This window comes from Cibotium barometz, chromosome 22 (genome assembly GCF_041138505.1).
Source record: "Cibotium barometz isolate CiBa-2024 chromosome 22, ASM4113850v1, whole genome shotgun sequence".
In the NCBI taxonomy this organism is placed as follows: domain Eukaryota; kingdom Viridiplantae; phylum Streptophyta; class Polypodiopsida; order Cyatheales; family Cibotiaceae; genus Cibotium; species Cibotium barometz.
This window is the reverse complement of record NC_141067.1, coordinates 12,856,170-12,928,258: the sequence shown is the minus strand read 5'-3', so window position 1 is coordinate 12,928,258 and position 72,089 is coordinate 12,856,170. Positions and strand designations below refer to the sequence as shown.

Below are 72,089 nucleotides of genomic sequence, written 5' to 3'. Positions count from 1 at the left end.
CTACAAGGAGACCTTGGAGTACATGGAAACCTACATAATGTCCTTTTTTATGATCATCCTCGACAGTGGAAAAGATACACATTTATTAACACTAATATATATATATATAACTCTTCTTTAAAAGATAACCAAGCTAACCTGGCCACATTTCCTTCAGGAGCTTGTAAAGGGAGGGTTGGAGCCGCATCGGGAGCATCTTCTCTAATCTCGTTGTTGCACACTTCTCTCGAGGATGTAATATTCTGACATTTTTGGGAAGGGGCCATCTTGGACATCGTCTTGTAGGGCTCACTGTTGCGGTCGAAACACTCCAATCAGATCTTAATTCTGAGATCGTTTTGCTGACCATATGAGCAAAAGACCACAGTGCATGAACCCTCTCTAAGGCAAAAACCTCTTACTAAAGTCCACGCAAAATGGGGGGAGGAGGGGGGGGATTGTGAGATGTCCTTAACACAAAAACGTTTTGCTAACGGGGAGAAGGCTGCTGTAAGTCTCTTCACGGGGGAGGGGAGAAGAGTTAAGGAGACTGCCTCCTAGCAAGAGGGAAAAAGAGTTAAGGAAAATTGCCTTATCTGAAAAGTGGCAAATGAGGGGGTGTGGAGAGGGGTGGCAAGGGGTGGCTATACTAAATGAGAGTTGAAGATAGCTAAAAAAGCCATAATGTTTTGATATTGTAGTTAATTAAGTTGACTAACATATCATGACAAAATCTTGACATCTTTCAAATTAAGTCAATTACATTGTGAATTGAATCTATTTTTTCTATTTTCTATAAGCGAATTCACAATCCCAATAATCATAACTTCACTCCCTAGCTTTTTAGTGTATTTGCAGTAGTTTCTAAAACTACTATTTATCTTCTGAAGACCCAAATATGTACTATTGAGAGAAGTACAGTACTTCAAAATAATTGTCTCCATGTTCTCCTCTGAGATATCATGCACGTAGGTCTATAATACCAAATATTAAGTCTCAAAGTATATAAGTTATGCAAAGGAAAACTCGTAACTTGATTAATTATGCATTACGTTAATACTATATCACTCACTCTAAATATCTCACTTGGAGCGATAGTGATCCCTATGTTTGATCTCTCGATATCTTCTAAATCCTTATTGAAAAAAAAGACCAAAATTACCTTGAAACTAAAATAAAGATAAAGTAGCTTGGTTATTGATAGAAAACATGATTTAGTTATAAGAATACCTCAAAATGTTTTCTTTTGGCATCTTCATCTCTTTGCACACTTTTTTGTTGCATATGGATCCTCATCTTTTCACTGATCTATAAAATCAAGAAAATAAGCATTAACAATGTCTTAAGAAAGAAGTAAGTGATAGTATGTAAGGATACTAAGCTATTTATTCAAGAGTAAACATAGACTTTTTTGAAATTTTTCTTTTTGACAATTCTTATCGTTTGGTTTTCTTTGAATTTTTCTTGAAATTTCATTGGTGTTATCATCCAATTCAAGCATTGATTTCTATAAATATACCAAAAGCTTATGAGAAAACTTGAGGTGTCATTAAGATTTCAAATAGAGAAATATTCAAACCTTTTCTTGATTTTACATGACATGCATTCTTTCTTCTACTTCACAAATATCCTTGACTGCTCTCACTCTTTTAGATGTGCCATGTTTTAGAAACTCAACAAATGATGTGTAATTGTTTTCATCCATTGTGTCGTCATTATAAGAGTCCTACCATTAACAATTTATGTAAGGCAACATAGGAAATAACAATAGTATCTCCAAATAAAAACCATCACGATGAGGGCTAAATGTTACCCACCTCATTGGAGATATAATGTTGCAATCCTGCAAAGCTCTTTGTCTCTAACATGAATCTATCCATCTATTAAAAATAATATATATTCAAAACTAAACAATAATTCATTTCTAAACAAGAAAGTAAGAAGATTTAAAGTCTTGAATCACCTTAAATGGTGCACAAGTTTTGTCATATTATTCTCCTTCAAAAAGAGAGGGTTCTTCAAAGGACTACATCAAAGCATGAAATAAAAAAAGGGAGAATCTTTTTCTTGCTATACTTTCCCTTTGCTTGTTTGGAGGAGACCCACGACCCATAAATATCTCCTTCTCTCCAAATATACTCAGCTCCATTGAACTTTAAAGATACATTTGTCCTTTTTATGGCGTACATCACTAGCAATCTCCAATCCATCAAACCACCTTCGTACAAGGTAATAATTACCAAGCAATATGGCGTGTTGGTCTTTAAAGCATGTTAACCACTCTGGTTAACATTGCTTTTCAAGCGTGGCTACACTTATTGTATTCATCCTTTGTAACCGCACAAAGTGCTTAATATAAAAGAGACATGGGATGATCGAGCTTACGGCTTGTGTAATGCCCGTCATAAGTATGTTAACCACTCTAGTCTAACATTACTTTGCAAGTGTGGCTATGCTAACTGTATTCATATTTTGTAACCATGCAAAGCGATTAATGTAAAAGATACATGGAATGACCAAGCTTATGGCGTTTGTATATCTGGGTCATAAAAGGAATAGTTATACATAGAGCTAGGAAGAATAGTTTTGGGTTGCCAATTGTAAATGGGCGGCCAGCCATTGTAACTATGAGCTCTTGTATATAAGAAATTTACTGAAATATGAAAAGGAAAAAATCTCATTAGTCTCATTGGAGTCTTCCCTCTCTCTCTTTCTCTCTCTCTCTCTCACTCTCATGAGCTTGTGGTTGTATGCTTGCTTGTTGTGCTTACATGCTTGATTGTTGGTATGTGCTTGTAGGGATGGTGATGCTCTAGCTTCTCACCTTCTCTCCCCTCTCTTTGCTCTCTACCAAGTCCCTCTTGTATGCATGTGGCATGAGGTGAAGGTTGATATTTCCATAGCTCCCTCCTTCTTGCTCTTTACCTAGCCATTGAATCCCTACTTGGGTGATACAAGTAGAGGTGGACTGAGTCCCTAGCAGCTTTACAACAAGGAGTTAACCCTCATTAGGGTTGGTGAACTGCAACTCTCTGGCCTCGACCCTTGCATGTTGTGTCTCTTCTCTTTTTTCTCTCTCTTGTGTGCAAGGTAGTATGTTAGGTTTAACATCTTTGGCACCGTTTCTGGTAAATGCATTTAACTTAGGGTCTTCCACTTTGTTCATTTGCTAGAGTCATTATTTGGTCTGGATGGAGTGAAGTCTACGAGTTGGTTGCTTAATTTTGAGCTTGTTTTGTTTGTTGATGTTGATTCCATGGAGCAATGGAGGTCGATCAAGCATTGGAGCATTGAGATCTTCACCAAGCATGGGAGAAGTAAGTAAGTGCTCAAACATTGCCCTTGATATTCATGCAACTCTTTGATTTTTGTTCTTTTTTCATCAAAATTACACCTTAGCTTAATCAACAAACTAATCTTATTTAAGTTTCATTAAGCATTATAGGAATAAACAGATAGCTTGAAACCACCTCTTGGTCTCTATTGAATCAAAAACACAAAAAATTGGTGGAAAGATACCTGAATTAGTAGGAATCTCAGGGAAAAACCAAGTGAAAATCACATTCTGCAAGCATTTCTGAGAAGCGAATAGCGGTTCTCTTTACAGGCCATAGCCGTGGCACTTCTGCCACGCCCGTTCTATTCTCATTCACCAAATTTGGAAATATCTTCATCCTTAAATGTGGAATTTTACATTAAAAATGGAATAATTGCATTAAGTGGGCATAAAGAGCATTCGATTTCATTCAACAAAGTTGGTACAACTTAATTGTCAAGGAATATAGTAGGTCGCATCAGACCTATAGCCTTAAACTCCATTCCATCTGCTCAAAAATCTTGAGAAATCTCTGATTCTGATAGTGCCAGAGCCGTTCCACATTTGCCATGGCCGTTCTTTCCCAAAGGGTAGGCTTGTTCCAAAGCATTCATTCTGTTTGCCGGATCGTGTAAGTTTTGCCACGCCATGCCATTCTCTTTTGCACCGGTGTTAGAAAGTGTATGACTTTTTCACTTGTGCCATGCCCGTACCAATTGTCCTATCCAAAGCAAATGCCCGCATAGTTGTTCTACCTGAAGCGTACACCCGTGGTAGTCTTACCACTCTTGTACCATTCATTTGCCATGTCCGTACCTTCTCCATCTCAAACTGCATGCAAATTCCTTTGTGAAGCAACTTTCGTGTCCTTCAGAAAGCAAACATACATGCCATCTACCCTCTAATAAGCATACGCCTGTTCCTTTCAACTTTAGAAAGCATACGCTCGTACCATTAGCAAAGCGTACGGCCATACCATTCCCACAAAAAAAGGACTTTTCATAGGGGGATTCTTCACAACAATTCCACATTTCCATGCACCTATGCTCGAGTAAATTGCTACGAAACAACCCTCTTTTTGAGGATGTGAACTCCCCTAAAGCTCCCTTATTTATAAGGTTGCACCCATCATTCAATACCGCGTGGAGTCAAAATGATGCTCATCTTTGACTGCACCAACGAAAGCAAAGACCACCCTAGTACGAGATAAGAAACTTCTAACCTCCAGACAGGAGAACCTAAACCTCAATGCATGGACAGACCACCTGTCCAGGAGCAAGCTCCTACCTCTCCCACACATTCACAAAGAATACTTGCTTCGAGGCTTCGCAATTTTATGCTGGGAAATACACACTCAAAGGTTGAATCTCTCGATGAGGTGCAAGTACTACCTTAAATCAACTCATTGGATGAAGACGATGAAGAAAACATTTGGAGAGGGCCGATCAAGAGCATGAGGAACATCAATCTGAAGAAAATGATGAGTCACCTATCAATCATGACAATGGTCCATTAGATCATGATAGTGATATTGATATTGATACAGAATCCCATCTTTCCATTGAGCTTCCATTAGATATAGACATTGATGAGTAACATATATAGATTTATTACAAGATGGGATAGATTCATGATCTTAACATTGTTTCGCTTCTCAAAAGTTTTTAGCTATCTTTTTTTTTTCTCAAAAAGTAGCTCCAAGGGTTCTAATGGATGTTTTTTTTAAACTATAAATAATTTTATGTGGGTATATGACATATATGTTCCGCTATTTTCACTGCACAACAATGAAATCATAGTATAGTAGTGAAATTTTACCGCTATAGGCATTGCTCAGCACAGCGAAGAAGCACTACTATGAGCGTTGTTGAACAACGTAAATTCGTTGCGATAGGCGCTCCTTAGCAGTGAAATTTTGATGTTGGGCAGTGCTATTCGCCCACGGGGTAGCGAGCGGAATCCCTGACATCCCGACAAAATAAACACTACTAGAAAACATTGCTATGTTGGGCAGTGCTATTCGCCCACGGGGTAGCGAGCGGAATCCCTGACATCCCGACAAAATAAACACTACTAGAAAACATTGCTATGCTCCCAAGGTGTTGTAGTGAGTATGCAAGTCATGTTTTCAGACCTTGACTTGAGGCAGCAAAGAGTTAACTCTTACAATAAAGGTAGACCTTGGCACAAGGTATTCAACAAGGTATAACAGACAAGTTTCAATGAACAAGTATGTTGTGCCTATCTTGTATGTGGACCTCGACTTGTGGTTTGGATAAACAGATAGGATCAACTTGCACCTTCACTGGAGGTATTCAATGATTTGGATTTAATATATGATGTACATGTGCATATTATTTTGTACCTTGACTCGAGGTATATCTGTTGGCGCCACGTAAGATAGTTAGCAATGGGGGGATCCTAACAAGGTCAGACTCAATGGAATAAAACGTAACACCACACAGGAACGAAGGCAAGATCTTACCTTGCCATGGTGGAATCGTATGACCTCGAGTTGAGGTTAAGTGTTCTAGATTCGTATCAACACATGTGTGTATCTCATTACTGTCTTATCTCCACTCAAGTTGTATCAACAGTGTCCCATTTGCACGACCTGATCCCAAAGTAAGGACCCTTGTTGTATGTCCCAACTCGGGCCCTATTACCCTAATGTCACCCCTACCTCATGTAAACAATGGGCATCCAAAACTTTCCATATTGTGTCCTACCATGGAAAGTACCTTGTAAAACGCATTCATCTTTAATATAAGTCATTGTGGGAAGGAGGAAAGTCTTTGAATGTCTATGAGTGATGAGGCCTCCATACCTAAAGTCCAAGGTAGATTTGTGAATTTCAACCATACTGATGAGCACCATTTTCAAAGTGGGAGGAGTCCAATAAGAGGCATGGCAATCTCTACATGTAGGAAAGGATGGGCATTTGAGAATACGTTGAATGTCATGTCCTCTTTTTGACATCTTTCTAACCTACTCTCACTATCCTTGATATAATATGCTTTGAGGTCAATGAGTGATAGGGGCCTATAATTTGGAAGTCCTTAGCAGGTTGCAAATTTCAACCTTGTGGGTATTCTTTTCAAAGTGGGACTATCCATAGGTTGCAAATTTCAACCTTGTGGGCGTTCTTTTCAAAGTGGGACTATCCATTAGTCCCTGGGTGAGTGATAGAAGTGGCCTATAATTTTGTAGTCCAAGGCAAGGATGCAAATTTCAACCCTTCAGAGTTGGGCGCTTATCTAAAAGTCCGTGTTGCACATGTAAAACATTACCCTTTGCAAAATGCTCAATTTACTCGCTGATCTTTGATATAAGGCGGTAGAGAGGTGTTTGTATGTGTGTGAGTGATTCTAGGCAAGAAATGGAGCTGCTTTTGCTGGTTTTGGTGGCTAGCTGCAGCCACAGACGCTGAGAGAGGAGCGTGGAACAGGGTAGCTGGAGCAGCCGAGGGGGGGGTGATTCGACTGGGAGCCGACGAGGACAAAGGCCCCGTGAGTGTTTAAGGGGTGTTAAAGGGGAGGCTCTGGGATCCGCCAAAGGAGCAGGTGCTGGAGACGTCGATTGGTCTGAAGGTTGGTGTGACGGGCTGCAGGCAAAGTGCAGCTAGGCGCAGCTGGGAGAGCACGAGGAGAGGAGACCCGTGAGTTTTGTGTGTGGTGTTGCAACAGATAAGCGCAAGGTGTGAGCTGCATGTGGGCCGTGTGGGAGCCGCTTAGGAGTTACTTTGTGTGGTTGAGAGTGTGAGCTACCGTGTGGAGGCAAGCTGCTGGGCAGAGGTGTGAAGACAGCCAGCGTAGATGACTGGTTCTGGTGTAAAGGGAATAAGCATAGGCTAGTGTTGGTGCTAGTTGAAGGCACCTGGATTATCAAGTGAAGAGTCTGAATTGCTGAGGCGACTGAGGAGTCAGCTCTACACGCAGGCGAAGTGCAGAGGGGTGCAGGCTTGGTGAGCCTTTGGTGTTGTGTAGCTTGGGCTGGTTGTTGGGTTTGTGATAAGGTCAGAAGGGTGACTGGTTCTATGCTCGGGGAACTGGTAGTGTACGAAGTGTAGCAGAGGGACCTTCAGCAGAGGTGCAGAGCAGAGAACGAGAAGGTCGGCTTGCAGAAAAGCAAGGAACGAAGGGATTTGGATCGACCAGGAGCTGGAGCAGGCTAATTGCGAGCGGGTGCTTGGTGAAGCTGGTGTCTGGGATATCTTGGGATATCCACCTCTGTAAAGGTCAAGGTCTGTTTTGAAATATGAGTCTTGTTCATGCTCTCTGGTCTGGTGTTCTGGTGTGTTTGCATGCGTGTGTGGAAGTGTGGCATGCTATAAGGGCGTAGACAGCTTTACCGCTTTCGTGCCATCACTTTTTGGTGCCTCCACAGAGGAGCAGATTTCCTCTGGTTTGTGAAAGAGAACAGGGCTGTGTGAAGAAGGTTTTGGAAATGGCTCAGGATTTTTCGGAGTATTGGGGATTGCCACAGGAGAATGCAACCAGGTTTCTGGAGAAGATGGAATTTACAGCCTTGATGAAAGACAGGGCAACCCCGGAGATCCTTTCTCGGATTTTCACTTATTGCTTGCAGGGTGATGCAAAAGTATGGTTAGAGATGTTTGTGACTGCACACAGGAGTGTTCATTGACAGGATCCTGAGTACCGTGTAGTCAGAGCTGCATTTTTGGCACAGTTTGTCCATGTGAAGAGTCCGAATGAAGTGTGGAAAGAGTTGTGTAACATTCAGTAGAAGGACGGTCAAGATGTGGATCAGTATTTGATAGAGTTTGGTAGACTGTGGAGTCTATGGTGTGAGGCTCTGATTCCTGAAGTACCCCCGCGGATGATAAAGAGGGAGCGATTTGTGGCTGGTCTGGAGCCAACAATCCGTTTGAAGGTGGAGCTGAAGAACCAGGATAGCTTTGAGGAGGCTGTCAGAGTTTCTCGTGAGAAGGAGTGGAAGGTGAAGTGTCTGAGGTAGATGGGAATGCAGGAAGAGCCGAAGAGGTTTGTGAAGGTGCCACAGATTGAGAGTATGCATCCTGGAAGAAAAGCTGCTGTTGTTCCTAAACAGGAGGATTCTTTGAAGAGGGAGGTTCATGATGCAGTGGAGCTCATGAAGTCTTTAAGCATGAACTGGGTAGAGTCTGCAGGAAGAGGAAGGGGCATAGGTGATATGGGGAGGAAGACTGACGCATCATCTGGTTCTGGAGGAAATTCAGCCGATATTGGAAGAGAGAGAGGGTATCCATGTGATGTGCAATGCCGGAATTGTGGTGAGTGGGGTCATATGAGTCCACAATGTGAGAGACCAGTCAAAGCTAATGGTGGTATATATCAATTGCCTATGGGAATGAGTGATAAGGTGATGGGCCCTTATTTGCAGGTGAAGGATGCAATTCAGCCCCATGTTTGTGAAGCCCATGAGGTCACATTTGCAGAGCAGGATATGGGACAGGTTAGCCTGTTGGGAATGGAGAAGGGTGAGGTTTCTGGAATCAGCCCTAAAGAGCCTTCAGAAGGTGAGGAGGAGAAGGATGGAAGTATTGATGGTGCTGTGGATTGTGAGAGTGATGCTAGTGCTGAGAAGCCTGATGAGTTTGAGTATGGATATGACTTGGATGATCTCTTTGATTCAGAAAAGAGTAATGACTTGCAGGTGCCAGTACTTCAGCCAGTCAAGGTGGAGTGTGATGATCAAGGTGTTACTAATGAAGGTACTATGGATGGGGTCCGTATGGATGATCTGAGTGATGAGTTGGATATTGCAGCCTGTTGAGAGTGTGGATGATGAGCTGGACAGTGTACTTGATAGTGCACTAGATGATCTGTTGGAGATGGCTTCCTTGAAGAAGGAAACAGATACTTGCATGCCAGTTGTGCAGCAGGAGGGGAATGATGGTGTGACTGCTCCTTTGGATGATGGTGCGATAGATTTCGCAGGTGCGGATGCTGATCATAAGGTGTGTGTTCCTTGTCATGCCCAAGAGAATGAAGTGGTTGTGAGTGGTGAGGATGCATGTGAGGCTATTGTTGTTGGTCAGGGGGACCAAGATGCTTTGCCTGGGAGTTTGGGGAGCTTAGACTTGGTAGGGATGCCTGTGCAAGATGTGGAGAATCTTGCAGGATCGCCAATGGTCTTGAAGCTGGAGAAACTGCAGGAAAGCGACAATGATGAGTCTGCAGTGCACGAGGTTACTGTGTTTGGTGTTGATGGGCTGAAAGGAAGTGAGTGTATGGTGAACACACCACGTGTGGATGCTCAGCATATGGATGAGCGGTTTGGTTGTCTGGCAGATTGCCCAGAGGAAGGGTTGGAAGCCAGTGATGTGGGTGGCAAATTGGGTGACCCCATGAGATGAGAGTTGATGATGAGATGTGTGTTATCTCGGTATATGATTATGAGTGGCAGTCAGATATATCAGAGGGGAGTAGAGGTGAGGAGTGGTGGTCTCCATTACAAGGTTATGTGAGCTGGTCTGGAGGAGGAAGTGCAAAAGTAGTTGGTGAGGAGGCCATGTACAAAGAGCAAAGGGGGTTGCTGAAAGCGGAGAATCATGGCAGGGTGTACCAATGGTTGTTTGATGGAGGAGAATGCTTGAAGGATTGGAAGGTAGATGCACCGAGGTTTTTGTTTGATCCAGGGGGATAAGTGGTTTCTGATTGTGCAGCTGTGCTGGACATAAATGTCCCAGCAGAAAAAAGGGGGTTGCTAAATATGTGTGTAGTTTTTTGACAACCTCAGACTCAACTTGTACATGTGTACATGAGTGTTGTTCGTGTTGTGGTGAAGTCGTGGGAGCACCCATTGACTCAGTATGGGCATCGTGGATGCAGCAGTCAGGCTATGGGTTTTGATGGAAGTGAATGTGCAGAGACAACGTTGAAATTCTGGAAGCAAGCTCGTCCGGAACGTAGCTAGAGATGGTCTCAACTGTTCGGCCACTTGAGTTGTATGCGTGTCCAAATGAGTGGGCACTCAAGGTTGCATTTGAGGTATGTGGGCATGGGCAGAAAAAGGTATGGAGATATGGGCATTAGTGTGAAAGGAGATATTATAGTGGCCATTTTCCAAATGAAATAAAAATAAAGTGAAAAAAACGTAGCCAGCTGGGGTGGCCAGCTACGTGGAAATTGGGAGGGCCGCCAGCGAAGTTCTTCGAGAGGATCCAGAAGCTGGCGAGGAGGATTACGTGGAGAGGGGCTACAGGCGCTGGAGAGCGCAGCTGGAAGGCGAAGAGGGGGTCGTGTTATTGGAAGGGAGACTCTCTGGGGCGCTGGTTTTGGTGGCTAGCTGCAGCCACATACGCTGAGAGAGGAGCGTGGAACAGGGTAGCTGGAGCAGCCGGGGGGGGTGATTCGGCTCACAATTTATCAAAATAAACCATGCATAAGAACACTCATATATGTGGGCCATCCAAACATGTTCATTCAACCCCTATGGTCTCATCCCATAAGTTGGGCCAGGACATAGGTTAAGAGAAAGTGGTTGTTTGTGATCCGTATAACTATGTAAAGCCACAACAAATAGATGAAAGGAAAACATTTACATAAGGGAAACCCCTACCTTCGTGTGTCACAAACTATTTTTTACACTAGGTCAACGACACTTAAAAATGGTTGGACCTTTATTTAAACTAGTCTTGCAATTATGTATACTAAGTCCGTACTTTCCCTATTTCACATTAAGGCTGCTTTATATGTTCCAGCACCATCTTACAAAAGTTAAGTGTCTGTTTTAACAGGTAAGATGGTAAAGTGACTTACGGTAAATGGGATGGTGAAACCATGTTAACCAATAGAGTGGTTAACGTAGCCCCCTTCCTAATGGTACCACATCCTCGCATCACCCAAGTTAATGGTGGTGAAGCTACTAGAAAGTGAATGGTCCAGGATACGCTAGGGAGTTAGTGAGGACCGAGGTTAAGTGGTATAGTTTGCAACTAATTGACAACCAAATATAGGGCAAGGTGATGGGAAGCTTTGAATAACAATGTTAGACATCTTATTTAGGTAGTTTGGAAAGTGTTATGCGATGTAGAAGTGATTCATGCTAGGCCTCCATTGATTGTGGGAGTGTTGTGGATCCTTTAACATGAGGTAGTTGGTAAAAGTGATCCACACACCGTGTGATTGACATAGTGAGAACCAAGACCCCATGGAATAATTGGCATGGTGGGTAGATGGAGGTTTGGGATGGCTTGGCATGTGACTGGGTACTATGCTTGGATCTCATACGGTGATGCCTAGAGATTGGTCTTTTGCTTGACAAATATGTTAGCCAAGGCAACATTTTGCTGGTGTTAAATGGGAGTAAAACCAGAGGATATAGGCATGGAAGCTAGCTAGAGGTACCTGCAAGTTCAAAAAATCTCAAGGCAATGGGTCATACCATAGGGGCCACACTTGTGCCACCATGGTCCCCCATTTACACATGTACCTAAATGATTGAAGTTGACGATATTAGCTATAGGTGAATGTGTTTATGTGTGCCATGAGATGCAAGAAGTCAAAAAATCATGATGCCCGTTAGTAAAATATGCAAGTGAGACGTATATGGGCAATGGGAAAAATGTTTGCCTATTACCCATATACGTCTCCATGCTAATGACTTATATGGGTAATATTGGAGAGGTGTGCCCATGGGTGCACACTCCTCCAACCAAAGACTTCTCTAACTCAACTACTTTCTTTGACTCTGTTTGCTACTTTCTTTGACATTAAGTTAATAGCCCTTTTCATGGTGGGGAGTCAAGATCATTAAAGTGTTGGAATCATGGCAATGTATTTGCACATTGTTGTGCCCACAACTGCAATGCAAGTAGGCAGCCTCTATCGCTTGATTGATTTGAGATTATCAAGCACATGAGATAGAGGTGTGAATCAGTGGGTGGGGTGGTCTCAAATGAAAAGACAGGGATAGGAGAAAGAGCTTCGGCTCTTGCAAGCACACCTCACAACAATGGATAAGACACCCACAAAGATGGTAGGCTGAAATCTTCTTCTTATTCTTGCTCTCAAAAGAAGTTAAGCTGGTAGGCTGAAATCTTCTTCTTATTCTTGCTCTCAAAAGAAGGCTACAAAAGTTAAGCAAAAACCCAACATAGTTACTAGAGTACTATGTATAAGAGTTCTATAATATGACCATGCTAAGTAGGTGAGCTGGCAAGATAAGTATGCCATAACTCACTTGGACTAAGTAGGTAAAGTCCAACTATAGAATCACTGGTTGTGTCTGTTACCAAATGTGCCAATGGTGTAAAAATGGAATGGTCACTTAGGCATGCCATGAGTTTCATTTCTTGTTGAGATTGACATGTGAACACTCCTCTTCAAGCTGAACTCCATCTCCAAGACTCTAAGCATTGTGCGGAATCAACAAAGCTTCTCTACTCCCAAGGCCTTGGTGAAAATGTCAGCCACCTGCTCCTCTATGATGTTGACGTACATAAGATCAACATCTACTATCAAGGCCTTCTCTCTAATGAAGTAATAATGGATCTCTATGTGTTTGGTACACATATGAAACATTGGGTTGTTGGCCAACTATATGTTACTAAGGTTGTCACAACAATGTGTCTATCCACGTGCAGCCCCAAATCTCCAAGGAGCTTACGTAACCAAGCTACCTCACATGCTACCATCGTACCACCCCTTTACTCTTTCTCTGTAAAAGGAAACAATCATCTGCTTATTTATTCTCCATATAATAGCACCACTCCCAAAGGAGAACATAAAACCGCTAATAGATCTTATGTCCAAGATGTTACCAACCCAATCTGCATTATTGTATCCATACATGTGCAATTGTATAACAACCTTATAGAAGAGACCATAATCCATTGTGGACCTCATGTCATTTAGTGTGTGCCTCACACTATCCAAATGCAACTTCCAAGGAATCTACATAAAATGGCTCTCCAATCCAGTTGTAGTTTGTGTCTGGCTTGGTGATCATCATGTACATCAAGTTGTCCACTATCTTCATGTACATAGTGGCATTCTCCAAAATTTCACCAATGTTTCTACTCTGCTTTCCATTTTGATCCAACGGTATAGAAATGGGCTTACAATCATCCATACCAAATGGACTTGGATAACATATCCAATGCATAATAGCTCTGTGAGACATCAATATGCCCTCAGGCATCGTGATGACCTCAATGCCAAGAAAGTATCTTAGCTCATTCAAATCCTTCATGTCAAATTTCTTCTTAAGGAGACCCTTCACATTCTCAACTTCCTCTTCATTATCACCCCCAACAAACAAGTCATCAACATAGAAGGTGATGACCACACTCCCCTTATCACTCTTTTTCACATAGAGTGAATGATAAACATCTGCCATATAAAAGCCAACAGTGATAAGATACTGTACAATATTATCATGCTATGCTTTTGGTACTTGCTTCAAAGGCTTTACGTAGCCTGCACACATAATCTTAGTTACTCAAATCCTCCCAACTAGGTGGCTATTCCAAATATACTTCTTCTCAACTGACCATGCAAGAACGTATTCTTTACATCCATATGACACAAAACCTAACCTTTTGATGCAATCACTGCAATATAACGGGTCTCCTAGTTTTCATCTTGGAAATGGGATTGTCTCCTCATAATCAATGTCATAGGTCTGAACATAACCTTTGGACCAATCTCGCCTTATACCTTCTAATTCTTCCACGTGAGCTGTGCAGAGTTTCAATAGAAACAATGTCAAATTGGAGCTTTCAAAAGTGCCCAAAAACACCTTGCAATGGCCAAACGTAGGTCAAAACGTGTTCAAAATGGAAATCTAACTACAAAACATCATTAAAAATTACATTACAAAGAATTGCATACCATATAGGTACCTTTACACTTGCAAAGATAGCTCCTAAATCGGATGTATGTAGCTCCAAGAGCTACCTAGGAAGTGTCGTATATTTAAACAAGAAGGGAAAGAGATGATGATGCTCTTACGCGTGTACTCCTGCTTCCTTTGCCTTTATAGCTTCCTTTTCTTGCCGCTCATCTCCTTAGCCTGAACCAGGCTTTGATAATATGAAAATATTGGGGGAGGAGAGGATACTTGATCTCTTGCAAGCACACACACACTCTCACAACAATGGATAAGATACAAACAAAGATGGAAGGCTAAAATCTTCTTCTTCTTCTGGCTCTTAAAAGAAGGCTACAAAAGACAATATAGAACCCAATATAAGTACTGGCTTACTATGTACAAGTGGTTCATAATGTGAACTCACTAAGTAGGTAAGATGGCAAGAAAAGTATGCCATAACTCGGTTGGACTAGGTTGGTGTAGTCCAAATGACGAAGATCCATCATGTAAGCTACAAATACGTTAGTGGTGTAAATGTGGAACGGTCACTCAAGCATGTCATGAGAGTATCAACTCTTGATGAGATTGACATCTCAACGTCAAAGACGAGGCTACAAAAGGTTCCTATTAATTATAGGAAGGTCGAGGAGATAGGTCATACCATGGGCCATATTTATTTTTCCTACCATGGTTGCCTATCAAGAAATGTACCTAGACGTCTATCCATGATTGAGGCTCAATGCAAGCTCATTAAAGAACAGTGCGTATGTGTCTATTACATGTAGAGCCCGTGTATATTTTGCAAGTGGTGTGCATGGATATTAGGCAAAAGGTGGGCTTATGTACAAGCTTCTTATGTGAAAACTCCAACACATCGCTTTCTTTGACACTTTGTAATCTTCTTTATTAGACTATCGCATACGATTTAAGATAGGAACTTGGTGTGGTTTGTGTAAGAAGGGTGGCCAATAAGGCGGCTTGGAATGAGGTTGAGTTGTATGTGAGAATGGAAGAATTTTAGGGACCCCCCAATAGTTGGCAGGAATATTGGTAAGCTATGAACTATGGATTGTTTGCTAGGCATCATCAAATGGATCTAGGCATTTCTTGGTGACTTAGGTCTCTTATTAAATAAATAGTGACTATTTGGCTTGCTTATAGGGTTATCACATGGCATGAAGGTGAAATTTGTATTTTCAAACAATGTCAACCTTGGGCACATGAGGTTGCTTTGACCTTTTGGGCATCTCTACCTCACTTGATTGGCATGGATGTAGGCAAGTTTGGTGCCATAGAGGGGATGTAATCTGTGGTGGATTGAATCACCTCTAAGTGTGCCATTTGGATGCATAAATCCAACCAAGCAAGTTAACTAGATTGAAGGCAAACATGCAATGTGTTGGCATGGGCCACAGATGTTGCATGTAAGAATAGGATCTGATGTGGGAGTCCCTTGATAAGGTGTGGCGGAGACCATGGATTTGATCATCGACAAAAGGAATGAGTGTATGGATGGGTGCCAAATGGACCAGAAGCTAGGAAGGACTATGTAGGTCAAAGTTTCGAAGTACCGAGATGGCAAAAGGATGTGAGTGAAGGCAAAAGAATACAACACACCCAAAACTTTCCAAGGTTTGGTTATTAAAGAAGTGATAGCATGTTTGGGTTTAGCCTTAGTAGGATTTTGTGTGAGACTTACAAAAGTGGTTTGGCAATTGGACTATCTTAGTGATGTATCTCCAAACAATCCCACCTATGCTAGTTCTACTCTACGTCGGGATCACTCTACTCAGTGATAGGGATCACAAATAAGAAATAAAAGGAGGGTGAAGAGTTTACCTAAACTTACCACGTGTCGAGAAGTGCGTGGATGATTGTTCGGTAATCAAGTGAAATGGTATATTTTGCAAGTGGTGTGCATGGATATTAGGCAAAAGGTGGGCTTATGTACAAGCTTCTTATGTGAAAACTCCAACACATCGCTTTCTTTGACACTTTGTAATCTTCTTTATTAGACTATCGCATACAATCTAAGATAGGAACTTGGTGTGGTTGGTGTAAGAAGGGTGGCCAATAAGGCGGCTTGGGATGAGGTTGAGTTGTATGTGAGAATGGAAGAATTTTAGGGACCCCCCAATAGTTGGCAGGAATATTGGTAAGCTATGAACTATGGATTGTTTAGTAGGATTTTGTGTGAGACTTACAAAAGTGGTTGGGCAATTGGACTATCTTAGTGATGTATCTCCAAACAATCCCACCTATGCTAGTTCTACTCTACGTTGGGATCACTCTACTCAGTGATAGGGATCACAAATAAGAAATAAAAGGAGGGTGAAGAGTTTACCTAAACTTACCACTTGTCGAGAAGTGCGTGGATGATTGTTTGCTAAAATGTGGCCGTGCGCAATCTTCTTCTAGATAGTGGCTTCTTGTTTTGTGGTAGTGCATAGCATTGGGTGTCTTTGTACTAGCTGGTGGCTTTTGGTTGCACCAACTTTGGGGGTTGGTGTGACAGTGTTGTGGGGCTGGCTTATAAAGGGGTTGGTGGCTTTACTGGTAGCTTGCTCCTCTAGGTCTTTGTTATGGGGGTGCCTGTGGTGTTCTAGTGTTGCGAGGTGGCTAGTGATGAAGCTGGAAAGGCCAGCCTCTCTTCTCTTGCTCTCTCAGGGTTAAGAATAAATCTGTCTTTCTCTCAAGCTCTTAAGCTCTATTACTCAAGTATCTAATCAACCACTCTCACCCTCCCTACCCCACTCTCTTCCTTTGACAAACAAATCAAGCAAGCATTTATACCATGACTTCGAATAGTCCAACAATGTGTTTCGGCCACACTTTACACCATCCTTGGTGGGAGAGAGAAATGGGGCCTATGGCACCCAACAACATGACTCAAAGCACCTCCAAGGAGGGTCCTTAGAGTTATAGCAAGTTTTTTGTTTGGTAATCAAGTGAAATGGTATGATCAAATTGCTATACAAGATCTCAAAAAAAAGCTGAAATGATATGGTCAAATTACTATCCATCCAAGATCTCAAAATAGGTGAAGAAAGCTTTATATCCCATAACGGGTTTTAGTCTAACATGTTTGTTCAGGAAGTTTCTCACCTTTGGGGGCCGGCATTGTAGTGGGAGTAGGTGGTGAAAGATAGCATAGCACAAGGAGCTTTTGTTCATTTTTTATATAGGAAAAAAAAGGCTTCACCAGATAATTCCCTAGATACAAATGAACATATCTAGGAAAAGTGCAAACTCGAGAAAATGAAACACTTTCCTAGATAGGTTAACTAGGAAATATAGTTCATAGATTTCTCTATATAGGAAAATTTTCCTACATAGAGATATTTTCCTATGTAGGAAAATTTCCCTATACAGAGAAAGGAAAATTTGCCTACATAGGGAAAAAATCCTATGTAGGAAAATCTATGCATTATGTTCCCTAGTTAGTCTATCTAGGAAAGTGTTCTATTTTCCCTAGTTTGCACTTTCCCTAGATATCCTTCTTGTTGGCTATATATAGAATGTCTCTATATATAGCCCTAGGATCGACATTCTATATATAGACAACACTTCTTTGTACCCAAGAAATTATATAGTGAATACATTGTCTCCATATGCTAAGAATAGAGTAGCATATCTCCAACTGTGTAGCTACTTGTTTGGGTATTCTCATCTATGCAAGATGGTCCAAACAAATGTGCAAACAAACTAACTGGAACAAACCAACTTAGATGCACATCTCTAGAGCCTGTGGGAGGGTTTCATGGTAGCATGAACATCAGTTTTTATCTTTACCCTACATGCTTTTGACATGTCTAAGCTAGGATTATACCATTCTTGGCTAGAAAATGGTGGTAGTGGAATGTACTCCAAACTATGTCTTTCCACAACATATGTGGAATCATAAAAGTAAACATTCTAAGATGCCAATTCGCTTGCACTCTTGTTGTCATAGATCACGGCACCTATCTCTGCATGTAACACATTTAGCTTTCTACTTAAGCACTCTACATTTTTTCCATTCATGGACTCAAAGCACAAGAACACAAAGCATGGAGATATAAACTTACTGCTGGATCTAGAATCCCATCTCTCTCATTGGTCAGGCCAATCTTTTTTTATTCACTCCTTAGCCATGTCTGATTGTGTAAATGCTCCTTAATGAGCACACATTTTTTTTAACTTTCTATATTCTCCCACAACCCATTACAACCTCAAGAGACTTGGCGTTCTCTTTGTTGGGTCAAATAGGTGTTCATTCCCCCTAATTAGCTTAGGAGCTATACGCACACGAACGACCTTAGAGATATTTTTTTTGGAAAAAGTGTATGCTAGTAGCTTCCTAGATGGAAGAGGAGGTATTAAAACCTTTTTTCCATCACTGTCTCAAGACGAAATAAAAAATCAAGAACTTTTCTCCTATTTCGCAGCATGTTTTTGAGGGTGTTCCAACAAAAAGAGTTTTGAAAAACTCTGTACGAGGGAGTTGTAGTATTTTTGGAGTACTACAACTTTGTTTCCCTGAGTTGTCCATGATTTTATCGTTTAGACCCTCAAAACGTAGCCCGAATATGGTTCATCATTGTTTGTGCGCAGTTTTTTGTGATTTTTCGTGGTTTTTGGGCAGTTTTTTGCCTCGATTTTCGGGTTGAATTTTGAGGCTGTTGGTCAGAGGCCAAAATGATCGATTTTGACTTCAGACAGTGACTTCGGGCGGCCTAGTCAAAAATCAAAGAGCTCGATGTCAGCTTTCTGATAAGCCCTAGAGCGCCTTCATTAGATATACGATTTAGGAGATACGAGCCTCCAAACACGGGTGTTTTTCAAATGGACCCCTATTCATGCCGTGAAGCGGTCCACGGGTTTTATAAAGTTTGATTGATTTTTATTTTTTGGGTACCGTTCTTAAGAGTATGAACCCTTTGGCCCGTGAAGTTGTAGAAAATGGTTCACGTCGTCAATTGGACTTCACGAAAATATGAAATTTGTTTTCTTTTTGGTGCGGTTCCCGAGGGCGTGAACCCTTTGGCCGCTGTGAATTTGTAGAAAATGGTTCACGTCGTGGACTTGACTTCACGGAAATATTAAATTTATTTTTTTTTGGCGCGATTCCCGAAGACGTGAACCCTTTGGCTGGGAAGTTGTAAAAAATGGTTCACGTTGTGATCAAAACTTCAAGGAAGTTTTAAATTCATTTATTTATTTTTGGGTACGATTCTCGTGGGCATGAACCCTTTGGCCGTAAAGTTGCAAAAAAAAGTTCACGTCATGAACCGGACTTCATAAAAGTATTAAATTATTATTTTTAGTCTAGTGAAAAATATGAATTCCCCTTTTTGGGGGGAATATTTTTTGAATTTAAAATGAAAGAAATATGGACATTTTTCCAAAAAGATAAGTGGGAATCAAAAAAGTCAACCTTTTAATGACACTCCTTACACCCTTCATAAATGACCTCCAAAATGGACAATTCGACAACTCATGAGCATCTACTCATTGAATTCTCATTAGCCTTAATGAGTTATGTAGAAAAGTGATTAAGAATTAATCTACGATTAATCTTTTCACTAGTCTCTCCATCTTTTACACTAATCAAAGACTCTAATTAACCACTAATCTCTAATTAATTCACGCAATTGTGCTTTGGCCGATCTAAGGCTAGGAAGTTTATATCTCCACCTCGAGATGAAAAAGGCAATATACTTGTGAAACAACCAGAGAAGTATGAAGCATGGAAAAAGTTGCACCTCACTGTTCCATATTGGAGCAACGGGGGATGAATGAGGATTGCAAAGGCAAAAGTGTGGATACACCTAGATAGATTAGCAGCTCTCTTACAAAAGATTAGGTTTAGGGATGGTGATGCCAATACATTTAAAGAGATGGTTGCTAAATTTCATAACTACATGGTGGAGGCATGGACTACAAACAGCATAACACACTACATGGTCAGTATTGTCATCATTACAAAAAATTTTCATCATCGCGAATTAGTTTGTGTTTCTAATCTCTCTTCTTATATGCAGCATATACTTGAGGCACATGGTCCACACTTTGCAAATCAAGGAAGTTTAGCAGTATGGTCAACTCAAGGCATGGAACGATCTCACTGGCAAGCTCGCTCTGCTTTTCAAAAGGCAACTGATCATGGAAGTGGCATCAATGATTCCACTTCTATGAGGCAATTATTCTAATGGTGCTATAGGAGATTAGATATACGATACGAGGAAAAAAAACAAAGGACCAAAACCTCTCAAGCAGAATTTATAAGTAGGGCACTATATGAAGTGAGAAAAGAAAGATATGAAAATAGTGCAGCTAGACAATGCCACGCAAAATGGTTAGCAACCCAAGAAAGAGATGGCAAGAAATGGAGACCTAGATAATGAGTATAATTTTGATGCATTTGGAGTCCAAGAGAGAGCATAGGTACTAAGGATATGACTCATCAATATTCCTATCTTAAACATGAGATGTCTTATAAATTTTGTTTAAAATTTCAAAGGGTTTAGGGTTTATGTTTTTTAAATTCGATTTCGAACTATGTTTTTAAATTATGAAAAGTTGATTTCGTAATCCTAAGACAAATATATGAAAATTCCAAAGAGAGAGGGGCTCGAGGGGGGTGGCAAGAGATAGAGGGAGAGATTGGGTGGAGAAATGAAATGATATTTTTGAAGTTTATTTACACTATAGTAAGTTTTAAAAGATTCGTATTTAAGTCAAGTCTCTCCTTTCATTTTTTCCCATTGCTCTTCACTCTACCCCCCACCTTTCTATCCTACATGATCACAACCATGGCACGCTCCAAGCTTCCTATCAAGAAGGTGCATGAATATGCACCAATGTTCAAAAGAACTGTGGAAAGGGATGATGCAATAAGATACAGAATGCAACAAGAAAGAAATGCAGGGGACAAAAAGGTTGACCTTTGGGTTGATGGGTGCATTTATCCACCTCATCCACTAACTCAAAGACCACCACAATTTCAAGGACTTACATCATTTGTGAAGGCAATGAAGGATTGTATGGATACACATGTAGACTTGTCACACAAGGATTAGCAGGGGTTCATCAAGCCTTGAAAAATATGCAGACAAGATTACAAGGGAATATGCAGTCTTTGATGGAAAAGGCCACCACAATTTGAAGGACTTACATCATTTGTGAAGTTTGTTTGTGAAGGCAATGAAGGATTGTATGGATACACATGCAGACTTGTCACACAAGGATTAGCAGGGGTTCATCAAGCCTTGACAAATATGCAGACAAGATTACAAGGGAATAGTCCAGTCTTTGATGGAAAAGGATAGATTATTGGCTGAGAAGGATAGGGAGAACTAGAGCCTACAACAAGCAATGTCTGTCATTGAAGATGCTATGCATGCTACACAGGTGCAAAATATGGAGTTACAGTAAAAAATTATGGACTTGGAGAAGGAGAATCAAAACATAAAGAGGAAGCTCACAAAAACTTTGGATATTGGGCCCACTTTAAAAACCAAAGAAGCGGTGCATCCAATTAGTTAGACCAATTCACCAATTAACCAAAGGAAGTGGACAATATCATAGATGAATATATGCTCAATCTGCTAGAATGAGAAATATGTTTCCTCATGCAGAGAATGATACTATTGCCAAAGTCCTTAGCAAGGATATGGTCAAAAATGCATTGGAGAATCAAAAATTGACGGACATTGTAGACGGTATCGCAAGTGAACGTCTTAGGGATGTAAGTAACTTGTTTACTGCTTACAGATGCTTAGGGATTATGTGACAAGGTGGGAATGAGTTCTGAGTCATACAGTATGCTCTATCAACAATTGGATACAGGTTTTAAGCAAGTCTTCAAAACTAAGAGAGTAATGCCTTTGCCAAAACCATTTCACGTGAAGAAAGCTTGAAACAACAAATTAATGAGAAAGTTTTAGAACTGATTGATGAGCCTACACATCTGGAACACACACACATATTGAAGTATGGTTCCAAAGAAGTTGCCTTTGTATTGAATGCATCCAACAACTTCATATTGTGCTATGGTCAAGTTCTACAATATGTCTATGGAAAAATGTAGAGGCAAGCTTAAGTTTTTCCTCGAACTTGATGAGAGTGAGATTATCAAGGGGCAAAAACTTGAACGTGTGAGTATAACACTTATGAATCGAGCATTGCATACAAGATGCAACCTGTGTGAGAAGGTGATGCTACATGCAAGAAGGTAGAACAAGTCCTCTCTAAAGTTGGATTGCACGAGGGCCAAGTAGAAATTAAAAAGGACGAAAAAAAAACGGGTAAGAGTGGAAATATCCCTTGTAAACCATGCTTTGGCCGATCTAAGGCTAGGAAGTTTATATCTCCACCTCGAGATGAAAAAGGCAATATACTTGTGAAACAACCAGAGAAGTATGAAGCATGGAAAAAGTTGCACCTCACTGTTCCATATTGGAGCAACGGGGGGATGAATGAGGATTGCAAAGGCAAAAGTGTGGATACACCTAGATAGATTAGCAGCTCTCTTACAAAAGATTAGGTTTAGGGATGGTGATGCCAATACATTTAAAGAGATGGTTGCTAAATTTCATAACTACATGGTGGAGGCATGGACTACAAACAGCATAACACACTACATGGTCAGTATTGTCATCATTACAAAAAAATTTCATCATCGCGAATTAGTTTGTGTTTCTAATCTCTCTTCTTATATGCAGCATATTAAAATTTCAAAGGGTTTAGGGTTTATGTTTTTTAAATTCGATTTCGAACTATGTTTTTAAATTATGAAAAGTTGATTTCGTAATCCTAAGACAAATATATGAAAATTCCAAAGAGAGAGGGGCACGAGGGGGGTGGCAAGAGATAGAGGGAGAGATTGGGTGGAGAAATGAAATGATATTTTTGAAGTTTATTTACACTATAGTAAGTTTTAAAAGTTTCGTATTTAAGTCAAGTCTCTCCTTTCATTTTTTCCCATTGCTCTTCACTCTACCCCCCACCTTTCTATCCTACATGATCACAATCATGGCACGCTCCAAGCTTCCTATCAAGAAGGTGCATGCAAGCTTCCTATCAAGAAGGCGCATGCAACCATGGCACGCTCCAAGCTTCCTATCAAGAAGGCGCATGCAACGATGGCACGCTCGAAGCTTCCTATCAAGAAGGTGCATGCAACCATGGCACGCTCCAAGCTTCCGATCAAGAAGGTGCATGCAACCATGGCATGCTCCAAGCTTCCTATCAAGAAGGCACATGCAAGAGCAAGAGCTCAACACTCTTCCAAATCTAGTGAGCGTACTGTGAGCGACAATGGCCCCCTGATAGAGCCAACAATGGTGGCCCTACCGCAACTTATAATGGTGGCGCTACTGTGGCCAACAATGGTGGCCCTAAAGTGGTCAATAATGATAGCCCTTCTGTCGAAAATGATGGGCCGCCATTGTCTAGAAATGGTGGTCCACATGCTCCGATTGCTCCACCTCCCACTACTGGTCCTCCACAGTTGGTAATACACATCCTCCAACACATAAGAAGTGAAGATGGAGACGAGGCACAGCTGCGCTATGTGAGATAAGGAAATTCCAAGAGTGCCAACTTGATTATTCCTAAGGCACCATTCTCTAGGTTGGTGCGAGAAATACTGCAAGATCTGCAGAGCCAGGGCATCATCACAAGTTCTTTTCAAGGAACCAGGCAAGGGATGTGGGGCGATGGTCAAGCCAAGCCTTGCTTGCTCTCCAGGAAGCAGCTACTTGATTGATCTAATGAGTGACGGTCAACTTTTAGCCATTCATGCCCGACGTATCACTATTAAGCCCATAGATCTGGTTCTCGTTCGTAGGATTTGCAACAACAAGGATGCATTTAATCTTAATGTCAACAATATGCTTTGAGAAGCTACCTTGTAATTGGATCTGTGTTTTTAGCTTAGGTTTGGTTGTAGATTGTAAGGAGCTTTGTTTCTAGTTATCGTTCCAGTAGACCTTGAAGTATTTGATAGCAGTGATGGAGCTAAATTTTGCCTAGCTCTAGTTGTACTTGGTGCAATGCACTATCTATCGTGTATTTCATGGTTTCATAATGCTATATCCGATATGTGATATTCTATTTTGACCATGATTTGCATTGTGCAAATTTTAAGTTTCCAAATTTGCAAGTAGTTTTGTTGAGGATGAATTCAATGCGGAATCACGCACACATCGGTGATCAGTTGTACATGGGCCGATGCACTATATCTTTACTGTGTTTTGTCAGTTTGGCAATACTAAATCCGATATGCAAAATTTCATTTACCCATGATTTATATTTTGTGAATTTTCAAGTTTCCAATGTCTCATGACAATACATTTAATATGCAATTGCGCACACTCGTTGGTGAATTTTTCTGTAGTATAATCTAGTTATAATGCTTTTCGAAAAAAAAGATTGAACCGTCAGTTTTATAAATCAGAATTTGGTGAAACTTCAGCCACATGTCGAGCATCATAAAAACTCATGGATGATAAAAAATTGACCCCATCAGAAGCCTCTAAGACACGTCTCTAGAGGCTCACGTCTGGGGCCCTGAATCCCCACATTCAGGGCCTCAGACGCGCGAGCCTGCAGACAGGTGTCCCAAAGGCTTGTGATGGGGCTAGATTTTGTTGGGGTGGTTGATGTTCCTAGCGGAGTCCACAGGTAAAGTTTCAGGTCAATCGGATCACTCTTTATATTTTTTCAAAGCCTGGATACATTAATTCAAGTTTATGGATTTTTAAAAAGTTTGGCTATTAGTTGAAAGTTTCACCTCATTTTACACATTTGAGTTTTGAGTTTTGAGTTCTCACTCTTGGAAGACATGGCACGCACCAAGCAAGCAGCCCAAAGATTCCCCCCTAGAAATCCCATGCAGAGGCAACCTCCCCTAGCTCCACCACCACCACCACCACATCCACCGCCGCCACCACCATGCCAGCATCACAAGCGTCGATGGAGGCCAGGCATAGTGGCTCTTCGAGAGATCCGCCATTACCAGAAGACCACGTACCTCCTAATACCAAAGGATTTATTCTAGAAGCTAGTGCGAGAGATTATGGAGCGTATACGGAGGAACTTCCCAGATAGATCACGCATGGTACAACCCGATCGCTGGACTGCCCAGGCCCTCCTTGCACTACAAGAAGCTACTGAAGCCTTCCTCATCGACTTGTTCGAAGACTCAGTGTATGCAGCAGTGCATGCAAGGAAGGGCGCCATCACCGACGATAGGGATCTATGCATAGTGAGGTTCTTTCAGCGATGGAGGGATAGTCCTAGCAGAGATCAAGTACGATAGGGGTGTACTACTTTGATCAAGTACGATAGGGGTGTACTACTTTGACATATGTGGAATGTAGATTCTGAAGAGATTTTGTAAAACCCTTATTGTAATGGATCCCATGTACATTGTTATGAATATGAATACAAATTTTTTGGTGCATCGTATTTTTGTTTAGTCGCTTGTTATTTATTTTATTTATTTCTTTGAGTTATCCTTACATGCATTTGGACGAATACATGTTGCACATGAATTCGATAAAGCACTACTTAAATTTAGGGTACGAATCATGTTGCATATAAATTCGATAAATAAACATTACATTCAAATAAAAAACAATAATAAACGGCACGTATCACAAACTACATTGCACGCAAATCCAAAAAACATCCATTTTCATTGCTTCAAGAGAAGATTACAAAGTGCATTACATCGGTAAAGAGATATCATCAGGCAATAAGTACATCTACTCTCTCCTACGCTTCTTGGAGCTAGGCTCCCCATGGCCAGAGCTATTCTTAATCATAGGAATCAATACATTTTGCCCCTGTAGTTCCTCCCTAATTACAGTGGGATCTTCAACACCAACAACCATGCCATTGGCCACCATGGAGAAGAGTGGGCAGACCTAGTATTTGTGAATAAGTAGAGCAGCTTCGAACATCGAAGAGACACTACTTTCTCCGAGCTAGAGTTGGTCAGGATGGTCTTGAAGGGCCCAACCTTTGTTAGTGCCCTCAACTTCCAAAAGTTCTCAGCAAAAGAAGGAGAGCGTGTCTTATGAAATACAACAATGTCGTTGACAAGCTGCCCAATGTACTCCTTCAATGCCAAGTCTTGCATCCTTCCTTGGCCACCAGATCGGCCACCTTGCCTGGATGAAAACTCATCTATATAGATAATATTCTACATCACACAAGTTCAGTATTAGACTCACTATGCATGGAGTGTGCATGGAGTGTGCTAAAGATATATACATCAGTTTTCGATGCAACTTGACCAGCAGGGCCTCTAGGGCATCGGGACCCCCCATCAAATTTTGCTGGCATTCGGCCCTCAGAGCATTCCTGGCTGGAGGCTCGCGTCGTCTGGGGGCCTGAATCTACAGATTCAAGCCCCCAGATGTGAGCCTCCAACCAGGGCTACTCTGGGGGCCCGATGCTGGCAAAATTTGATGGGGGGGTCCCGATGCCCTAGAGGCTCTGCTGGTCAAGTTGCATTGAAAACCGAAAACATTACCTTCTCTGCATCATCTATCTGCCGCTTTAATGGAGCATGCAGGTCTGCTCCTGCAATCAAGCCGCCCTCGTCTCTCTCCTGGGAAGGTACTGTGTATTCGGGTCAAGGACAAAAAAGGATTTCTTGCAAGCACTCAAACTCCTCATCTCAGTGATGTCATACTTTGGCAAATGCAAGAATTCCACTATCTCAAGGATTCCACTATCTCAAGGATATGTGGAGAAGCACATTGCTTACATGTCACGGATTACTCACTCTATGAGTCCTGACTTATCTATTATCTAACTTGAAATAGAAGTTACACAGGGGCTCATTGGACATTAATTGGATTTCTTATCTCAGAAAAAAAATGGGGCAATGACTCTGTGCGAGCACTGACTACAAAAGGATTATGACCATTCCACAAGATAACCACATCTATGAGAGCTATATGTGTCTCATCTCGGGTATCTTGATCCAAGCTGATCCACTCCCCTTGCAAAATTCGCCATCTTCTATATCGAAAGCGAACCCACAGAGTTTGTCTAGCAATGAAATACCTATAATCAACACAAAAATAATGGTAAGTAAATGTGACTAACACAATAGTTTATCTAAGCAATACCTATGTCAATTAAATCAAGGCATAAAAAATAGTAAAAAAGATTTACTAAGATCAGATTGGTTGATTCTGCACTCAATCATCTCATTAAAATGTGTTCTTTTGACTCGCCAAGACTCAACCAATGGCTCACTCATCCATTCCTCGGATGGACGCTTGCATTGATAAGTAATCTTTGTTTTCTTCAGAACATCACATGAACCAAACAAATGTGCGAACAATGAGAATGGAATAAACCAACTAAGATGCACATGTTTGGAGCCTGTGGTGGTGGGTTTCATAGCACTATTGATGTTAGATCTTATCTTAGACTTACATGCTCCTAACAACTCCAAGCTACCAATCAACCATTCACCACTAGACAGTGGTGGCGGCAATGGGATATGGTGCAATCTCTGGCTTTCTACTACATACAATGAATTATAAAAAAAGATATTTTGAGTTGCAAGTTGACTTGCAGAGTTATTATCATAGATCAAAGAACCTATATCTTCATGCGAAACATGTATCTTGCTGCTCAAACATTCCACATTCTGCCATTCATGCAAAGTTGATGGATATAGAGCTGTCTCAGTAAAACAATATTGAATTAGAACGATGCAAAGATTTTTTAAAGACAACTTTGATGCAAAAGAACAAACAATGATAAAATTTAAAAACTTACTGTTTTGTTTAAACTTTTCAATGTAGTTCTCATCGTGTACAGATATTTGTTTGTGTGTATAAACATGTTGGATCAACACTTCTGTTACTGTACTTGTTCCATTAAACACTTTTTTGAACTCTAAAATTCTAGCTTTCTAATGTTTGCTGGGGTCTGCAACATCCTTACACGCTTGACCTTAAAACTCCCTCGAGTACTTGGGCGCATCAAAATCCAATCCAACTTATAGTACTTATCACAAATCCAATTACCGCCACTATCTTTCCTGTTGTGAAGACCTCCACTACAAGTATGTTACTGATGTTTTTCCTCCGTGAAGACATCTATAATAACCAAATACAAAAGTTACCTATCAGCATGTTTTTATGTGATTTTATTATTACATGTAAGTAAATTTATCCATATATAAAATTATTACTATAAACATATTATGTAATATAGCTCTGATACTATCTCATGCTATTTTATGGTTCGAGAATGTAAAAAAAATTATCCTAACGAGATCATAAACTAACAAAATATTTTCTTGTTCATAGCATTATAATTTTGGATTATAAATATAAGAATGTATTAACATTACAAACTTAATGTTCAAATCTACACTAGATATTTCTTTCCATCGATCCTACCTAGATGTCAACAATAATAATTCATTAAATGTGAAATTTTGTTTCAGTAAGTTTTTTTAATGAACTACAACAACAATAATTCATTAAAAAAACTTACAAGTGAAACAAAATTTCACATGAAATCCCTATAGAGAGCAACGTACCTAAGAATCTTTGTAGCCCTCAATCATAAGGCTGTAAGAAAAGTAACTGATTTCTGGATAATAGGTGTATCTAAAGAGCTATAAAGTGCTCATTTTGGATTAGTGGTGTTCAAGTTATGGTTAATCCAAACTTTTGACCACGTGTCCCAAACTTATGAGAAATTCCCATATTCCCCAATATGGTATTTCCCCTAAAGCTCCCTTATTTATAAGGTTGCACCCATCATTCAATACCGCGTGGAGTCAAAATGATGCTCATCTTTGACTGCACCAACGAAAGCAAAGACCACCCTAGTACGAGACAAGAAACTTCTAACCTCCAGACAGGAGAACCTAAACCTCAATGCATGGACAGACCACCTGTCCAGGAGCAAGCTCCTACCTCTCCCACACACTCACAAAGAAGACTTGCTTCGAGGCTTCGCAATTTTATGCTGGGAAATACACACTCAAAGGTCGAATCTCTCGATGAGATGCAAGTACTACCTTAAATCAGCTCATTGGAAGAAGACGATGAAGAAAACATTTGGAGAGGGCCGATCAAGAGCATGAGGAACATCAATCTGAAGAAAATGATGAGTCACCTATCAATCATGACAATGGTCCATTAGATCATGATAGTGATATTGACATTGATACAGAATCCCATCTTTCCATTGAGCTTCCATTAGATGTAGACATTGATGAGTAACATATATAGATTTATTACAAGATGGGATAGATTCATGATCTTAACATTGTTTCGCTTCTCAAAAGTTTTTAGCTATCTTTTTTTTTTCTCAAAAAGTAGCTCCAAGGGTTCTAATGGATGTTTTTAAAACTATAAATCATTTTATGTGGGTATATGACATATAAATCTCTGCTATTTTCACTGCACAACAATGAAATCATAGTATAGTAGTGAAATTTTACCGCTATAGGCATTGCTCAGCAGAGCGAAGAAGCACTACTATGAGCGTTGTTGAACAACGTAAATTCGTTGCGATAAGCGCTCCTTAGCAGTGAAATTTTGATGTTGGGCAGTGCTATTCGCCCACGGGGTAGCGAGCGGAATCCCTGACATCCCGACAAAATAAACACTACTAGAAAACATTGCTATGCTCCCAAGGTGTTGTAGTGAGTATGCAAGTCATGTTTTCAGACCTTGACTTGAGGCAACAAAGAGTTAACTCTTACAATAAAGGTAGACCTTGGCACAAGGTATTCAACAAGGTATAACAGACAAGTTTCAATGAACAAGTATGTTGTGCCTATCTTGTATGTGGACCTCGACTTGTGGTTTGGATAAACAGATAGGATCAACTTGCACCTTTGCTGGAGGTATTCAATGATTTGGATTTAATATATGATGTACATGTGCATATTATTTTGTACCTTGACTCGAGGTATATCTGTTGGCGCCACGTAAGATAGTTAGCAATGGGGGGATCCTAACAAGGTCAGACTCAATGGAATAAAACGTAACACCACACAGGAATGAAGGCAAGATCTTACCTTGCCATGGTGGAATCGTATGACCTCGAGTTGAGGTTAAGTGTTCTAGATTCGTATCAACACATGTGTGTATCTCATTATTACTCTCTTATCTCCACTCAAGTTATATCAACGGTGTCCCATTTGCACGACCTGATCCCAAGTAAGGACCCTTGTTGTACGTCCCAACTCGGGCCCTATTACCCTAATGTCACCCCTACCTCATGTAAACAATGGGCATCCAAAACTTTCCATATTGTGTCCTACCATGGAAAGTACCCTGTAAAACGCATTGATCTTTAATATAAGTCATTGTGGGAAGGAGGAAAGTCTTTGAATGTCTATGAGTGATGAGGCCTCCATACCCAAAGTCCAAGGTAGATTTGTGAATTTCAACCATACTGAGCACCATTTTCAAAGTGGGAGGAGTCCAATAAGAGGCATGGCAATCTCTACATGTAGGAAAGGATGGGCATTTGAGAATACGTTGAATGTCATGTCCTCTTTTTGACATCTTTCTAACCTACTCTCACTATCCTTGATATAATGTGCTTTGAGGTCAATGAGTGATAGGGACCTATAATTTGGAAGTCCTTGGCAGGTTGCAAATTTCAACCTTGTGGGTATTCTTTTCAAAGTGGGACTATCCATAGGTTGCAAATTTCAACCTTGTGGGTGTTCTTTTCAAAGTGGGACTATCCATTAGTCCCTGGGTGAGTGATAGTGGCCTATAATTTTGAAGTCCAAGGCGAGGATGCAAATTTCAACCCTTCAGAGTTGGGCGCTTATCTAAAAGTCCGTGTTGCACATGTAAAACATTACCCTTTGCAAAATGCTCAATTTACTCGCTGATCTTTGATATAAGGCGGTAGAGAGGTGTTTGTATAGGCAAGAAATGGAGCTGCTTCTGCAACCCGGTGGGGGGGGGGGGGGGGGTGATTGTGGTAGCGTTGGTAGGGTTGTGGTTAGCTTACCTCTGTGCGAGAAGCTGGAGGCTACCGCCAGGGCCCTTGGCTTTGCCGGTGGTGGGGAATCTGCTGCATTTGTTTGGGCACCTCCCACACAGAACTCTTGCAAAGCTAAGCGAGAGGTATGGCCCCATCTTCTACCTTCGCCTGGGATCCATGCATGCCGTGGTAGTTTCAAATGCGTCTCTGGCCAAAGAGTTTCTAGGCGCCAATGACAAGATCTTCGCAAGCCGCCCACCTTCTGAAGCCAGCTGCCGCCTGGAGTTTGGTCTGAATGGGAGGATTGGCATGGCCCCATATGGCCCCCAGTGGAGACACGTCAGAAAGCTCTGCAGTCTCCAGCTCTTCACCAACAGAAGGGTCAAGGAATTTCAGCCCCTCCAGCAGCAAGAGATCAGTCTGCTAATCCAAAAGCTTAAACACAATCAAGCAAGAAACCCCGGTGCCGCCATTGACTTCACCCATACCATAGCCACGCTCACAGAGACTGTCGCGTCCCGCATGCTGCTAGGAAAAACGCTCTCCGAAGTCAGAGACATAGCCCTGGGCGTCAACATGAAAGAGACGGTGCACAAAGCGACGCAGCTTTTCCAAGTCCCCATGATAGCTGACTTCATACCTTACCTGGGTTTCCTAGATCGCCGGCTCAAACGATCATTGGACGCGGTGCATAAGGACCTGGACGTCCTCCTCGAGGGCCTGCTTCGTGACTGCGAGGATAGGCCTGGGATATCCCAGGAGGGCGCACGGACAGTCATGCTAGATATGGTTCTCAATAACCTCGACAAGGCAGACGCCAAAACTGTCATTACGGTAAAAGGGATCAAATTATTGCATTTCATTACATTTTATTGCTTTTGTTGTATTGAAATATTTGTTTGAAAAAATATTGCATTCATTACATTTTATTGCTTTTGTTGTATTGAAATATTTGTTTGAAAAAATATTGCATTCATTACATTTTATTGTTTTGTTGTGTTGTCATTGTGAAATATTTGTTTTAACAACTAACAAAATAGTTCTCCCATATCAAAACAAACTATTGGCATGCAATGGTAGCCTATTGTCATTTATTCTTTACGTTGAAATTGATCCCTGTGATGCATATTGGACATTCTTTTTGGTCTATATCTAGTAAGCATAACAATAAGTTAGACACAATACAAATATTGTTTTTTAAACATGTCTTCCATTAATATAATTTATCCCATGTTAATGTAATGATTGTGTTAAAGCACGGAGAATGGAAGATGGCTTTACTACGATAGTACGATATACTAGATATGTTAATCCAACTGAGGTTTACAATGGCCTTCTTGAGTGTCACATTCCCAAGAGTTCATAGTGATATTTCAATCGTCAAGGAGGTCAATTTCATTGATTGTCATGAATTTGTTTCATCTTGGCCTCTCATCGTACTAGTCTAATGATATGTCATTCCAATCATTGTTGTCGACGTTGTTTAGAACAAGGTTTTCTTGGCCTAGCTATTTTGACACCAAGATAAGTGAGCATGTTAGTTTTGCATTGATTCCTTGAATACTTGGATTCCTTTGAGCCTAGTGCTCTATTTTTACCGGATTGCCTTGTTGGTGCAAAATTCTTAGGGGGGGACATGAGTTGCTTAACCTTACTGACACCAGTTCAACCTGCAATGGTTCTTGTCCTAGCTTCTGCAACCTTATTCAGGTTTCTTTGACCTTTGTGTTATGATGGAAATCCAAAATCTTCTATCAGATTATTGTGTAGAGGATTCGTTAATGGCTTCTGGAGCTTGGCTCTATAGAGGGGTGGGCACTCGGACTGCTTATTGTGGCCTTTCTTGCAAATGGGCATCCAACCTTGTGATATAATGTGAATAGGATTGGTTTGCATCATTGACCTACTCATCCGTTTGGTCGGGATAAGCTACCTCTTCAGTGATGAAAAACATCGATCCAAGCTACCTCTTCAGTGCCTTTATCCGGAGATGCAGGAGAACAATGCCTTGTGGACGGTAGGTAGGGTGAAGATCATATTCTATGATGCATGTGTAAGTATCGACCACCAAGCCCAGAGTTTGGATTGAACCTAAATCTTCTTTGGCCTTCTGGAGCTTTGGAAGGATTGACACATGGCTTGGAAGGCTGATGTAGACTTGAGAACTCTAGATAAAAATGAACTATGTCAAAAATCAGGGTTTTATGTCTCTGTAGTAGGCGTGTCAGTCGGATTCCTCTTCCATCACCTTGGCCTTCATTTTCTACTAATGTGGTTGGTCTCCAGACTTGTTTGGTTGCAGCTTTGGCCAGGTCTGTGCTGTTAGCCTTGGGCTTTGTGGGCAGCTGTTTGTGAAGGGAGGGCAGCTTTGGGTTTGGTACCAGACTTGTATAGCTCCTTTGAAGAATCCCTGCGCTTGAAGATTGGATGAAGAGGTCATATGCCGGTGTAATGGGTTCTTTTTGCCAGTCCTGTTGTTAAGTGGTCAACCTTGAATCTCAGCCTAACAATCATTCAAAGTGAGCCACAAGAATGCTTAGCAGGATTGTGGGACCCATTATGAGAGTTACTGTCATTTTCGCTGAGCCTTTGAAAATCTCCGTCTCTAACAGAATGGCTGGGGACAGTGAGTGTCATTTCTTCCTCTACGTTTCTCAACGTACATTCCTTCTATTGCAAATTTTCCCTCATGGTTTGCATTAACGCATACCACGGGGGGGCTCCCTTTTTTCCTCATAAGGGCAATGATGCAGTGTGCATGGAGTTGTATACATTGCTAAAACTCACATACCCTAGCTAAGCACTGTTGTACCGGTTGTACTAGAAGTGAGAGCTCTCCTATGGCTAAATAGATCTGTGTGGGGCTACTTCTCTATTATTCGAAGAGGTTGTAATTGGCCTCATGAGGAAACAAAAGGGGGGTTCCCTGGCCCCCTGTTGTCTTCCTTAACGCAGACCAAAGGGGGGGTGGAGAGCCCCTCCTTTTTGTTTTCCTGATGTCAAAGGTGTATACCTACCATATGCGCTTGGAAGCTTCAGTATTCCGTGTTTGACTTTTTTTTTTAATGGAGAGTCAGCTCAAACTTAGGTGATGAATATAGTGGAAAACGTTTGCGCTATTTGGTTTCACAGTTGTCCATGAATTACTTGCCTTCGCTTCTGGTTTAGTTAGCTAGGCATGTTTTCTCTAGTAGATGTCCTACGTGAAGGTTGGATTATTTTATGGGACATTCAAGCAAATTCTTGACATTGCATGCAAGGACTAGACAAGGAGACTAGTCCTCATTGGAGGGAGTTGGATGGTGGGCCAGGGTGTTCCATCATCCTTGCAAGGTGACCTTATTGCACTTCTTGAGTCAATTCACCAAATTGGGAAGTTCTATATGCATGAAGATCAAATATGTCACCTTGTTGGAACAATGCTACTTGCACTCCTTTGATTGGCAGGCATGGGCTATGTCATGATGCCTGAATGATATATGGTATTTGGTAGGGGTAGCTTAAGATTAGATAGCCTCTTTAAAGTTGTCAAATCCTTGGATATTTACATGCCAGCGAAATTTTCATGTTCTTTGGGGTAAAGTCAAACATGGGGCTACAAGTCATAGAGCTAGAGTTGCAATAGTAGTGAAAACATTATTTTTGGTTTAGGAATATGTATATAGGAAGGTTAAGCCAAGTACTTTAAAGCTTTTCCAGTAAATTTCTTGATAGATCAAGACATTACAAGCTGCTTTGTTTTGATGGGGGAAGTACAATGTCCCGAACGATACAGAGGAAGGAAAAACAATATACCCTATACTCTTTAACGTAAAAAGAAATTTGATAAGTGAATCCGGTCATTGATACCCTTTTGAGAGAACAAAGGTGGGCGGTGTCTACATTCATGGAAGTTCAGATCGGTCACTCCATTTGTATAACTAAGTTACTAGTATCCCATAAGATCCTCTATGTGGCTACTCCTTGTTCTGTAAGGAATTATGCAAGTTATAATGTCCTTCTAGGTGGTTACTTAGTACTTTCACTGATGAGAGTGTTTTTTTTGGACGAGGGAAGCTCGAGAATCAAAGAAATGAGATTATTTAACACTATATAGCATTGAGAGTGACACTCTCGTATTGACGCAATCCTCTCAGACATTCGACATATTGATATTCCTTCTTAGTGTCATGTAATCCTTGTATTTTGACATGAACTTTAGCTTTTGGAAAAACTCTTTTTGACATAACCTTTGTCATATTTATGCCTTTAGAGGTTATGATTTAACTTTAGCTTTACCCTCTTATTGTTTTTTTATCTACATGATAGGCATAACATGTTTAATGCATTACATAACATCTTTCATGGATTCACATGTATAATTTTTATATAGGAAAGCATGAAATGGATTTCAACTTTTTTATCTGGCATATGAAAGTTTGATATGGATATATAGGATACTAATTAGTTGGCCTAGGAAATACAATTTGTGCAAGTATTCAATCTATTTCATTGAGAAATTGGTTTTACACTTTAATGATATGTCGTGATCCAGAAAACGAGTAGTGTTGGAGGTGTTCTCTTTCATCCCTTCCTATACCAAGTTGGGAAACATGAAGAGGATGAAGAGAATAGGCCACTCAAAGATCAATCACAAGAGAAGAGGGAAAATGATAAGATTTGGTTTAAGCACACTAATGATGTGATTAAGCTAATGAAGTGGATATTGGTGCAATGGAGAAGCTCATGAGGAGAGGTAAGGCTCTCATACCAAGCTGGGAAACATGGATACTATGTGCATGTGTATGGCTATGGTGTGATTAGTGTTAGTATTACATTAATCTAGTGATTAAACTTATCTCAGGTGGGTGACACCTAGGCATAATTGTGATGATTAAATGCTAAACTAATTACGTAAAAGAATCAATTATAATTAGGTTAGTAGATTGAGAATTGTACTCATAGAGAGGCTTGGATCTTGCTTTACTTCATTGCTTTGAGCTTATGGGATTTCTTTGGCTAGATGACTTGGCACTCTAGCATCACTTATTTCAACAAGGGCCACTTTGCCTAGTAGGCCAATACTAGCCAAGCATAACACACTCATGTGACTTTTCCTAGTCTCCTGTAAGCATACCCAAGATCACGCCCGCTCGTCGCCTGCAGCCCATAGCCAAGGTGGTCCAAAGACCCTCAGCCACCATCCCTATCTAATGGGCAGGGTCACTAAGGACTACCCCCCCACTAGAAAAAGTGTGACAAGTATACATCAAATTGTATGCAATGCCGTCACACTATAACCATACATTACAAGAAAACTACACAAGTTCATGTTTTAAATATTATTTAGAAATAAAAACTTAATTATGCTTGCACACTTACATACATTCAACAATGCACAAATATTCCTTTAAAACCATAAAATGTCACATTTTTGTAATTATCAATCTCAAAAACATATATTAAAACAATGATTTTGATCTCATTGCAAATCATGCTTAGGTCCTATAGCCCATTGTGAGGGTCATCATTCTCAATCCGATGGCCCTTACCTACTTTCATATGTTTCACTTTTAACAAGACCAAGGTCAAAACCTTAGCTTATTATGTCAAAATCATTTTTTTTGTAACAAATCATTATTCTACCAACTTCTTAGCACTCTGGGATATAAGATAATTTAATCACTCAACATTCTAACCCCTTAGACTCAAAACAGTACCAATCTAACTCAAAAGATCTTAATTTTTATTATTTTTCACTAATTTAGATCATTAAAATCTTTTTTTTAGGGATCTTTTGTGCTCATATGCGTGTGTTCTTTCATGCCGTCATCAACAACCAGCAGGTTTTGAACCCAACACCTCATGCATGGAACTTCAACACCTTACCACACTAGGCTATGTATCCATTCACTAGATCATTAAAATCTTAATCATAATTTATTAAAATAAAGCATCCTTTTGGACTCTTTCATACATGTGGGTGATCCAAACATGGTTATCCAACCCCTAAGGTCTCATCCCAATAGTTGGGCTTTCACTAGGTTCAATTATATCTTTTCAAGAACTTGGAATTATTCTTAGGTTTGCAGACATGGTTGGCATTTCTATTTTAGAAACTAATTTTGGGAAAAAAGTTTCCACTAGTTTAGATCATTAATAACTAATCAAAATTTATTGAAATAAGCCATGATTAAGGACTCTTTTATATATGTGGCCATCCAAACATGTTCTCATCCGACCCCTATGGTCTCATCCCATAAGTTGAACCTTCACTAGGTTCAACTAAATCTTTTCAAGAACTTACAATTATTCTCAGGTTTGTAGACATGGTTGGTAGTCCTATTTAAGAAACTAATATCTCAAATTTTGGAGAGAACTTGATTTTGGTCAAAAATATTTTCCACTAATTTAGGTAATTAATAACTTAATCACAATTTATCAAAATAAACCATGCATAAGAACACTCATATATGTGGGCCATCCAAACATGTTCATTCAACCCCTATGGTCTCATCCCATAAGTTGGGCCAGGACATAGGTTAAGAGAAAGTGGTTGTTTGTGATCCGTATAACTATGTAAAGCCACAACAAATAGATGAAAGGAAAACATTTACATAAGGGAAACCCCTACCTTGGTGTGTTACAAACTATTTTTTACACTAGGTCAACGACACTTAAAAATGGTTGGACCTTTATTTAAACTAGTCTTGCAATTATGTATACTAAGTCCGTACTTTCCCTATTTCACATTAAGGCTGCTTTATATGTTCCAGCACTATCTTACAAAAGTTAAGTGTCTGTTTTAATAGGTAAGATGGTAAAGTGACTTACAGTAAATGGGATGGTGAAACCATGTTAACCAATAGAGTGGTTAACGTAGCCCCCTTCCTAATGGTACCACATCCTCGCATCACCCAAGTTAATGGTGGTGAAGCTACTAGAAAGTGAATGGTCCAGGATACGCTAGGGAGTTAGTGAGGACCGAGGTTAAGTGGTATAGTTTGCAACTAATTGACAACCAAATATAGGGCAAGGTGATGGGAAGCTTTGAATAACAATGTTAGACATCTTATTTAGGTAGTTTGGAAAGTGTTATGCGATGTAGAAGTGATTCATGCTAGGCCTCCATTGATTGTGGGAGTGTTGTGGATCCTTTAACATGAGGTAGTTGGTAAAAGTGATCCACACACCGTGTGATTGACATAGTGAGAACCAAGACCCCATGGAATAATTGGCATGGTGGGTAGATGGAGGTTTGGGATGGCTTGGCATGTGACTGGGTACTATGCTTGGATCTCATATGGTGATGCCTAGAGATTGGTCTTTTGCTTGTTGACAAATATGTTAGCCAAGGCAACATTTTGCTGGTGTTAAATGGGAGTAAAACCAGAGGATATAGGCATGGAAGCTAGCTAGAGGTACCTGCAAGTTCAAAAAATCTCAAGGCAATGGGTCATACCATAGGGGCCACACGTGCCACCATGGTCCCCCATTTACACATGTACCTAAATGATTGGAGTTGACGATATTAGACTGCAATGCAAGTAGGCAGCCTCTATCGCTTGATTGATTTGAGATTATCAAGCACATGAGATAGAGGTGTGAATCAATGGGTGGGGTGGTCTCAAATGAAAAGACAGGGATAGGAGAAAGAGCTTCGGCTCTTGCAAGCACACCTCACAACAATGGATAAGACACCCACAAAGATGGTAGGCTGAAATCTTCTTCTTATTCTTGCTCTCAAAAGAAGTTAAGCTGGTAGGCTGAAATCTTCTTCTTATTCTTGCTCTCAAAAGAAGGCTACAAAAGTTAAGCAAAAACCCAACATAGTTACTAGAGTACTATGTATAAGAGTTCTATAATATGACCATGCTAAGTAGGTGAGCTGGCAAGATAAGTATGCCATAACTCACTTGGACTAAGTAGGTAAAGTCCAACTATAGAATCACTGGTTGTGTCTGTTACCAAATGTGCCAATGGTGTAAAAATGGAATGGTCACTTAGGCATGCCATGAGTTTCATTTCTTGTTGAGATTGACATGTGAACACTCCTCTTCAAGCTCAACTCCATCTCCAAGACTCTAAGCATTGTGCGGAATCAACAAAGCTTCTCTACTCCCAAGGCCTTGGTGAAAATGTCAGCCACCTGCTCCTCTATGATGTTGACGTACATAAGATCAACATCTACTATCAAGGCCTTCTCTCTAATGAAGTAATAATGGATCTCTATGTGTTTGGTACACATATGAAACATTGGGTTGTTGGCCAACTATATGTTACTAAGGTTGTCACAACAATGAAGTAATAATGGATCTCTATGTGTTTGGTATACATATGAAACATTGGGTTGTTGGCCAACTATATGTTACTAAGGTTGTCACAACAATGTGTCTATCCACATGCAGCCCCAAATCTCCAAAGAGCTTTCGTAACCAAGCTACCTCACATTCTACCATCGTACCACCCCTTTACTCTTTCTCTGTAAAAGGAAACAATCATCTGCTTATTTATTCTCCATATAATAGCACCACTCCCAAAGGAGAACATAAAACCGCTAATAGATCTTATGTCCAAGATGTTACCAACCCAATCTGCATTATTGTATCCATACATGTGCAATTGTATAACAACCTTATAGAAGAGACCATAATCCATTGTGGACCTCATGTCATTTAGTGTGTGCCTCACACTATCCAAATGCAACTTCCAAGGAATCTACATAAAATGGCTCTCCAATCCAGTTGTAGTTTGTGTCTGGCTTGGTGATCATCATGTACATCAAGTTGTCCACTATCTTCATGTACATAGTGGCATTCTCCAAAATTTCACCAATGTTTCTACTCTGCTTTCCATTTTGATCCAATGGTATAGAAATGGGCTTACAGTCATCCATACCAAATGGACTTGGATAACATATCCAATGCATAATAGCTCTGTGAGACATCAATATGCCCTCAGGCATCATGATGACCTCAATGCCAAGAAAGTATCTTAGCTCATTCAAATCCTTCATGTCAAATTTCTTCTTAAGGAGACCCTTCACATTCTCAACTTCCTCTTCATTATCACCCCCAACAAACAAGTCATCCACATAGATGGTGATGACCACACTCCCCTTATCACTCTTTTTCACATAGAGTGAATGATAAACATCTGCCATATAAAAGCCAACAGTGATAAGATACTATACAATATTATCATGCTATGCTTTTGGTACTTGCTTCAAAGGCTTTACGTAGCCTGCACACATAATCTTGGTTACTCAAATCCTCCCAACTAGGTGGCTATTCCAAATATACTTCTTCTCAACTGACCATGCAAGAACGTATTCTTTACATCCATATGACACAAAACCTAACCTTTTGATGCAATCACTACAATAACGGGTCTCCTAGTTTTCATCTTGGAAATGGGATTGTCTCCTCATAATCAATGTCATAGGTCTGAACATAACCTTTGGACCAATCTCGCCTTATACCTTCTAATTCTTCCACGTGAGCTGTGCAGAGTTTCAATAGAAACAATGTCAAATTGGAGCTTTCAGAAGTGCCCAAAAACACCTTGCAATGGCCAAACGTAGGTCAAAACGTGTTCAAAATGGAAATCTAACTACAAAACATCATAAAAAATTACATTACAAAGAATTGCATACCATATAGGTACCTTTACACTTGCAAAGATAGCTCCTAAATCGGATGTATGTAGCTCCAAGAGCTACCTACCAAGAGCTACCTACCAAATCGGATGTAGGTAGCTCCAAGAGCTACCTACCAAGAGCTACCTAGGGAGTGTCGTATATTTAAACAAGAAGGGAAAGAGATGATGATGCTCTTACGCGTGTACTCCTGCTTCCTTTGCCTTTATAGCTTCCTTTTCTTGCCGCTCATCTCCTTAGCCTGAACCAGGCTTTGATAATATGAAAATATTGGCGGAGGAGAGGATACTTGATCTCTTGCAAGCACACACACACACTCACAACAATGGATAAGATACAAACAAAGATGGAAGGCTAAAATCTTCTTCTTCTTCTGGCTCTTAAAAGAAGGCTACAAAAGACAATATAAAACCCAATATAAGTACTGGATTACTATGTACAAGTGGTTCATAATGTGAACTCACTAAGTAGGTAAGATGGCAAGAAAAGTATGCCATAACTTGGTTGGACTAGGTTGGGGTAGTCCAAATGACGAAGATCCATCATGTAAGCTACAAATACGTTAGTGGTGTAAATGTGGAACGGTCACTCAAGCATGTCATGAGTATCAACTCTTGTTGAGATTGACATCTCAACGTCAAAGACGAGGCTACAAAAGGTTCCTATTAATTATAGGAAGGTCGAGGAGATAGGTCATACCATGGGCCATATTTATTTTTCCTACCATGGTTGCCTATCAAGAAATGTACCTAGACATCTATCCATGATTGAGGCTCAATGCAAGCTCATTAAAGAACAGTGCATATGTGTCTATTACAGGTAGAGCCCGTGTATATTTTGCAAGTGGTGTGCATGGATATTAGGCAAAAGGTGGGCTTATGTACAAGATTCTTATGTGAAAACTCCAACACATCGCTTTCTTTGACACTTTGTAATCTTCTTTATTAGACTATCGCATACAATTTAAGATAGGAACTTGGTGTGGTTGGTGTAAGAAGGGTGGCCAATAAGGCGGCTTGGAATGAGGTTGAGTTGTATGTGAGAATGGAAGAATTTTAGGGACCCCCCAATAGTTGGCAGGAATATTGGTAAGCTATGAACTATGGATTGTTTGCTAGGCATCATCAAATGGATCTAGGCATTTCTTGGTGACTTAGGTCTCTTATTAAATAAATAGTGACTATTTGGCTTGCTTATAGGGTTATCACATGGCATGAAGGTGAAATTTGTATTTTCAAACAATGTCAACCTTGGGCACATGAGGTTGCTTTGAACTTTTGGGCATCTCTACCTCGCTTGATTGGCATAGATGTAGGCAAGTTTGGTGCCATAGAGGGGATGTAATCTGTGGTGGATTGAATCACCTCTAAGTGTGCCATTTGGATGCATAAATCCAACCAAGCAAGTTAACTAGATTGAAGGCAAACATGCAATGTGTTGGCATGGGCCACAGATGTTGCATGTAAGAATAGGATCTGATGTGGGAGTCCCTTGATAAGGTGTGGCGGAGACCATGGATTTGATCATCGACAAAAGGAATGAGTGTATGGATGGGTGCCAAATGGACCAGAAGCTAGGAAGGACTATGTAGGTCAAAGTTTCGAAGTACCGAGATGGCAAAAGGATGTGAGTGAAGGTGGAAGAATACAACACACCCAAAACTTTCCAAGGTTTGGTTATTAAAGAAGTGATAGCATGTTTGGGTTTAGCCTTAGTAGGATTTTGTGTGAGACTTACAAAAGTGGTTTGGCAATTGGACTATCTTAGTGATGTATCTCCAAACAATCCCACCTATGCTAGTTCTACTCTACGTTGGGATCACTCTACTCAGTGATAGGGATCACAAATAAGAAATAAAAGGAGGGTGAAGAGTTTACCTAAACTTACCACTTGTCGAGAAGTGCGTGGATGATTGTTTGCTAGAATGTGGCCGTGCGCAATCTTCTTCTAGATAGTGGCTTCTTGTTTTGTGGTAGTGCATAGCATTGGGTGTCTTTGTACTAGCTGGTTGCTTTTGGTTGCACCAACTTTGGGGGTTGGTGTGACAGTGTTGTGGGGCTGGCTTATAAAGGGGTTGGTGGATTTACTAGTAGCTTGCTCCTCTAGGTCTTTGTTATGGGGGTGCCTGTGGTGTTCTAGTGTTGCGAGGTGGCTAGTGATGAAGCTGGAAAGGCCAGCCTCTCTTCTCTTGCTCTCTCAGGGTTAAGAATAAATCTGTCTTTCTCTCAAGCTCTCAAGCTCTATTACTCAAGTATCTAATCAACCACTCTCACCCTCCCTACCCCACTCTCTTCCTTTGACAAACAAATCAAGCAAGCATTTATACCATGACTTCGAATAGTCCAACAATGTGTTTCGGCCACACTTTACACCATCCTTGGTGGGAGAGAGAAATGGGGCCTATGGCACCCAACAACATGACTCAAAGCACCTCCAAGGAGGGTCCTTAGAGTTATAGCACGTTTTTTGTTTGGTAATCAAGTGAAATGGTATGATCAAATTGCTATACAAGATCTCAAAAAAAAGCTGAAATGATATGGTCAAATTACTATCCATCCAAGATCTCAAAATAGGTGAAGAAAGCTTTATATCCCATAACGGGTTTTAGTCTAACATGTTTGTTCAAGAAGTTTCTCACCTTTGGGGGCCGGCATTGTAGTGGGAGTAGGTGGTGAAAGATAGCATAGCACAAGGAGCTTTTGTTCATTTTCTATATAGGAAAAAAAAAGGCTTCACCAGATAATTCCCTAGATACAAATGAACATATCTAGGAAAAGTGCAAACTCGAGAAAATGAAACACTTTCCTAGATAGGTTAACTAGGAAATATAGTTCATAGATTTCTCTATATAGGAAAATTTTCCTACATAGAGATATTTTCCTATGTAGGAAAATTTCCCTATACAGAGAAAGGAAAATTTGCCTACATAGGGATAAAATCCTATGTAGGAAAATCTATGCATTATGTTCAGTTAGTCTATCTAGGAAAGTGTTCTGTTTTCCCTAGTTTGCACTTTCCCTAGATATCCTTCTTTGTACCCAAGAAATTATATAGTGAATACATTGTCTCCATATGCTAAGAATAGAGTAGCATATCTCCAACTGTGTAGCTACTTGTTTGGGTATTCTCATCTATGCAAGATGGTCCAAACAAATGTGCAAACAAACTAACTGGAACAAACCAACTTAGATGCACATCTCTAGAGCCTGTGGAGGGTTTCATGGTAGCATGAACATCAATTTTTATCTTTACCCTACATGCTTTTGACATGTCTAAGCTAGGATTATACCATTCTTGGCTAGAAAATGGTGGTAGTGGAATGTACTCCAAACTATGTCTCTCCACAACATATGTGGAATCATAAAAGTAAACATTCTAAGATGCCAATTCGCTTGCACTCTTGTTGTCATAGATCACGGCACCTATCTCTACATGTAACACATTTAGCTTTCTACTTAAGCACTCTACATTTTTTCCATTCATGAAGAGTTGATGGATATAAAGCTGCAAGAAACAAACATGCTTGTATTAAAACTCTATCTAATAACCATGGACTCAAAGCACAAGAACACAAAGCATAGAGATATAAACTTACTGTTGGATCTAGAATCCCATCTCTCTCATTGGTCAGGCCAATCTTTTTTTATTCACTCCTTAAGGGGCAAAATGGAGAGTCCATATTTCTCCTAATGGTTTTACAATATATGCAATAGAGAAGAACAAGTGCCTTGTATGCACAATGGGGATTGGGATGGTCGTAGTGATTTCACTCAACACAAGGCATTTTGTTCCTCACTTGTAGAGGCATTAATAAGGATGTTTGGTTTGGAAGGAGTTCATCCTCTCTGAGAGATGTCGATGGAAAGGTTTTAAGCAAGGCTGCATAGAGCTGCATAGAATTCAAGGAATGTCAATTCCAAGATCGATCTTTCTTTTGCCATTGTTTCACTTGGTGTAGATGAGAAACACCTCGTAGCATGATCATCTTCCAGCATGTTGTCATCTAAACGTATTGCCTCTTTACAATATTGATCGAATGTTTCCGGATTGGATACAATGATCAAGTTGCGTAAGCTATTATTCTTCAAGCCCATCATGAAACATCTCTTCAATTGAACATCGTTTAATTTTTCCCATGACTCACATCGTGAGTCCAAGAGTTTTATCCGAAGGATAAAATCTCTAATGGATTCATTTTGTTGATGCTCAATTGAATAGAGTTTTGTTCTTGCACTCCACCAATCACCTTGTCTGGAAAAGCCATGTATAAAGGCTGATTTTAAGGTTAAATTTGAAGTTGGTCTTGATCGCAGCCCATCAATGTGATGAACCATCGACTAGCTTTTTCCTCTAAGCATAGGTTCAACGCATGTACCTTGGTGGGACAGTTGGGATTTCAAAAGGCTTCACATCTCTGTTCAAACATTTGAATGAATTGAATAGGGTCAGTTGTTCCGTCGTATATGCCCATAATTTTAGAAATTTGTACGGTCGTATTTTTATATGAGTCATTGAGATTGTATGTGAGTGCTTTTGTTGGGAAAGACTCACTCAATCCTTGGGCTACCCCCTTCGTAGACTAGCCAATATCTCCAGGGTGTGGGTATCTAGGAAAGGGTTGGTACTTACGAGAATGTTAGGTAAGGGACCAAAGCTAGGTGGGATTGAAGTGATAGGGGGTGTAAAACCCGATGACATGCTTGTTATAGGCATAGGCAATGGTATTGGGAGGTGCATTTCTAGCATAGATCTCAATGGCTCAACGATGTCGGCCATTGGGTCCAGTCCTTGTGTGATCCCCAACAATCCCTCTATCGTAGGCATGTCTGATTGTGTAAATGCTCCTTAATGATGAGCACACATTTTTTAACTTTCTATATTCTCCCACAACCCATTACAACCTCAAGAGACTTGGCGTTCTCTTTGTTGGGTCAAATAGGTGTTCATTCCCCCTAATTAGCTTAGGAGGTATACGCACGCGAACGACCTTAGAGATAATTTTTTTGGAAAAAGTGTATGCTAGTAGCTTCCTGGATGGAAGAGGAGGTATTAAACCCTTTTTTCCATCACTGTCTCAAGACGAAATAAAAAATCAAGAACTTTTCTCCTATTTCGCAGCATGTTTTTGAGGGTGTTCCAACAAAAAGAGTTTTGAAAAACTCTGTACGAGGGAGTTGTAGTATTTTTGGAGTACTACAACTTTGTTTCTCTGAGTTGTCCATTTTAAAGTCCTACTAAGGCTAAACCCAAACATGCTATCACTTATAATAACCAAGCCCTGGAAAGTTTTGGGTGTGTTGTATTCTTCCGCCCTCACTCGCATCCTTTTGCCATCGGCACTTCGAAACTTTGACCTACATAGTCCCATTAGGAGAAATATGGACTCTCTTTTTTGCCCCTTAAGGAGTGAATAAACAAATATAGGCCTAACCAATGAGAGAGCTGGGATTCCAGATTCATGTAACATGAATCTTTTAGCCACATCTTGGCCCAAATCTTCCCTCAACAATAAAATAAGGGGAAATGTGGTGAATACAATGCTGTCACTTCTTGAAGGTTTGTGACTTGAATTTTCATTTTTTTTAATGTTTGACTTTTCATATCTCCCCTTTTCAGTTTTCCCCTCTTTCTTAGGCGGAACTCAAATTTATCATATCTCTTTCCCCACTTCTTCTTTCCTGACGAAACTTCAACAACAAGAGTCTAAAACCTCCGAATGCCTTGTAGTAGCCTTTCATCGTCATTTGTGACAAAATTTATAGCCACATTGACAGCCTTTCTACCAAAGCTTCCACCCCGCCCGATACGATGCGAATATCTCTCAGGTTGAGTGGGTAGATTTGATAACAAGAGACACTTGTTGCTACTACACACCAATTCCTCGTGCCAAAAGACTGATACGGTAATGGAGGACTCAAGAAGATACAAATATGAACTGCTGCATAATGATGTCTGGTGTGTTTTGATCCATGTCTCCATGTGCTGTAGACTCTAGAGACCGTGTGTTTTGATCAATATCTCCATGTGATGTAGAGAACGTGTGGTCAGTGAGCCAATCGACCTTCCTCCTAGTGTGTTTTGATCAATGTCTCCATGTGCAGGTGTAGAGACCGTGTGTTCTCTTGCTCGCATTTTGTCAGTGCGCCAATCCACCTTCCTCCTAGTGTGTTGACAAACATCATGCTTTGGGTGATTGAAAGGGTTTCATAAAGATCACACAAGGTATCAATCTTCCAGTCCTCTATACTCATATCCACCTAGGCTGCGTGATACCTTCCAATGTCAGCTCATCCCTCTTGATTGACAAGAAGTCTCACATGTTTGTTCAGGAAGTTTCTCAAACCTTTGGGGGCCGGCATTGTAGTGGGAGTAGGTGGTGAAAGATAGCATAGGTCCGGTCCTTGAATCCTCGACTCCTCGGCTTCATTAAGATAAAAAATGTTTATGTAATCAGAGGTCGAATGACGTTAATCAAGCATGTCGTAGACCCAGCCTCGACGACTAGCACACGTACCCTGCTTAGAAGGATCCAAATGGCCTCTCTCTTACACTTGTACCACTGACACATGCATGCATGCTTGTCAAGGCACGGTACAAAATTATGTGCACCTTTAGCCATTCATAGAGGGATTCTATTTACCATTTGTGACTCTTGGAAATTGCATCAGAATTGATGACCTATTCTGTTCGTAAACTGAGGCGCTTTCTATGAGAGATTACCGTCATCATGAGGGAGCTCGAGTGGTTTTTGAATGACCTTGTCATGTTTCTCCGCCACCTGAGTGGTGCCAAGTGTGGAGTACTCTTGCTCCAACTAGCATAAGGAGCTTTTTATTATTCTCTACACTGGAAAAAAAAAGGTTTTCGGTAGATATGTTCCTTGGTAGAATTGAACATATCTAGGAAAAGTGCAAACAAGAGAAAATATGGAACACTTACTAGATAGCTGAATTAGGAAATATGGATTCAACATAGGTAATCCTCATTACATACCCAATATAGATAATTTTTCCAATATAGTGAAAATTTCGTAATTTTCTCTATATAGAAAATGTGCCCAATATAGGTAATGTTTTCTATATAGTGAAAATCTTTTACATTTCCTAGTTACAAATTATCGAGTTAGTGTTGTATTTTCTCTATTTTGCACTTTTCCTACATATGCCTATTTACATCTAGGAAATTATCTACTGAATACACCTTTTTTTATATATAATAAATATTTAAATACTCAATTAATATAGGTATTTTTGTTTATATAGGTAATATATCAACACAGGTAAAAGCTACTAAGCAAAATGTTCTATATTTCAAAGCTTTCAAATAGTCTACGAGTATATTTTAAACTTTAAATTTTACATAAAGAAATAGTTTATTTTTTCTCTATAATTTCTATCACACTATACTATGCATTAACTCAAATTTTTAGTACTTAAATATAGTATGAACTATTAATATAAGATCAAAGATAAACTTTTTTTAAACAAAGTAATGGTAAGTTTTAAATTACTTTAAAAACTTCAAATCAAAAACTTGAAATCTTCATACATAAATGAGAGTTGAAGATAGCTAAAAAAGCTAGAATATTTTGATATTGTAGTTAATTAAGTTGACTAACATATCATGATAAAATCTTGACATCTTCCAAATTAAGTCAATTACATTGTGAATTGAATCTATTTTTTCTATTTTCTATAAGCGAATTCACAATCCCAATAATCATAACTTCACTCCCTAGCTTTTTAGTGTATTTGCAGTAGTTTCTAAAACTACTATTTATCTTCTGAAGACCCAAATATGTACTCTTGAGAGAAGTCCAGTACTTCAAAAGAATTGTCTCCATGTTCTCCTCTGAGATATCATGCACCTAGGTCTATAATACCAAATATTAAGTCTCAAAGTATATAAGTTATGCAAAGGAAAACTCGTACCTTGATTAATTATGCGTTACATTAATAGTATATCACTCACTCTAAATATCTCAATTAAAGCGATAGTGATCCCTATGTTTGATCTCTCGATATCTTCCAAATCCTTATTGAAAAAAAAGACCAAAATTACCTTGAAACTAAAATAGAGATAAAGTAGCTTGGTTAATGATAGAAAACATGATTTAGTTATAAGAATACCTCAAAATGTTTTCTTCTCGCATCTTCATCTCTTTGCACACTTTTTTGTTGCATATGGATCGTCATCTTTTCACTGATCTATAAAATCAAGAAAATAAGCATTAAGAATGTCATAAGAAAGAAGTAAGTGATAGTATGTAAGGATACTAAGCTATTTAGAGTAAACATAGACTTTTTTGAAATTTTTCTATTTGACAATCCTTATCATTTGGTTTTCTTTGAATTTTTCTTGAAATTTCATTGGTGTTATCATCCAATTCAAGCATTGATTTCTATAAATATACCAAAAGCTTATGAGAAAACTTGAGGTTATAGTACCGAGGATGATCTAGAATTTGGCCTTCCAACCTCTACATGTTGGGCAAAACCCTACGGGACCATACACCTCATCGTCAGCCCTGCTAGCGAGGACTCAAGCCGGCCTGTCGGCCTCTCAGGCTCCATCGCTCGATCCTCCCGCCCCTCAGAGAGATGTCTGCACACTAGGGTGGGCGTATTCACCGCACTAGCTTGGGCCCTCAGAACTAGACAGCATCATAATCCCTCGCCTCAATCGGCGAACCTTATTCTCCCAATGGTATGAGGGATACCTTGGGCCATTCCCGGGCTTTGCTAACGACGCCACCCGGCTACACAAGCATGGAACGGAGTTAGCGTCGAAGCCAGGAAAAACTTGTACTCTTTAAAGATAACAATTTCAATGCAATTCATTGAATACAGCATCACTCAATTCGTAACTTTATAAAATTTATGTCATTATTTTAAAAGGAAAAGATACACATTTATTAACACTAATATATATAAAAAACTCTTCTTTAAAAGATAACCAAGCTAACCTGGCCACATTTCCTTGAGGAGCTTGTAAAGGGAGGGTTGGAGCCGCATCGGGAGCATCTTCTCTAATCTCGTTGTTGCGCACTTCTCCCGAGGAGGTAATATTCTGACATTTTTGGGAAGGGGCCATCTTGGACATCGTCTTGTAGGGCTCACTGTTGCGGTTGAAACACTCCAATCAGATCTTAATTCTGAGATCGTTTTGCTGACCATATGAGCAAAAGACCACAATGCATGAACCCTCTCTAAGGCAAAAACCTCTTACTAAAGTCCACGCAAAATGGGGGGAGGAGGGGGGGGATTGTGAGATGTCCTTAACACAAAAACATTTTGCTAACGGGGAGAAGGCTGTTGTAAGTCTCTTCACACGAGGGGGTGGGGGAGGGGAGAAGAGTTAAGGAGACTGCCTCCTAGCAAGAGGGAAAAAGAGTTAAGGAAAATTGCCTTATCTGAAAAGTGGCAAATGAGGGGGTGTGGAGAGGGGTGGCTGCAAGGGGCGGCTATACTAAATGAGAGTTGAAGATAGCTAAAAAAGGTATAATGTTTTGATATTGTAGTTAATTAAGTTGACTAACATATCATGACAAAATCTTGACATCTTTCAAATTAAGTCAATTACATTGTGAATTGAATCTATTTTTTCTATTTTCTATAAGCGAATTCACAATCCCAATAATCATAACTTCACTCCCTAGCTTTTTAGTGTATTTGCAGTAGTTTCTAAAACTACTATTTATCTTCTGAAGACCCAAATATGTACTCTTGAGAGAAGTACAGTACTTCAAAATAATTATCTCCATGTTCTCCTCTGAGATATCATGCACGTAGGTCTATAATACCAAATATTAAGTCTCAAAGTATATAAGTTATGCAAAGGAAAACTCGTAACTTGATTAATTATGCATTACGTTAATACTATATCACTCACTCTAAATATCTCACTTGGAGCGATATTGATCCCTATGTTTGATCTCTCGATATCTTCCAAATCCTTATTGAAAAAAAAGACCAAAATTACCTTGAAACTAAAAAAAAGATAAAGTAGCTTGGTTATTCATAGAAAACATGATTTAGTTATAAGAATACCTCAAAATGTTTTCTTTTGGCATCTTCATCTCTTTGCACACTTTTTTGTTGCATATGGATCCTCATCTTTTCACTGATCTATAAAATCAAGAAAATAAGCATTAACAATGTCTTAAGAAAGAAGTAAGTGATAGTATGTAAGGATACTAAGCTATTTATTCAAGAGTAAACATAGACTTTTTTGAAATTTTTCTTTTTGACAATTCTTATCGTTTGGTTTTCTTTGAATTTTTCTTGAAATTTCATTGGTGTTATCATCCAATTCAAGCATTGATTTCTATAAATATACCAAAAGCTTATGAGAAAACTTGAGGTGTCATTAAGATTTCAAATAGAGAAATATTCAAACCTTTTCTTGATTTTACATGACATGCATTCTTTCTTCGACTTCACAAATATCCTTGACTACTCTCACTCTTTTAGATGTGCCATGTTTTAGAAACTCAACAAATGATGTATAATTGTTTTCATCCATTGTGTCGTCATTATAAGAGTCCTACCATTAACAATTTATGTAAGGCAACATAGGAAATAACAATAGTATCTCCAAATAAAAACCATCACGATGAGGGCTAAATGTTACCCACCTCATTGGAGATATAATGTTGCAATCCTGCAAAGCTCTTTGTCTCTAACATGAATCTATCCATCTATTAAAAATAATATATATTCAAAACTAAACAATAATTCATTTATAAACAAGAAAGTAAGAAGATTTAAAGTCTTGAATCACCTTAAATGGTGCACAAGTTTTGTCATATTATTCTCCTTCAAAAAGAGAGGGTTCTTCAAAGGACTACATCAAAGCATGAAATAAAAAAAGGAAATACCCACACTCTAATAGAACAAAGTATAAAATGCATATAATAATTGTATGTATTATTCTACTAGAATAAAAAATAATATAATCAAGAAAGAATAATAACAAGAACCGATATAAAATTGATAAAACCATATCTTCTCAAGGATTTCATCGTTTTGAGACTTGTCAATACAAGGCGTGTAATCTTAAACCTAAAAATTTATCTAAAATCTCACATTCATCAAATAATTTGTCTTACATACATTTGAAAATATAATACTTAGATTAAAATATGAGAAGATAGCTAGTCATACCATTAACAAACATGATCAGATAAATTTAAATGATCGTAACTTTATCTATTATTATGCTTGAATTAAAATTAAAAAAATCAAGCAATAATTAAAAATGAAATTAATATAAAGTTGATAAAATCATTCCTTCACAAGAATTTCATTGTTTGAGACTTGTCAATACAAGAAGTATATTTTTGAGCCTAAAAGTTTATTAAGCTATAAGCTTACATTCATTAAAAAAAATATAACTTATCTTACATATATTCAAAAATATAATTCTTAGATAAACATATGAGAAGATAACCTATCATACCATTGAAAAATATGAGAAGATAAAGCATCATACCATTTAAATGATTCAACAATCAATAAAACTCCATACTCGTGTGATATGACAAGCTAGCACCTATGTTTTCTTCTTCAAAGATAGAGTCCACTCCAAGTGATTGACTCACTTTTTGAGAATTTAACATCAGCTCCTGTTAAAACATAATAGTGTTTAGTGACTATCTCCTATTGCAATTTCGCATTCAAACATTAGTTTACAATATAATTCTTAAAACTGAAAGAAAACTTACTTTATCCTTGAGAATCTTTTTCTTGCTATACTTTCCCTTTGCTTGTTTGGAGGAGACCCACGACCCATAAATATCTCCTTCTCTCCAAATATACTCAGCTCCATTGAACTTTAAAGATACATTTGTCCTTTTTATGGCGTACATCACTAGCAATCTCCAATCCATCAAACCACCTTCGTACAAGGTAATAATTACCAAGCAATATGGCATGTTGGTCTTTAAAGCATGTTAACCACTCTGGTTAACATTGCTTTTCAAGCGTGGCTACACTTATTGTATTCATCCTTTGTAACCGCACAAAGTGCTTAATATAAAAGAGACATGGGATGATCGAGCTTACGGCTTGTGTAATGCCCGTCATAAGTATGTTAACCACTCTAGTCTAACATTACTTTTCAAGTGTGGCTATGCTAACTGTATTCATATTTTGTAACCATGCAAAGCGATTAATGTAAAAGATACATGGAATGACGAAGCTTATGGCTTTTGTATATCTGGGTCATAAAAGGAATAGTTATACATAGAGCTAGGAAGACTAGTTTTGGGCCGCCAATTGTAAATGGGCGGCCAGCCATTGTAACTATGAGCTCTTGTATATAAGAAATTTACTGAAATATGAAAAGGAAAAAATCTCATTAGTCTCATTGGAGTCTTCCCTCTCTCTCTTTCTCTCTCTCTCTCTCACTCTCATGAGCTTGTGGTTGTATGCTTGCTTGTTGTGCTTACATGCTTGATTGTTGGTATGTGCTTGTAGGGATGGTGATGCTCTAGCTTCTCACCTTCTCTCCCCTCTCTTTGCTCTCTACCAAGTCCCTCTTGTATGCATGTGGCATGAGGTGAATGTTGATATTTCCATAGCTCCCTCCTTCTTGCTCTTTACCTAGCCATTGAATCCCTACTTGGGTGATACAAGTAGAGGTGGACTGAGTCCCTAGCAGCTTTACAACGAGGAGTTAACCCTCATTAGGGTTGGTGAACTGCAACTCTCTGGCCTCGACCTTTGCATGTTGTGTCTCTTCTCTTTTTTCTCTCTCTTGTGTGCAAGGTAGTATGTTAGGTTTAGCATCTTTGGCACCGTTAATGCATTTAACTTAGGGTCTTCCACTTTGTTCATTTGCTAGAGTCATTATTTGGTCTGGATGGAGTGAAGTCTACGAGTTGGTTGCTTAATTTTGACAATTGTTGATGTTGATTCCATGGAGCAATGGAGGTCGATCAAGCATTGGAGCATTGAGATCTTCACCAAGCATGGGAGAAGTAAGTAAGTGCTCAAACATTGCCCCTTGATATTCATGCAACTCTTTGATTTTTGTTCTTTTTTCATCAAAATTACACCTTAGCTTAATCAACAAACTAATCTTATTTAAGTTTCATTAAGCATTGTAGGAATAAATAGATAGCTTGAAACCACCTCTTGGTCTCTATTGAATCAAAAACACAAAAAATTGGTGGAAAGATACCTGAATTAGTAGGAATCTCAGGGAAAAACCAAGTGAAAATCACATTCTGCAAGCATTTCTGAGAAGCGAATAGCGGTTCTCTTTACAGGCCATAGCCGTGGCACTTCTGCCACGCCCGTTCTATTCTCATTCACCAAATTTGGAAATATCTTCATCCTTAAATGTGGAATTTTACATTAAAAATGGAATAATTGCATTAAGTGGGCATAAAGAGCATTCGATTTCATTCAACAAAGTTGGTACAACTTAATTGTCAAGGAATATAGTAGGTCGCATCAGACCTATAGCCTTAAACTCCATTCCATCTGCTCGAAAATCTGGAGAAATCTCTGATTCTGACAGTGCCAGAGCCGTTCCACATTTGCCATGGCCGTTCTTTCCCAAAGGGTAGGCTTGTTCCAAAGCATTCATTCTGTTTGCCGGATCGTGTAAGTTTGCCATGCCATGCCATTCTCTTTTGCACCGGCGTTAGAAAGTGTAAGACTTTTTCACTTGTGCCATGCCCGTACCAATTGTCCTATCCAAAGCAAATGCCCGCATAGTTGTTCTACCTGAAGCGTACACCCGTGGTAGTCTTACCACTCTTGTACCATTCATTTGCCATGTCCGTACCTTCTCCATCTCAAACTGCATGCAAATTCCTTTGTGAAGCAACTTTCGTGTCCTTCAGAAAGCAAACATACATGCCATCTACCCTCTAATAAGCATACGCCCGTTCCTTTTAACTTTAGAAAGCATACGCTCGTACCATTATCAAAGCGTACGGCCATACCATTCCCACAAAAAAAAGACTTTTCATAGGGGGATTCTTCACAACAATTCCACATTTCCATGCACCTATGCTCGAGTAAATTGCTACGAAACAACCCTCTTTTTGAGGATGTGAACTCCCCTAAAGCTCCCTTATTTATAAGGTTGCACCCATCATTCAATACCATGTGGAGTCAAAATGATGCTCATCTTTGACTGCACCAACGAAAGCAAAGACCACCCTAGTACGAGACAAGAAACTTCTAACCTCCAGACAGGAGAACCTAAACCTCAATGCATGGACAGACCACCTGTCCAGGAGCAAGCTCCTACCTCTCCCACACATTCACAAAGAATACTTGCTTCGAGGCTTCGCAATTTTATGCTGGGAAATACACACTCAAAGGTCGAATCTCTCGATGAGGTGCAAGTACTACCTTAAATCAACTCATTGGAAGAAGAGGATGAAGAAAACATTTGGAGAGGGCCGATCAAGAGCATGAGGAACATCAATCTGAAGAAAATGATGAGTCACCTATCAATCATGACAATGGTCCATTAGATCATGATAGTGATATTGACATTGATACAGAATCCCATCTTTCCATTGAGCTTCCATTAGATATAGACATTGATGAGTAACATATATAGATTTATTACAAGATGGGATAGATTCATGATCTTAACATTGTTTCGCTTCTCAAAAGTTTTTAGCTATCTTTTTTTTTTCTCAAAAAGTAGCTCCAAGGGTTCTAATGGATGTTTTTTTAAAACTATAAATCATTTTATGTGGGTATATGACATATATGTTCCGCTATTTTCACTGCACAACAATGAAATCATAGTATAGTAGTGAAATTTTACCGCTGTAGGCATTGCTCAGCAGCGAAGAAGCACTACTATGAGCGTTGTTGAACAACGTAAATTCGTTGCGATAGGCGCTCCTTAGCAGTGAAATTTTGATGTTGGGCAGTGCTATTCACCCACGGGGTAGCGAGCGGAATCCCTAACATCCCGACAAAATAAACACTACTAGAAAACATTGCTATGCTCCCAAGGTGTTGTAGTGAGTATGCAAGTCATGTTTTCAGACCTTGACTTGAGGCAGCAAAGAGTTAACTCTTACAATAAAGGTAGACCTTGGCACAAGGTATTCAACAAGGTATAACAGAAAAGTTTCAATGAACAAGTATGTTGTGCCTATCTTGTATGTGGACCTCGACTTGTGGTTTGGATAAACAGATAGGATCAACTTGCACCTTCACTGGAGGTATTCAATGATTTGGATTTAATATATGATGTACATGTGCATATTATTTTGTACCTTGACTCGAGGTATATCTGTTGGCGCCACGTAAGATAGTTAGCAATGGGGGGATCCTAACAAGGTTAGACTCAATGGAATAAAACGTAACACCACACAGGAACGAAGGCAAGATCTTACCTTGCCATGGTGGAATCGTATGACCTCGAGTTGAGGTTAAGTGTTCTAGTTTCGTATCAACACATGTGTGTATCTCATTATTACTCTCTTATCTCCACTCAAGTTATATCAACGGTGTCCCATTTGCACGACCTGATCCCAAGTAAGGACCCTTGTTGTACGTCCCAACTCGGGCCCTATTACCCTAATGTCACCCCTACCTCATGTAAACAATGGGCATCCAAAACTTTCCATATTGTGTCCTACCATGGAAAGTACCCTGCAAAACGCATTGATCTTTAATATAAGTCATTGTGGGAAGGAGGAAAGTCTTTGAATGTCTATGAGTGATGAGGCCTCCATACCTAAAGTCCAAGGTAGATTTGTGAATTTCAACCATACTGAGCACCATTTTCAAAGTGGGAGGAGTCCAATAAGAGGCATGGCAATCTCTACATGTAGGAAAGGATGGGCATTTGAGAATACGTTGAATGTCATGTCCTCTTTTTGACATCTTTCTAACCTACTCTCACTATCCTTGATATAATGTGCTTTGAGGTCAATGAGTGATAGGGGCCTATAATTTGGAAGTCCTTAGCAGGTTGCAAATTTCAACCTTGTGGGTATTCTTTTCAAAGTGGGACTATCCATAGGTTGCAAATTTCAACCTTGTGGGCATTCTTTTCAAAGTGGGACTATCCATTAGTCCCTGGGTGAGTGATAGTGGCCTATAATTTTGAAGTCCAAGGCAAGGATGCAAATTTCAACCCTTCAGAGTTGGGCGCTTATCTAAAAGTCCGTGTTGCACATGTAAAACAAAACCCTTTGCAAGATGCTCAATTTACTCGCTGATCTTTGATATAAGGCGGTAGAGAGGTGTTTGTATGTGTGTGAGTGATTCTAGGCAAGAAATGGAGCTGCTTCTGCAACCCGGTGGGGGGGGGGGGGTGATTGTGGTAGCGTTGGTAGGGTTGTGGTTAGCTTACCTCTGTGCGAGAAGCTGGAGGCTACCGCCAGGGCCCTTGGCTTTGCCGGTGGTGGGGAATCTGCTGCATTTGTTTGGGCACCTCCCACACAGAACTCTTGCAAAGCTAAGCGAGAGGTATGGCCCCATCTTCTACCTTCGCCTGGGATCCATGCATGCCGTGGTAGTTTCAAATGCGTCTCTGGCCAAAGAGTTTCTAGGCGCCAATGACAAGATCTTCGCAAGCCGCCCACCTTCTGAAGCCAGCTGCCGCCTGGAGTTTGGTCGGAATGGGAGGATTGGCATGGCCCCATATGGCCCCCAGTGGAGACACGTCAGAAAGCTCTGCAGTCTCCAGCTCTTCACCAACAGAAGGGTCAAGGAATTTCAGCCCCTCCAGCAGCAAGAGATCAGTCTGCTAATCCAAAAGCTTAAACACAATCAAGCAAGAAACCCCGGTGCCGCCATTGACTTCACCCATACCATAGCCACGCTCACAGAGACTGTCGCGTCCCGCATGCTGCTGGGAAAAACGCTCTCCGAAGTCAGAGACATAGCCCTGGGCGTCAACATGAAAGAGACGGTGCACAAAGCGACGCAGCTCTTCCAAGTCCCCATGATAGCTGACTTCATACCTAGATCGCCGGCTCAAACGATCATTGGACGCGGTGCATAAGGACCTGGACGTCCTCCTCGAGGGCCTGCTTCGTGACTGCGAGGATAGGCCTGGGATATCCCAGGAGGGCGCACGGACAGTCATGCTAGATATGGTTCTCAATAACCTCGACAAGGCAGACGCCAAAACTGTCATTACGGTAAAAGGGATCAAATTACATTTTATTGCTTTTGTTGTATTGAAATATTTGTTTGAAAAAATATTGCATTCATTACATTTTATTGTTTTGTTGTGTTGTCATTGTGAAATATTTGTTTTAACAACTAACAAAATAGTTATCCTATATCAAAACAAACTATTGGCATACTCTGTATCTGCAATGGTAGCCTATTGTCATTTATTCCTTACGTTGAAATTGATCTCTGTGATGCATATTGGACATTCTTTTTGGTCTATATTGGACATTCTTTTTGGTCTATATCTAGTAAGCATAACAATACGTAAGACACAATACAAATATTGTATTTTAAACATGTCTTCCATTGATATAATTTCTACCATTTTAATGTAATGATTGTGTTAAAGCACAGATAATGGAAGATGGCTTTACCACGATAGTACGATATACTAGATATGTTAATCCAACTGAGGTTTACAAAAATATTAATATAGGACAACATCAGCACACTCATTCAAAAATAAAAATTATAATTTTTATTATCTTAAATTGGTTTTGGTTAGACATTATATAACATGTTTTAAAAAAATAGTAATGAAATCATAAATATGGATGCATGAGTGTGGTTTTTTTTTTGAGAGAGAGAGAGGATGATGAGACTGACTGGCTAGAGAGAGAGCCTTCCTTGACTTGGTTTTTTCAATGAAATCATAAATATGCATAATATTTATGTGCTTTTTTGGAGAGAGAGAGAGAGAGAGAGAGAGAGAGAGAGAGCATATTACCATGGTAAAAATATAGATGGGTTAGTGAATATAGTTTCCTAGGTATATAAAACTAAAGAAACTCAGGGCAAATCTTTTAGAGTTTATATGTTATGTGCTGGCATGGAAATTTTATCTTTATAACCCACTCAAAACTATGGAATAACACGCTCTTTCTAATAATGCCTTTAAATCCATGAAATATTAAAAGTTTTCCCTAGCTCCAAACTTTTAATGACACTTTGTTATTTAAATTTGTGTCATGTAGGAGATGCTTGTGGGTGCAATCGACACATCTTCCACCGTACTAGATTGGGCGATGGCAGAGTTGTTAGAATGCCCCCATGCCATGCGTAGGTTTAAAGAAGAACTAGATGAGGTGGTACAACACGAGAGGATGGTAGAAGAAACCGATTTGCCAAACTTGGTGTACATGAAAGCAGTGGTGAAAGAGACGCTACGCTTGCATTCACCTTTGCCACTTCTATTGCCACACATGTCAATGGAGGCGTGCAAAGTGGGCAAGTACACCTTACCAAAAGGTACCATGCTTTTTATAAATGTCTGGGCAATTGGACGTGATTCCAAAATGTGGGAAGATCCAGAGAGGTTCATGCCAGAGAGATTCTTAACAGATAAAGGCATCCTTACGGATTTTCATGGCCAAGACTTTGAGTTGTTACCCTTTGGCTCTGGTAGGCGAAGCTGCCCTGGTCTTCCTCTTGCTATCCCCCTTGTTGAGTCCACACTTTCGAATCTTGTTCACACCTTTGACTGGAAACGTCCTATTGGCCACAAGGTGGACTTGTCTGAGAAATTTGGGACAGTCGTAAGTCGTTCTAAGCCTTTGCTTGCCATTCCCTACTTACAATAAAGTTCTTCCAAGGCTCTTTTTTGCATAAATAAGTGTAAATTATTTGCTATAAAGTAAAGGCATGCAATCTTCATAGCGTTTCTTCTATATGAATGCATCTAGATTAACTCGATACGATGGTTGATCTACTCAAGTTGTAGTATTCTAGACTTATTGTCATCATGTAAGGACATCCAAACTTGATGTAACCATGGTTCTAATCCATTATATATATTTTGGTATCGAAACAATTCATGTGCTCTCTCAAGATGTTTAAACACAAAAGTAAGTTTACTTAATATTCTTGAAGTCAATAAAATGTTTTGATTATTTTCTTTAAATAAATTTATATTTATATTAAAAAGGGTATTGTAATACCCCTACCCTAAAATTTAACTAAAATGAGAGAAAAGGATCCTACATCGATACATTCCCAACATTGCCTTAGATGCTTGGCCTAAACAATAGCTCCCTAAGGCTCAATTAGCTAACTCTGCACCCCTAAGTAATGCAAGGATTCTATCTTGAATTCCTAACTTTAAATCTAGCTCTTTAAAACCCCTTAAATATATTATAATATGAAATTTCTTTTCTAATTCGTACAAAAAAATTTGTTAACTTAGTGTTCTTGTTCCCAACAAATCTCGGGATTATACAACTTAGCCTTGAGAGAATCGCCCACAATTGATTTTCAAACTAGGGTGAGTGTCTTTATCATGTCCATTATTATCTCCGTCATGTGCCTAAGTGTTGCGAGAAATAAAAGAGAAAGTGGGAGGTCTTAACTTTGCTTTATAGCCATAAGAAAAGTCAATGTCTTATCTGTTACAAACGATGCATATATTTACATTTTTGTTTATTTTGGTATGGACTTCAAGCCCCCACTCTAGACTCCCCTGAATCTTGAATGTGCGAGGTACCAGACTGTTGTGTTGGTCCTCACATGACTCTTGTCTGAGGCAGATGTAGATTCCTTCAACACAATGCAACACTTGCCTATTGGCTCCTGAGTCAAGTATGTTCTGGCCTTCTTGAGTGTCGCATTCCTAAGAGTTCATAGTGATATTTCAATCGTCAAAGGAGGTCAATTTCATTGATTGTCATGAATTTGAGAATACGTTGAATGTCATGTCCTCTTTTTGACATCTTTCTAACCTACTCTCACTATCCTTGATATAATGTGCTTTGAGGTCAATGAGTGATAGGGGCCTATAATTTTGAAGTCCTTGGCAGGTTGCAAATTTCAACCCTGTGGGTATTCTTTTCAAAGTGGGACTATCCATAGGTTGCAAATTTCAACCTTGTGGGCGTTCTTTTCAAAGTGGGACTATCCATTAGTCCCTGGGTGAGTGATAGTGGCCTATAATTTTGAAGTCCAAGGCAAGGATGCAAATTTCAACCCTTCAGAGTTGGGCCCTTATCTAAAAGTCCGTGTTGCACATGTAAAACATTACCCTTTGCAAAATGCTCAATTTACTCGTTGATCTTTGATATAAAGATAAAGTAGCTTGGTTGATGATAGAAAACATGATTTAGTTATAAGAATACCTCAAAATGTTTTCTTTTGGCATCTTCATCTCTTTGCACACTTTTTTGTTGCATATGGATCCTCATCTTTTCACTGATCTATAAAATCGAGAAAATAAGCATTAACAATGTCATAAGAAAGAAGTAAGTGATAGTATGTAAGGATACTAAGCTATTTATTCAAGAGTAAACATAGACTTTTTTGAAATTTTTCTTTTTGACAATTCTTATCGTTCGGTTTTCTTTGAATTTTTCTTGAAATTTCATTGGTGTTATCATCCAATTCAAGCATTGATTTCTATAAATATACCAAAAGCTTATGAGAAAACTTGAGGTGTCATTAAGATTTCAAATAGAGAAATATTCAAACCTTTTCTTGATTTTACATGACATGCATTCTTTCTTCTACTTCACAAATATCCTTGTCTGCTCTCACTCTTTTAGATGTGCCATGTTTTAGAAACTCAACAAATGATGTGTAATTGTTTTCATCCATTGTGTCGTCATTATAAGAGTCCTACCATTAACAATTTATGTAAGGCAACATAGGAAATAACAATAGTATCTCCAAATAAAAACCATCACGCGATGAGGGCTAAATGTTACCCACCTCATTGGAGATATAATGTTGCAATCCTTCAAAGCTCTTTGTCTCTAACATGAATCTATCCATCTATTAAAAATAATATATATTCAAAACTAAACAATAATTCATTTCTAAACAAGAAAGTAAGAAGATTTAAAGTCTTGAATCACCTTAAATGGTGCACAAGTTCTGTCATATTATTCTCCTTCAAAAAGAGAGGGTTCTTCAAAGGACTACATCAAAGCATGAAATAAAAAAAGGAAATACCGACACTCTAATAGAACAAAGTATAAAATGCATATAATAATTGTATGTATTATTCTACTAGAATAAAAAATAATATAATCAAGAAAGAATAATAACAAGAACCGATATAAAATTGATAAAACCATATCTTCTCAAGGATTTCATCGTTTTGAGACTTGTCAATACAAGGCGTGTAATCTTAAACCTAAAAATTTATCTAAAATCTCACATTCATCAAATAATTTGTCTTACATACATTTGAAAATATAATACTTAGATTAAAATATGAGAAGATAGCTAGTCATACCATTAACAAACATGATCAGATAAATTTAAATGATCGTAACTTTATCTATTATTCTGCTTGAATTAAAATTAAAAAAATCAAGCAATAATTAAAAATGAAATTAATATAAAGTTGATAAAATCATTCCTTCACAAGAATTTCATTGTTTGAGACTTGTCAATACAAGAAGTATATTTTTGAGCCTAAAAGTTTATTAAGCTATAAGCTTACACGTATGACTTTTTCACTTGTGCCATGCCCGTACCAATTGTCCTATCCAAAGCAAATGCCCACATAGTTGTTATACCTGAAGCGTACGCCCGTGGTAGTCTTACCACTCTTGTACCATTCAGGGATGCATGAACAATATGCTTCTGCTAATATATTGGTTTGCATCATGAGTCATGCCTAATGCATGACTCATGATGCCAACCAATATATGATTGAGGAGGGATGCATGAACAATATGCTTATGTGCTTTTGATGGGCAAAAGGCTTATCAACAGTGAGGATAGTAGAGAGTACAAGATTATTAGTTTTTCAAAGCATAATTGCATTATGTATGTGCATGGGGTAAAACAGTTGTGCTTAATGCATATAGTGCTATATGTAATGTTGCACTCCTATATGATAATGATGCATGGAACATGTGTGTGAGATAAAAACATGGTTTTGGGATTTTGTTTGTGAGGCTCTTCCTATGGACTCTCCTTTACTACACCAACTAGCACTTAGATGTATTCACGTATTGACCATTTCCCTACCCCTTCGATATAGGTGACACAATTGTCCCTTTCCTTACCTCTTCTAGTACAAGTGACTCTCATTAGCCAGATTACCCATGGTGTAATGATGAGAGAATAAATAACTAGCTAGAAATATATATATACATGTACTATAGGTAGGGTTTTATATGCAAACACATTTTGGCCTGCAATACCCCACTTTTGACTCTTATTCCTGGAGCGTGTTTTTTCTCTTTGGCAGACTTGTGACTTCATATAGTATTATTTCCAGGCACAATGTCATTGCCACCAAGTAAGCGATGTGAAAAAGGTCACGAACGATGAGGATGACAAGGCTGAATTAAGGATTGAAATTCGAACACCTCATTTTCTTGGATTCCTCTTCCATCACCTTGGCCTTCATTTTCTACTAATGTGGTTGTACCATCACCCCCGACCTATTACAAATTTTCCCCCATGGTTTGCATTAACGCACACCACGGGGGGGGCTGGGGAGCCCCCCTTTTTTTCCTCATAATTAAGGGAAATGAAAGCCTGGGCTCCTCCCCATCACGCACATACACGGGAAGAAGCATAGTAATCACCAGACCATTGCCACGACTGCCATGGTGGACAAATAGGTTGGAACTATGCAGTGTGCATGGAGTTGCATACATTGCTAAAACTCACATACCCTGGCTAAGCACTGTTGTACCGGTTGTACTAGAAGTGAGAGCTCTCCTATGGCTGAATAGATCTGTGTGGGGCTACTTCTCTATTATTCGAAGAGGTTGTAATTGGCCTCATGTGGAAACAAAAGGGGGGTTCCCCGGCCCCCTGTCGTCTTCCTTAACGCAGACCAAAGGGGGGGGTGGGAGCCCCTCCTTTTTGTTTTCCTGATGTCAAAGGTGTATACCTACCACATTTGCGCTTGGAAGCTTCAGTATTCCGTGTTTGACTTTTTTTTTAATTTAATGGAGAGTCAGCTCAAACTTAGGTGATGATTATAGTGGAAAACGTTTGCGCTATTTGGTTTCACAGTTGTCCATGAATTACTTGCCTTCGCTTCTGGTTTAGTTAGCTAGGCATGTTTTCTCTAGTAGAAGGCTGGATCATTTTATGGGACATTCAAGCAAATTCTTGACATTGCATGCAAGGACTAGACAAGGAGACTAGTCCTCATTGGAGGGAGTTGGATGGTGGGCTAGGGTGTTCCATCATCCTTGCAAGGTGACCTTATTGCACTTCTTGAGTCAATTCACCAAATTGGGAAGTTCTATATGCAAGAAGATCAAATATGTCACCTTGTTGTTGGAACAATGCCACTTGCACTCCTCTGATTAACAGGCATGGGGTGTGTCATGATGCCTGAATGATCTATGGTATTTGGTAGGGGTAGCTTAAGATTAGGTAACGTCTTTAGAGTTGCCAAATCTTTGGATATTTACATGCCAGCGAAATTTTCATGTTCTTTGGTAAAGTCAAACATGGGGCCACAAGTCATAGAGCTAGAGTTGGAATAGTAGTGAAAACATTATTTTTGGTCTAGGAATATGTATACAGGAAGGTTAAGCCAAGTACTTTAAAGCACTTCCATAGACAAATGTATTTTTAGGTGTGTTTACAACAAATTCTAGTGCTTACAAGTTTCCGTTACTTTTTTGCATAATCCTGGACCTAGAATATTGTCTTTCCTACCATTACAGCCCAACTCAACTAGAATTATACCATCCTTCTCTAGTTGAAATCTTTTCTTTGCTATGGATATCAAGTGGACTTTGTACAATGTAGCTAAGCTATTGGTTTTTTCTTGTTAATCTATTTAGTTATGTTAATATAGTATGTAGTATTGTTAATATAGTTAGTAAAATATTATATACTTAATATAGATAGTATTATATAGTTATAGTTATTAGTTAATATATTAGTTAGTAAATTATAGTATTATTAATACAGTATGATATAAGTATTATAGTTTTTAGTTATAAGTTATAGTATGTAGCATTATATAGTTTATATAGTTAGTATAGTTTGTATGTAGTATAGTTAACTATACTTAGTATATAGTTAGTTATTGTTAGTATATAGTTAGAAATATAGTTAGTTATAGTTGGTAGTTAATATAGTTAGTATATTATATAGTTATAGTTATTAGTTATAGTATTCGTTAATATAGTATAGAATTAGTATTAGAATAGTGTTATAGTATATTATTATTAATATAGTATGATATATGTATTATAGTTTTTAGTTATAAGTTGTAGTATAGCTAGTATTATATAGTTAATAAGCTACACTTTTTACTGCACATATTGCATTCACAAATTTATTCTCAAAATGTGTTTCCCTATTGTAGGTTCATGAACCTACCAACTATGCTCTAGAGCTACTATTGAAACCACAAGTGAGGAGGCTGTGTCAAGGACAGCTTCCCATGCAACTGTCACTACAAAGGTTGGTGAGGCTCCCCAACCATGGGATGAAGGTCAAGGACAGAGTGAGACTATTGTAACCCAACCACAAGATATTCTAGGGACCTCTACACAAACACTGGTACATGGGAGAGGAGATTAACTATTGGGGTAGGACGTTGAACTGGAATTGCTTCAAGATGCCTTGAAGAGTTTTATTGAGACGCAAGTTTTAGAACCACCGCTTATTCCTCTTTGTAGATTGGTGCCACATGAGGTTATTTGCACTGTGAGAGATACAATAGAGGAGTTTCGTGATATGTTTGTTTGACAGGCATGGATATGTAGTCAATAGTAATCCCTTCATAGTGTTATTGAGAAAGCCAGATAGTCAGTATTTACAAGTCAAGATATTGATAAAGTAGAGTGGGGTCCTGCTTGGTGTGAGAAAAGTGATGAGTTTAAACGCGAGCTCGAAGATGACTTGCAAGATTTCATAGCAAGAAAGTTTCTTGTATGGGATGGAAACCTTCAACTTAAAGCATGGAATTCTTGCATTCAAGAAGGTATTCTCGCATTTCACTATTGCCATAACTAGCCAAAATTATACTTTTGTGACAAACTATAAATATTTTTTAAGCTTTGTCACACATTCTATCACGGTATGTGAGAGTGCGATGCCTATTCATCAATGTTGACAAGCATAAAGAGGTTGAACTTCTCTTTACACTACAATCTCTAATTGACTGGAGTCTTTTCTTTGACATTGTGGCATGCTTTGTGTCTATTTACATGAACGGTGGATGCGTTCTAAGAAAAACCTTTCATATGATGGAACTCCATGTGCAACAATAGCACGCTTGGTATAGGCCTACTTTCCTATAGGTATGGGAGTGGAGATGGTGCGAGGTCATGGCTGCCCAGACTGGAATCAATACTCAAAGGACTTGTCTTGGGAATAAGCCAAACTTGCCAACCTTTATGTGGCCAATAAGGGGTGGTATGTGACATGCGGGGTAGCTGAGCAGCTTCTTACAGGCATCCAAATAAAGGCAAACAAACTGGGATTCCAATTGTATCGTATGCTTACCCTTCATGTTGGCTATGGATATATGTATGATAATGGAGATCAAGTACATGAACATGAATGTTTCTTGTTTTGTAATTAGTCATTTAACTAACATGTAGTAAATTTCTTGATAGATCAAGACATTACAAGCTGCTTTGTTTTGATGGGGGGAAGTACAATGTCCCGAACAGATACAGAGGAAGGAAAAACAATATACCCTATACTCTTTAACATAAAAAGAAATTTGATAAGTGAATCCGGTCATTGATACCCTTTTGAGAGAACAAAGGTGGGCGGTGTCTACATTCATGGAAGTTCAGATCGGTCACTCCATTTGTATAAGTAAGTTACTAGTATCCCATAAGATCCTCTATGTGGCTACTCCTTGTTCTGTAAGGAATTATACAAGTTATAATGTCCTTGCAGAGGTGGTTACTTAGTACTTTCACTGATGAGAGTGTTTTTTCTGGATGAGGGAAGCTCGAGAATCAAAGAAATGAGATTATTTTTAACACTATATAGCATTGAGAGTGACACCTCTCTTATTGACGCAATCCTCTCAGACATTCCACATATTGATATTCCTTCTTAGTGTCATGTAATCCTTGTATTTTGACATGAACTTTAGCTTTTGGAAAAACTCTTTTTGACATAACCTTTGTCATATTTATGCCTTTAGAGGTTATGATTTAACTTTAGCTTTACCCTCTTATTGTTTTTTTATCTACATGATAGGCATAACATGTTTAATGCATTATATAACATCTTACATGGATTCACATGTATAATTTTATATAGGAAAGCATGAAATGGATTTTAACTTTTTTATCTGGCATATGAAAATTTGATATGGATATATAGGATACTAACTAGTTGGCCTAGGAAATACAATTTGTGCAAGTATTCAATCTATTTCATTGAGAAATTGGTTTTACACTTTAATGATATGTCGTGATCCAAAAAATGGGAAGTGTTGGAGGTGTTCTCTTTCATCCCTTCCTATACGAAGTTGGGAAACATGAAGAGGATGAAGAGAATAGGCCACTCAAAGATCAACCACAAGAGAAGAGGGAAAATGATAAGATTTGGTTTAAGCACACTAATGATGTGATTAAGCTAATGAAGTGGATATTGGTGCAATGGAGAAGCTCATGAGGAGAGGTAAGGCTCTCATACCAAGTTGCAAAACATGGATTTTATGTGCATGTGTATGGCTATGGTGTGATTAGTGCTAGTATTACATTAATCTAGTGATTAAACTTATCTCAGGTGGGTGACACCTAGGCATAATCGTGATGATTAAATGCTAAACTAATTACACAAAAGAATCAATTACAATTAGGTTAGTAGATTGAGAATTGTACTCATAGAGAGGCTTGGATCTTGCTTTACTTCATTGCTTTGAGCTTATGGGATTTCTTTGGTGGCTAGATGACTTGGCACTCTAGCATCACTTATTTCAACAAGGGCCACTTTGCCTAGTAGGCCAATACTAGGCAAGCATAACACACTCATGTGACTTTTCCTGGTTTCCTGTAATCACGCTCGCCTGCAGCCCATAGCCAGCCCATAGCCAAGGTGGTCCAAAGACTCTCAGCCACCATCCCTATCTAAAAGGACTACCCCCACTAGAAAAAGTGTGACAAGTATACATCAAATTGTATGCAATGCCATCACACTATAACCATATATTACAAGAAAACTACACAAGTTCATGTTTTAAGTATTATTTAAAAATAAAAAACTTAATTATGCTTGCACACTTACATACATTCAACAATGCAAAAATATTCCTTTAAAACCATAAAATGTCACATTTTTGTAATTATCAATCTCAAAAACATATATTGAAACAATGATTTTGATCTCATTGTTTTGCAAATCATGCTTAGGTCCTATAGCCCATTGTGAGGGTCATCATTCTAAATCCGATGGCCCTTACCTACTTTCATATGTTTCACTTTTAACAAGACCGAGGTCAAAACCTTAGCTTATTATGTCAAAATCATTTTTTTGTAACAAATCATTATTCTACCAACTTCTTAGCACTCTGGGATATAAGATAATTTAATCACTCAATATTCTAACCCCTTTTAGACTCAAAACAGTACCAATCTAACTCAAAAGATCTTAATTTTTATTATTTTTCACTAATTTAGATCATTAAAATCTTTTTTTAAGGATCTTTTGTGCTCATGTGCGTTTGTTCTTTCATGCCGTCGTCAACAACCAGCAGGTTCTGAACCCAACACCTCATGCATGGAACTTCAACACCTTACCATTAGGCTCCATTCGCTGGTTCATTAAAATCTTAATCATAATTTATCAAAATAAAGCATCCTTTTGGACTCTTTCATACATGTGGGTGATCCAAACATGGTTATCCAACCCCTAAGGTCTCATCCCAATAGTTGGGCTTTCACTAGGTTCAATTATATCTTTTCAAGAACCTGGAATTATTCTTAGGTTTGCAGACATGGTTGGCATTTCTATTTTAGAAACTAATTTTGGACAAAACTTGATTTCGATTAGAAAAAAGTTTCCACTAGTTTAGATCATTAATAATTAATAATAATTTATTGAAATAAGCCATGATTAAGGACTCTTTTATATATGTGGGCCATCCAAACATGTTCTCATCCGACCCCTATCGTCTCATCCCATAAGTTGAGCCTTCACTAGGTTCAACTAAATCTTTTCAAGAACTTACAATTATTCTCAGGTTTGTAAACATGGTTGGTAGTCCTATTTAAGAAACTAATATCTCAAATTTTGGAGAGAACTTGATTTTGGTCAAAAATATTTTCCACTAATTTAGGTCATTAATAACTTAATCATAATTTATCAAAATAAACCATGCATAAGAACACTCATATATGTGGGCCATCCAAACATGTTCATTCAACCCCTATGGTCTCATCCCATTAGTTGGGCCAAGACATAGGTTAATTAAGAGAAAGTGGTTGTTTGTGATCCGTATAACTATGTAAAGCCACAACAAATAGATGAAAGGAAAACATTTACATAAGGGAAACCCCTACCTTGGTGTGTCACAAACTATTTTTTACACTAGGTCAATGACACTTAAACATGGTTGGACCTTTATTTAATTGCTCTCACCAACAATGATTTATATGTATAAAATATTTCATAAAAGAATTTTTTTATTTATAAAAGTGTTACTTTCATCAATATTGATTTTTATACATAAAATGATTCATAAAAGAATTTTTTTATTATAAAAGTGTTACTTTCACCAATATTGATTTTTATGCATAAAATGATGCATAAAAGAATTTTTTTATTATAAAAGTGTTACCTTCACCAATATTGATTTTTATGCAAAAAATGATGCATAAAAGAATTTTTTTATTATAAAAGTGTTACCTTCACCAATATTGATTTTTATGCAAAAAATGATGCATAAAAGATTTTTTTTATTATAAAAGTGTTACTTTCACCAATATTGATTTTTATGCATAAAATGATGCATAAAAGACTTTTTTTATTATAAAAGTGTTACCTTCACCAATATTGATTTTTATGCATAAAATGATGCATAAAAGATTTTTTTTATTATAAAAGTGTTACTTTCACCAATATTGATTTTTATTCATAAAATGATGCATAAGAGAATTTTTTTTAAATATAAAAGTGATACTTTCATCACAATTGATTTTTTACATAAATAGATGCATAAAAGATTTTTCTTTTATATAAAAGTGTTATTTCCATAGAAGTTGGATTTTATGCATAAATAGATGCATACATAATTTTTATATCAAAATAAGAGTTCTCTTTGATCCTATGTTTAAATCCCATGAATATTGGTAAATGAATAAGTAAATACTCTGTGTGAGAGAAAATTCTACCGTTTCATATTCTCTAGGATGGTAATGAGAAAATTTAGAAAAACTATCGAAGTTGGAATTTTAGATAAATGATTAATTTATTCCTCATAGGAATTCATGATGATTAGTTTTAAATTCAGTTAAGCAAAATACTCAATGAATGAAATTCAGTAAAGTAGTAATTGAAATATTACCCTTCGAGAAAGATAGTTCAGGGAGAACCTTTCCAGACTCAAACCCTGAATCAGACTATGACCAAGACATAACTCCTTCGTCAGTTTCAAGAAAAGACGATGTGACCAGTTGAGGAAAATTTCACTCAAATCACCCACCGAATCTGAAATCAAGTTAAGACCCTTGATTTTGATCTGAGGATCAAGGTTACAGAATTCAGGAAATTATGTTGGAATTTCAGACCTATAATCTAGAAGTATTGGGATACGGATTTAAGATATACCCATTGTATTCAAAATAAAATCAAAACTGAGAACTTGCATAGAGACCCTGTTTTCTTAAAGGACTGTCTTATGCCAGAATGCTGGAGGGAGCATTTGGTATATGTGTTTTTCTAAGGGAAGTTCGGTTGGAACAGCTGGTGGGGAGTGTTCAAAGGACAGCTCACGCGGCAAAAACCTGCCCAGGTCTTGACCATCTTGGGTATGATGAAAAATGGTGTGCTTCCGGTACGATGGGCATAGGGCCGACAAAGCGGTCCCTGAGTGAAGTGCCAGGACACCTAAGGAGGATTTTGGAGGGTTCATGAGACTAAGCTGGTGGTCATTTTGAAAACCAAAATCGGAAAAATTTTCCATGCCCAGAAAACGGGGACGATTTCACCATTTTGAATTTCTTAACGAGTTTTTCTAACGAGGTCAAGATACTGAACTAACCTTCATCTTAATAAACCAGATAGAAGGGAAACTATTACAGACTTAACTTGAGGGGATCAACGCTTTTTTCCTAATTGAATCAGACACAGCCGTTGATCTATTCATTAGAGAAGTCTTCAGGCTTTTATTTAACTACTCGAGTTCTAAACGTATTCCTATTAATCAATTTTATTATTAAAACTCTAGTGATTCTAGCCTACCCCATCTGGCCCATGGGTTAGCCAACCACTGGAATTGGTAGAACCAGACAAGTACTCACCCACCCATAATTAAATGCCTTTCTTAACTTTTTCTTTAGAATACAGATATGCACACAGTCCTCTTTAAACTTTAACTTTTAAAACAATCCATTGACAACAATTATTGGTTACAGATGTCATAACTCAAAATCTCCATTCAATCCTTGTTTCTCATCAAACAGTATCACTCTGGACTCTCCGTTGAGATGATCAGGTTAGCAACGAGATCCAATATCAGATTACAATAATTTTCTCGTCATCATACATCAGGCTAGCAACGAGATCCAATATCAGATTACAATAATTTTCTCGTCATCATACATATATATATCTTCCACGACATACGCATGGGTGTCCTAAGCACTGTGAGCCCGTGCATCGCCTGGCCAAACATTCAAGGGCAAGGCCCCGAGTGGGAAACCTTGCCTCGTGCATAAGGGAGCTGCTTTCATTTGCTGCCAGTAACCGAGAATCCGGTGTACGGAGGGGGCAGTGGGATCCTACACGAAGATATGTCGGTGGTGCCAGCTACCAAACCCACTAGTGATGTAAATGTAATGGTCATGCAGGCACCCCGTGTGAGTGTCAGCTCATGTTGAGCTTGACATCTCAGCATCACTGGTGCTGTCAAAGATGAGCACCATTTGGCTTCAAGCAATATTGGCCGATGGGTCTGATCTTATGAGAAAGGGAGATTTGGGAGAGTTTGCGTCATCAAAGAGATGGTTGTTTCACACCAATTTACCGAAACGTAGGTGCATGAATGTGTGGAAATAATGTGCAGAACCCCCTA

The 72,089-nt window shown here is 39.1% G+C and overlaps 1 protein-coding gene and 2 pseudogenes across 2 annotated transcripts; 2 read left to right on the top strand and 1 right to left on the bottom strand.

The window, feature by feature from the left end:
• The first annotated feature begins 31,273 nt into the window (after positions 1-31,273).
• LOC147626299 (cytochrome P450 71AU50-like) lies at positions 31,274-33,451 on the top strand. Its single transcript, XM_086816778.1, has 2 exons — positions 31,274-31,930; positions 33,383-33,451. The coding sequence occupies exons 1-2, from the start codon at positions 31,274-31,276 to the stop codon at positions 33,449-33,451; spliced, it is 726 nt and encodes a 241-aa protein (XP_086672904.1).
• A 12,985-nt stretch (positions 33,452-46,436) lies between these two features.
• Positions 46,437-47,459, bottom strand: LOC147626298 (eukaryotic initiation factor 4A-3 pseudogene; annotated as a pseudogene).
• A 9,528-nt stretch (positions 47,460-56,987) lies between these two features.
• On the top strand, positions 56,988-59,714 carry LOC147626297 (cytochrome P450 71AU50 pseudogene; annotated as a pseudogene). Its single transcript, XR_015268574.1, has 2 exons — positions 56,988-57,870; positions 58,882-59,714. The product of XR_015268574.1 is annotated as a cytochrome P450 71AU50 pseudogene (transcript).
• Positions 59,715-72,089: the final 12,375 nt, after the last annotated feature.

What these genes read in the sequence shown, in the direction of transcription:
- LOC147626299 (XM_086816778.1), top strand. Translation starts at nt 31,274, where the DNA reads ATGCATGCCGTGGTAGTTTCAAATGCGTCTCTGGCCAAAGAGTTTCTA. An exon ending in ACGCCAAAACTGTCATTACG is followed by an intron (nt 31,931 to 33,382) that starts GTAAAAGGGATC and finishes GTTGGTCTCCAG; the next exon opens with ACTTGTTTGGTTGCAGCTTT.